At 42.3% G+C, this 72,089-nt stretch overlaps 3 protein-coding genes and 3 pseudogenes across 3 annotated transcripts; all 6 read left to right on the top strand.

Annotated features, from left to right (window-relative positions):
• Positions 1-19,512: 19,512 nt before the first annotated feature.
• LOC103300968 (olfactory receptor 7A17-like) lies at positions 19,513-20,481 on the top strand. The gene has a single exon (XM_008157887.3). It carries the CDS (start codon positions 19,513-19,515, stop codon positions 20,479-20,481), a length of 969 nt encoding a protein of 322 aa, XP_008156109.2.
• Positions 20,482-33,811: 13,330 nt separating this feature from the next.
• On the top strand, positions 33,812-34,732 carry LOC129149274 (olfactory receptor 7A5-like). The gene has a single exon (XM_054716836.1). It carries the CDS (start codon positions 33,812-33,814, stop codon positions 34,730-34,732), a length of 921 nt encoding a protein of 306 aa, XP_054572811.1.
• Positions 34,733-42,486: 7,754 nt separating this feature from the next.
• LOC129149394 (ras-related C3 botulinum toxin substrate 1-like) lies at positions 42,487-43,069 on the top strand (annotated as a pseudogene).
• A 2,279-nt stretch (positions 43,070-45,348) lies between these two features.
• Positions 45,349-46,289, top strand: LOC103300949 (olfactory receptor 7A10-like; annotated as a pseudogene).
• Positions 46,290-59,040: 12,751 nt separating this feature from the next.
• On the top strand, positions 59,041-59,684 carry LOC103300918 (ras-related C3 botulinum toxin substrate 1-like; annotated as a pseudogene).
• A 1,976-nt stretch (positions 59,685-61,660) lies between these two features.
• On the top strand, positions 61,661-62,614 carry LOC103300960 (olfactory receptor 7A10-like). The gene has a single exon (XM_054716835.1). The coding sequence runs from the start codon at positions 61,661-61,663 to the stop codon at positions 62,612-62,614; it is 954 nt and encodes a 317-aa protein (XP_054572810.1).
• The last annotated feature ends 9,475 nt before the right edge of the window (positions 62,615-72,089 follow it).

Genomic DNA, 72,089 nt, shown 5'->3' with positions numbered 1-72,089 from the left:
GATTTCCCCCTCAATTTTTATTGATAGCCTTGCTGGGTATAGTATTCTTGGATTCAGACCCTTCCTTTGCATGACTTTGTATATTTCATTCCATTCCATTCTGGCCAGATGAGTTTCTGTTGAGAAATCAGTTGCTAGTCTTATGGGGGTTCATTTGTAGGTAACTTTCTGTCTCTCTCTTACTTTGTCAGTGTTTGCCAATTTAATTATAATGTGCCTTGGTGTCAGTCTTTTGGGGTTCATTTTGTTTGGGACTCTGTGAGTTTCTTGAATTGTGTGAGTTTTTTCTTCCCTATATCAGGGAAGTTTTCTATCATTATTTCTTCAAACAGGTTTTCTATTCCTTGCTCAGTTTCCTCTCCTTCTGTAACCCCTATTATGTGGATGTTGTTTTGTTTCATGTTGTCACAAAGTTCCCTTAGGCTCTCCTCCTGTTTTTTAATGTTTTTTTTTTTTTTCTAGATGATGCTCTGCTTGGGTATTTTTGTCTACCTTGTCTTCTAGCTCACTGATTCGGTCCTCTGCTTCTTCTAGTCTACTGTTGATGCTTTCTATTGAGTTCTTTATAGCAGCGATGTCATTTTTCATTTCTTCTTGTTTCTTCTTCATTTCCTCTTCGTTCTTACACATATTGTTGAATTTGTCTTCCAACCTTTTCAGCATCATTATGACCATTGCTCTGAATTCTTTCTCTGACATGTTGCTTGCCTCCATTTCATTTACTTCCTTTTCTTTCATATGCGGGCTGTTTCTTTATCTCCCCATGATCGCTCCTCTCCAGGTGTCTGGTTATGTAGCTCTCTCTTTCTCTCCTGTGTTGACTTAAAGGCACAAAATACAATGCAACAAGATACATCACACAGGGCACCAAACACAAATGTATTCATGATACTAATAACCCCAAATAAAGGTGACCACTAGAGAAAAGAGAATTAGGGGATAGAAAAGAGTGCAAAAATGATATTGAGAAAAGGAAAAAATGTAAGAGAGAAAGAGAGAAAAAAAAAAGAAAGATATATATATATACATAATATAAATAAACATATATATAATATAAAAATATATATATATATATATGTATATATATATATATATGTAGAGAACTCCAACAAAACAACAACTAACCCAAAAAATGCAAACACCCAAACAACAAACACCCAGAAAAATCTAAGGAGGCAAAGCTTATTTCCAGAAGGTTAGGTCAAAGAATTGCATGAATGGGGAAATAGCCACAATTCTGTATAGAGAAGGTAGAAAGATAATCCTATCTAATAAAAGAGTAATATGCAAATTGACCGACCATACCTCTGCTACACCCACAAGCCACACCCACCAGCCAATCAGGAGCAAGTATGCAAATTAACCCAACCAAGATGGCTGGGGCCATGGAGAGAGCAGGAGGCTTGGGTTTCCCCAGCAATGGAGGAAGCCAAGCTTCCCACCTGCCCTGGCCTGCCTTGGCCTCAGCTTATGGCTACAAAGTTTCAATTATAGAAGTTAAATAAATCCCAGATACCAGGGCCTCCGCTTGGGTCGCCGGGTGGGCGTGGCCAGCCTGCAAACCACCACAGGCCCCTCACCCAGGCCACCCCACACCCCAAAGGAACCCCCACCCTGATCTGGGACAACCTTCAGGGCAAACCAGCTGGCCCCCACCCGTGCACCAGGCCTCTATCCCATCTAATAAAAGAGTAATATGCAGATTGACCATCACTCCAACACACAAGATGGCTGTCTCCATGTGGTCACAAGATGACTGCCCCCATGTGGACACAAGTTGGCCGCCACAAGATGTCCAGCAGGAGAGGGCAGTTGGGAGGCAATCAGGCCAGCAAGGGAGGGCAGTTGGGAGGGACCAGACCTGCAAGGGAGGGCAGTTGGGGGCAACCAAGCCTGCAGGGGAGGGCAGTTAGGGGTGACCAGGCCAGCAGAGGAGAGAAGTCGGGGTCGACTGGGCTTGCAGGAGAGAGCAGTTGGGGGGAACCCAGGCCTGCAGGGGAGAGCAGTTGGGGAGGACCAAGCCTGCAGGGGAGGGCAGTTAGGGGTGACCAGGCCAGCAGAGGAGGGAAGTTGGGGGCAAACAGGATGGCAGGGGAGCAGTTAGGCATCAATCAGGCTGGCAGGGGAGTGGTTAGGGGGTGATCAGGCTGGCAGGCAGAAGCAGTTAGGGGAAATCAGGAAGGCAGGCAGGTAAGCAGTTGGGAGCCAACAGTCCTGGATTGTGAGAGGGATGTCCAACTGCCCGTTTAGGCCCAATCCTACCTGGATCTGGCCTAAACTGGCAGTCGGACATCCCTTGAGGGGTCCCAGATTGGAGATGGTGCAGGCTGGGCTGAGGGACACACAGCTCCCCCGTGCATGAATTTCATGCACCGGGCCTCTAGTGAGTGTATAAGAAGAAAAGTAAAAAACAAAAGAAAAAATAAAAAATATATATATATATATTAAAATATATCCTATCTAATAATAGAGTAATATGCAAATTAGGTGTCACTCCGCGACAAAATGGCGGCCCCCATACCCACAAAATGGCGACCCCCAGTCCCCTCAGCCCCTCTGCTGGAGTGTCTGGCCTGTCCCACCAGCAAACAGTACACTGAGAGCAGGGCATGGTTGCTTCCTTAGTGCTGTGGCAGCGGGAAGCCGCCAGGCCCTGCACACACGGAGCCGGCGGAGGAGCAGGGCCTGTCGCCAGGGCGATCGGGAAGCCGCCAGGCCCTGTGCACAGGGAGCCGGTGGAGGAGCAGGGCCTGTCACCGCGGCGATTGGGAAGACGCCAGGCCCTGCACACACGGAGCTGGCGGAGAAGCAGGGCCTGTCGCCGCGGTGATCGGGAAGACGCCAGGCCCTGCACACAAGGAGCCGGCGGAGGAGCAGGGCATGGCGTCTTCCCGATGGTTGCCAAGGCGATCGGGAAGACTCCAGTGCCAGCAGAGCAGGGCATGTCGGCTTCCTGATTTCGGCAGCCAGGAAGCTGCCAGGTCCTGCAAAGCCGGGCATGGCGGCTTCCTTAGTGGGGCAGTGGCAGGGAAGTCCCCAGACATGGCAGACAGAGCCCAGACAGCAGGGCTTGGGGGCTTCCTTAGTGGGCAGTAGCGGTGGGAACACCCCCAGGCCCTGCAGACAGAGCCTGGACAACAGGGCATAGGGGCTTCCTTAGTGTGTCCATGTCTGGGAAGCCCCCAGGCCTGGCAGACAGAGCACACTGCAGGGCATTGGGGCTTCCTTCACATGGCACATGGTGGCAGCAGGCAGAGAGCGACAGCAGGGCATGGGGCTTCATCTCCATGGCTGCAGGGAAACCTCCAGGCCCCACAGAGAGCAGAGAACCATGGGAGTGGGCCTAAGCCATCAGTAGGATATCCTCTGAGAGCTCCTGGATTGTAGAGGGTGCAGGTTGGGCTGAGGGACCCCCGTGCACGAATTTCATGCACAGGGCCTCTAGTATATATATAAGAAAATTTATATATATATACATATGTGTGAGTAAAAATTTCCCCTTTCTTTAATCTACCTTTCTATGCTTTTGTTTACTATTGGCAAAGGAAAATAGAGAGTAGATGGCCTGAGTTGGTGATTGGAATTAATTAAGCTATTAGTAGAAGAAGAGAACAAGAGAGGAGAGGAAAAACAGAAGCAAAAAGAAGAAGAAGAAAAAAACTAACCTACAATCAAACAAACAACAAGAAGACAGAAAGAAAGACAAAGGGAAAAAAGAGAGGAAGAGAAGGAAAAAAAATTGGGGGACAGTGAAGAAAGAGAAGAGAGAAGTGTGCAGGGGAGAGGAAATTAGATATATGAGTAAGATCAATTTTTAACAGGGAGTAAAAAGAAAGAATAGAGAAAAAACTAAAGCATGAACTGGGTAAGAGAAACAGGATGATTAAGGAGAAAAGTGAGGAAGAGAGTGTTGGCATAAAGGAAAAATTGAGATAGAGTAAAATAATACTAAAAGAAAAAATAAAAATAAAATGTAGAACACTAATCCTAAAATAACATGAAATAAAATAAAATAAAGAAAAAATAAAATAAAACTTTTTAAAAAGGTAAAATAATAATAGTAAGAATAATAATTAAAAATAAAAATATAATAATAAAAAAGTAAAATGAAGTGAGAAAAAAATTTTGGTTTCTTAAGTAAAAGATAAAAAATAAAAAAGTGAAGGAGTGAAGGTCATTCACTTCCTCTACTCTTCTGCTTGGCACTTCTGTTTCCTGTCAGGTAGTCAGCACAGTAATGAAGTTCCTTCGATCCACCACTCCTCTGTGTCATAAGCCACAATCCTGTTTTCAAGTAGGTGGTATCTCTCTGCTCCCTTTGTTTCTCAGCCTGCCTTTAGTTATATTTACACAAGAGTCAATTTCTGATACAACCCCTGGGTGTCAGTGTTTCTGTATTAATATCCGGGGCTAAAAGGCCCCTCTAACCAGTGTTTAGATTTTTTTTTCATGCTGCACTGGGTTGGAGGGATGGACTGCCCCAGAGCTGGTTTCCTGTTCGTCTCTCCCCACTCTGATCCCCAGTTTCCACACAAAAAACTTTCCCCTTCATTCTCAATGAGTGTTTTTAATTGGAAGATCTTATGTACTGGACTTAGCAAGCAAAAGCAAGGAGTTAAAAAGGAAAAAAGCCAAAGCCAACTCACATCTTTTCCCCCTGGCACTGCGCAGCAGGTATAGAAATTCAGGCTGCTTTTATGGGCCCAGTCCAGCTGTGGGCTAATACCTAGAGTCCCCTTCTGCCAGCAGCCCTGTGGACCCCCTTCCACATTCGAGGGCTACACTGACCCCAATGGCTGTGGATTTTGTGTGGCACAGTCTTCCTCTGAGACTCTAGTCCCTGCTGTGTGTTTCTCCCTCCAGCCTGGATCCCAGATCTCACCTTTCTCTCAACTATATCTGACCTTTCCATCCATGGATTGCCTCACCAGCTGTGTTTATTTCTCCAATTCCAGGTGGGTGTTGTTCAATTCAGCTGTTCCTTCTATCTGTTCTGTGAGAAGGTGCAGGGCCTGTCCGCATATTTGGTGCTGCTTTGCCTCCCCCTGGACAGACATTTTAGACACCAATGGTCAGGGAGGCTGGAGTCCCGGTGTTTGTGGGTTTGCAGCTGAGGCAGCTGGTCCCTGGGTGTTGTGGTTGCAGGGTCCCAGGAGGTATCCAAGGTCTCCCCGGTTGAAGGGAAGGCTGGGCTTCCAATCACAGCCAGCCACTCTGGGAGAGATTTCAGCAGCAGTAGAGGCTGCCGGGCCAGGGGAGCCCAGTCCGCCAGTCCCCAACAGTCCTAAGGAACAGTCCTTCTCTCACAAATACAGACACTCCCTGCACGTCCACGCACTCTCCTTTCGTTCTCTCACTCACACACTACCTTTCAGCCTGCTGTCCTGTCGGCAGCCATCTCTTCCCCTGTGAAGAGAAATCTTAAAAGAAAATTATAGGTAATCTGAATAATAAATTTAATTACATAAATGAATCTGAAGTAAGCTAATATAGAATTTATTTAGTCCTTTTCCAGTCTGTTGAAAGGGAAATGTCTTTCCTGTATTTGCCCAGGAAGCAGAAGTTCTATAAATTATTGAAATGATTATATGTTGGATTATATAAATCAGTTACTTGATTACTAAAGCCATCTTCTTTATCATGGGAACTGAAGTTTTGCTAGCCTATATTTGTGTTTAATACCCTTTTGTCACTTTGAAAGAATACACACTCTAATACTGTTTCATAATAATAATGATGATATATGACTGAAACCGGTTTGGCTCAGTGGATAGAGCGTCGGCCTGAGGACTCAAGGGTCCCAGGTTCAATTCCGGTCAAGGGCATGTACCTTGGTTGGGGGCACATCCCCAGTAGGGGATGTGCAGAAGGCAGCTGATTGATGTTTCTCTCTCATCGATGTTTCTAACTCTCTATCCCTCTCTCTTCCTCTCTGTAAAAAATCAATAAAATATATATATTTTAAAAAATAATAATGATGATATATGATCTTACCTTCAAATAAGTTTGACAGCCTTCTCAGGGTTTGAATTTTAAGAAACTTTTTCTTGACTGAGAATTGGCTTTAGGTCATTCCAATAGGCCCTGGAATGCCTCATGAATTTGTTTTTCTCTCCTTATGAAGGAAAATTTTATACTTAAGATACATGGGAAGCTTTGCCAAATATAGAAAAAAGTAACTATATTTTATTTACATATGCATATTATTAAATAGACTAGTGGCCCGGTGCACAGATTTGTGCACATTGGAAGGAATGTGCACAAACTCCGCGTGCCTTGGGAGTTTCCACGTTCCCTGAGCCACCAGGAAGTCGGGTGGGGAGTCTGTCCTCCTCCCCGCAGCTTCCTGAAAAAATATTTTCACATGTCCCTTCTGCAGCAAGGGTTGTGCCTTGCCAGTCAGGAGGTCCCCAGTGAATACCTGGGGCCATGCTGAACACTTTCCACTGCTCAGAGCCGGATAAGAGATGCTTGGAGGTGAACAATCGAATGTTGGGGATCTTGGAGGGAGGGGGTGCTCTCTCTCCCACACCCGCACCCTTCAGATCCATCTCTCTGACTTTTACCCCGATTGTCAGTCGCCACCTTGTGGCCATTTTTATATTGCTGCCTTCCTCTGTAGCTCTGGGACAATTGGTAAGGGATGAGATTTTATCTCTATGCCCAAGGCAGAGTTCCAGGAGCCTGGCAGTGATATCAGGCTCATCCTGGTTTCTCTGAGTGTCTGCACTTCATCTGTTCTCCCCAGATTGTACCTGTAGGCTTGCCACCTGGCAAGTTCTGGCTGAGCTGTGGGAATCCCTGGGATGTAAGAGGGGAGGGATCCACCCACAGGAGCTGCAATCTGTGGGCCCGCCCACCCGCAGGAGCCACTGGAATCTGTGAGGAACATGGGAGCCCAGAGGGAGCCCAAATGCAGGCCAGGCCTGGGAAGGGTGCTATGGACTCCGCTGTGGACACCCGTGGGAGACCTGCTCATCAGATTGGGATTTTCTCACTTTTTCAGGACTCTTTCCAGAGGGGAGGTAGGGACCAGTCCAGCTTGGAAGTGGCAGCTGAGGGTGGTAGGAAGTAAGGAGGGAGAGGCAGATCATGGTCCCAGGTAAGGCACGTTCTTAATATTTCAGTTCCACATCCGAAGGAGCACAGCAATAGCCAAGGGGTGGAACATGGCCCTGATGCCTGAGGGGGAGTTCCAGGGGGTCGGCGTCAGTATCAAGGTTGTCCCAGTCCGCGCAAATGTTCCATGCTGCATTTGTTCATAGTAGATTGTACCAGCAGAGTATAGAGGATTTTTCCATGCAACTCCTGGCCCAAGTGTGGGGCTGCATGAAGCGAGCAGGTCAGGCCAGCACCTTCTGGTGCCCCTCCACCCAAAGGAGCTGACCAGCGCTCTGCAGAGATCCAGGAGCGGGTATTCGGTGCCAGGTCACGGACCTTTCCAGGAGATGGGGCCAGAGCCGGGTGATAGGTGGAAGTTGCAAAGGGCTCACCTGCGTACATGCGTGGGTATTGGTCATTGGGCTGGACTTTACCAGCACTTGCTCTTGAGATGGGGGCCAGCCCAGGCAGTACATTTGTGAAGGGACTCTGGGTTTTTCCAGAACCTGCATCTGGAGACCCAGAGGGCAATAGGTAAGGGGTGAGGTGCAGCCACAGGGTCTGAAGGCAGAGTTCCAGGGGCCGTCCACGGCTGATCCATGGTCATTCTGGCTACACCCCCACTACCCAGGCGCTGGGACTGCAATCTGTTTGCTGGAGATTGTGCCTGCCAGAGGCGGGAGAGGTTTGGGCGCCCGGCTTCTGGCTGAGTGGCTCTCCTGCTGTGGGAGTACATTGACCACCAGGGTGCAGCTCCTGCATTGAGCGTCTACCCCCTGGTGGTCAGTGTGCAACCAGTCGTTCGGTGGTTCTGGCATTACGTTGGCTTTTTATAGATAGATAGATAGATAGATAGATAGATAGATGTTCTGGAAATTGCATAAAAATCTCCACAAGTCTATAAATTTTGATATACTTTCATTTATAACTCTAATTGTTATTCTGAAATACTGTGTTTTGCAAAGGGTGGGGTTCCATATTGGTTATGTCAATGCATTATAATCAGATTCAAATTTTTAATTTCTTCTTGTCATTTAGAGATAGTCACTGTTTTGTTATAATGCATTTGCAAAAATGTTACATCTTTTGAGAGATCCATGGAAAAGACTCTGATTTATTTTAAATTACATATCTCTGAGATCATCCCTTTGAACTGGATGAAAATCATTAGAACTCTATAGAGTATCTGGATTTATAAAAGCACTGGCAAGAAAAATCAGGAGAAACTAAAATTGTTTATGGGACTGAATAAACTGAAAATATTTATACTTTTTGTAATTTTATTGTTGAAAGTATTGCTTATTTTTCATACTTTTGTTTTTCAGAAATAAAGAAATTTGTTTCTTTTCTTAAAGCAGTTTGGTAAATTATACTTTGATAAGCAATATTGAGGTATTTATATTTTTCTCCCTACTTTATCCCTCCAGAATTTGGCAATTCTTAATGAGTGAGTCATGGCAATATGTTTCTTTAAATTAATTCAATAAGACCAGTTTTCAATTGTGGTTTTATTAACCCAGACTTTGGAATGTCATGTCTAAGAGGGAGAATCGCCTGGCTCTGGATGCCACCAAAAAGCCTTAAGAAGCCAATAAGAGCCCCTTGGAGAAAGCCTGGTACCTTGTTTGATCACGTGGTTCATAGTAGTCTTTCCAGGTAAGGAACAAAGGTTGCTCTCCTGAGAGATGGCAAGGAAGGGACCTCAAGACTTCATTGGGGATCTCAACTTGAGGAATTCACCAAGTCTACAGGGATTGCAGGAAAACCTGATGGCAGTTAGATGGCTCAGCTTCTTTGCCCTGAGGGGCTAATTAAAGCTCAATTATGAGATTCCAGCAAAGCAGATTTTTAAAAGCCTATATGATCAATTGCTATTCTTATTGTGTTCATGCAATCAGGCAAAATTGAAACGACTTAATACAATAAATAAATTAGTCTTAATTTGACTCTAATAAAAATGGGATAACTTTAAGGGGAAGTTGTGTTTCAATAGACTATAATACACAATTGTGAATATTAGACTAATTCAATTAATTGTCTTCAAAGTTTTCTTGCTGTTCTAACCTTTGACCCAATAATACAAAATTTTAGACTTAAGTTTGTTTCTATCAGGTTACAAGCCCTACTCCTGTTCAGAGTATACCACCTCTAGACACCGTTGCCACCTTCCTCTGTGCCCAGGCCTCATTGTCCCTCTGACAGAGAGCAAGGATCTCTTAGCTCTGAAGGAAAACTTCATCCCTTCTCAGCATGAAGCAGCTACAGAAGAGACCTGTGTTCCTTTTCTCTGAAAGAATCCACAGCCAAGATCTTTGAGGAGGGATGTGGTAGGAAGTTAGACAGACATGAGCAGAGCAAGGATGATGGGCAAGGTCCTCTATATCCCTTTGAAGCAGGAGAAAGAGTTCTGCTCAAAACACGGAAAACTGGATTACCAAATGAGCAACTGGAGGAAAAATGAGGGGACCCTGGGGCATGCTTCTCACCACTCCAACTGCTCTGAAGCTGGCAGGGTTAAAGCACTGGATCCAACACACCAGAGTGAAGAGAGCACCAGAAGGGGGATACATGGGTGACTGACCCCAGTGAACACCTCAAGGTCATCATCTTTCAAAGGCAACATTTGTTATCATCACGCTCTTAACCACTGCTGGTCTGGCTGAAGGATAACTAATTCCATCCAAAAGATATAAAATACTTGAGTGTATTTAGCAAAAATGTTCTTAATATCTCTGACTTTTACCTTTCAGGAGGAACCTATGTTGTACAGGCCTTTACATCCTGCCTAGTAGGAGTTGGGACACCTATCACTAATATATACAATTATATTCATTCTATTCATTTGGGGAAGAAAGTCATATATGGGGACCTTCATGAGTTGGGACCCACTGTTCGGGAAAAGGATGCAGGGATGTTTTCTCTAAAGGTTGCTGCAGTAGCTTCCTGTGGCAAATGTCTGGCTTTTATCTGGTGTTCTAGTTATTGTCTTTCAGGATCTAATAACTACAATATAAACTGTTCTGATAATTTCACTTTCCCTTATAGTAATGGACATACTAAACTGCCAGCTGATTGTTTTCTGATATGTGGGGTTATTCATATATATGTTTATCCATATATACCTGCCAACAGCACTGGGGAGAGCCGGGGGGGCGGGGGGGGAAAGGGGGGGTTGGGGGGACAGAGGCTTGTTCCTTAGGACAACTGACTATCTTTATGCTCCAGAAACATTACAGGGTCTGAACCAAAAAAAGGCCTTCTCACAGCAGTGGCACCAGACTGCAACAATAATCTCCACCTGTGGAGCCCCGCTGACTATATTGTTTTGACCGTTTTTGTTATGCCAGTAATGGTAGGCTCCCTTAATTAGAAGTGACCCGGCTGGCATGTAGCCTGGTAACAGCCATGAATGCCACTTCCAGGGCTCTCCATGGGATAAGTCAAGAGCTGAGTCAGGTTAGGGAGGCAGTTCTAGAGAACCGGGCAGCTCTAGATTATTTGCTGTTGCGGCATAACCACAGTTGTGAGGAGTTCAAAGGAATGTGCTGTTTTAGTATTTCTGACAACTCTTGGTTGGTAGAAAACAACATTCAATAAGTTAGGGAAACCATCTCCAAAGTAAAACAATGGGAAAGATTTTTTTTTATTTTTTACTTGTCCAAGTTAACTTCCTGGCTACCAAGCCTGTCTGGGCTGAGGGAATTCTTTTAAATTTTTATCCTGTTTATTATTTGTAATCTGATCATTTGCTGCTGTATTCAATGTCTCCCTCTTTTTAGATCCTGCATTCACTTTATTCTAGCCCAACAAACTACTTTCAAGGCAGAAGCAAATGCAGTCCAGCAGGATGAGACTTTTCACCTAAAACTAATCCTTTATATATGAGATGATAGAGATAGCAGTGGGGAATGTTAGGGGCGGAAATATTAACCATGCTCTGGTTAATAACAACCAACAACGTGATTGTTCCGTTCTAAAGAAAGCACATTCTAACGCAACTGAGAGTTGGCTAGCTAGACATGACAGTTAACCTGGAATGTGGGGAATCTGGTCCATTTTCCTTAACTGAGAATTGCCTATTATCATGGAAATATTAACAACTTTGTTGCTGAAACAATGGAGTCCCAGAGGCACCCGCCCTGAGCCCTCATTGCCTGTAACCTGTAACCATTATACCCATTCTTCTTTTTAATCTTTGTTGTTGAAAGTATTACAGATGTCACCCTTTTTCCCCTTTGACCCTTCTCCTCCCCACTCCTGTCCCATCCCTAGGTCTTCAACCCACTACTATCTGTGTTCATGGGTTATGCATATAGGCATATAAATACTTCGGTTGATCTCTTCCCTCTCTTCCCTCCCCCCTGCCATTTCCTCTGAGGATTCTCAGTCTGTTGAATGCTTCCATGTCTCTGGATCAATTTTGTTTGTCAGTTTATTTTGTTCATTAGATTCCACATATAAGTGAGATCATGTGATACTTGGCTTTCTCTGACTGACTTATTTCACTTAGCATAATGCTCTCCAAGTCCGTCCATGTTGTCTCAAAGGGTAAGAGAGCCTTCTTTTTTACAGCTTCATAGTATTCCATTGTGTAAATGTACCACAGTTATTGTACCCATTCTTATTCCTTTTGCCCACCTCCCCATGCCTGTAATTCCTTTTGCTCACTTCCCCGTGCAATCTTTTTCCTTCTACCCAATATAGGCTTGTGGTAGGGAGGAGAGGCGGGGCGGGGGGGGGGGAGGGGAGAGAAGGGAATTGCAGAGCAGATTTTGTGGATGACCTGCTACTCTCCCATATGCCAGCATTATTGGAATAAACACTCATATATGATTCCAGCCTGTCTCTACTTAATTGGCTCAAGTAGTGACAGGCAGCCTGGACCCATTGGTTGTCCAGTTTCAAAACAATTATAAAAAAACAAAAACAAAAAACAGCCCTAACTAGTTTGGCTCAGTGGATAGAGCATTGGCCTGTGGACTGAAGGGTCCCAGGTTCAATTCCGGTCAAGTGCATGTACCTTGGTTGTGGGCACAGCCCCAGTGGGTGGTGTGCAGGAAGCAGCTGATCCATGTTTCTCTCTCATCGATGTTTCTAACTCTCTATCCATCTCCCTTCCTATCTGTAAAAAATCAAATATATATATATTTGATTTTTTACAGATAGGAAGGGAGATGGATAGTATATATACATATATACTAGTAGCCCATTTGCACAAAGATTCGTGCAATAGACCTTCATTCACCTGGCTGCCTGCACCAGTTTTCTGCCGGCACCGGGGACCCAGGCCTTGGCTGTGGCCACCGCCTTCTGCCTTCTTTCAGGGTCCGGGCTTGGCCCTTGGCAGTGGCCTTGGGCTCGGCTGCACCCAGCGTCCCTGCTACCAATCGCAGGAGCCGACCCCCAGTGGTCTCCTGCGATGAGCACTGGCTCCCCGCTGGCGCCCAAGGCCGGGAAAGCCTCGGGCGGCTTTCCGGGCCTTGGGCTCGGCCGCACCCAGCGTCCCTGCAACCGTTTCCTGGTGGGCGTGGTTGATGGGCGTGGCTTGGTTGGTAGGCGTGGCTTGGGCGTAGCGAAGGTGCGGTCAATTTGCATATGTGTCTATTATAAGGTAAGATATATATATATATATATATATATATATATATATATATATATATGTGTGTGTATATATATATATATATATATATATATATATACACACACACACACACACACACACACACACTGAGTGGCCAGATTATTATGACCACCTGATGTTTGTTGTTTGTAGGCAAATTAGCCATAACCTGCATCGTATGGGATATGGAAGCCGAAGGCCTGTTCGAACACCTTTGCTGTCTGCAGTTACCAAGATAAAACGTCTCCAATTCACACAGGAACACAAGGATTGGACAGTCCAGCATTGGAAAAAAGTCATGTGGTCCGATGAATCACGTTTCCAGTTGCATCATGCAGATGGCAGAGTGAGAATTTGGCGGAAACAGCATGAAAGCATGCACCCCACATGCATGAGCACAACCCTTCAAGCTGGTGGGGGCAGTGTTATGGTTTGGGGCATGTTTTCCTGGCATGATTTGGGCCCTTTAATTCATGTGAAACAACATCTGAATAGCACAACATACCTAAGTATCGTTGTTGATCAAGTTCATCCTATCATGTTGATGGCGTATCCCAATGGAGATGGCTTCTTCCAACAAGACAATGCACCATGCCACGGTGCTCATATTGTGCAGGAGTGGTTTCAAGAAGATGAGGGAGACTTTACCTGGCTTAGGTGGCCCCCACAATCACCAGATCTCAATCCAATTGAGCATTTGTGGGACAAAGTTAAAAGAGCCATCAGGCAGCTGGTTCCACAACCATAAAATCTCACAGAACTGGACAGTGCTACTCATCAGGCATGGTGTCAGATTCCTCGCATCACCTTTCAACATCTTATGGAGTCAATGCCAAGAAGAATCGTCACAGTATTGAAGGCAAAAGGTGGCCCAATGAAGTACTGATGGGGTGGTCATAATAATCTGGCCACTCAGTGTATATGACATATAGACATGGACAACAATGTGGTGACAGGCAGAGGAAAATGGAAAGGGGGGTGGGGGAGATGGAAGTGAGCAAAGGGGTAAGTAGGAACAGAAAGAGACTTGACTTTGTGATAAGTGCATGATGGCAGTATGCGACTGATGTTTATTGAGTTGTACACTTGAAACCTGTATGGTTTAATTAACAAATGTCACCCCAATAGATTTGATGAAAAAATAGCATAGGTGGAAGTTCCCTATGTATAGAATACTAACCAAAGGCCTGAAAGTTTTACTTCCTGTCATGAGAGAAATACTTAACAGGCATGTATAATGCCTGAGTATGCAGAAGCTGAGCTACAGAGCCCAACATTTGACGGTGTAAGGCCAGACCTGAGGTGTGTGAAAGATTCTTGTTGAAGAGGGCAAAAAACTACTTACCCCTGAATATAAAACCCACCTTGATGCTTAAAGTGGTCACAGACCAGGACCTACAGCATCAATATTCAGTAGGAGCTAGTTTCAAAAGATGAATGTCTAGCTCACCCTAGACCTGTCAATCAAAATCTACATTTGAACAAGATCCCAGAATCATGTACATATTGATGTTGGGGAAGTTCTGATCTGGAATGGTATTTCTCATCTCTGCACTGTTGACATTTCTGTCGGATACTTCTTTGTAGTGGGGCTATCCAGTGCATTGTAAAATGTTGACAGCCATCCCTGCCCTCAATCCACTAGGTGCCAGTAGCACCTCCCTAGTTGTAACAGCAAGAATAAAATTTCCAGACTTTGCTAGGTGTCCCCTAGGGGGAAAATGACCTCTGGTTGCCAACCACTGGTCTAGAGCAGAGAACTAGAAACATCTTCATGGAGTTCCAATCAAAGCTCACCCCTTTCTTAATTCATAATTTTGAGCAGATCTCTTCACCCTCTAAATCCCATTTCTGCAAATGTAGAATGAAGTTCATAATAGTACAACCTCAGAGAATGGACTCTTATAAAAACGAAGTAAGACAATCCACATAAGAACCTAATTTCAGTCCATGGTGTATAAAAAGATCTGAATATCATCTTATAATGAATAAACATTATTTAAGTGAAGCACTAAATGCCAACTCTTAATTTGTGTTACAAGCACGAATCTCCTAATTGACTTGTCAAAAGCATCATGCAGCCAAGGATTAAGGTACCATGGTATTATAGCAAAGGAACTGAACTCCCTTCCTTGTTCAAGAGAGGAATAGCAATTTCTAGAGATATGGGGAGCTGTTGCTCTCCAGCTTTCAATACTTTAGAGGTCCAGGCAGGTTCCTCAGTATTAGATTTGGAGAAAATACTAACAAAAGTCTGGAAAAAAAGTGCAAGAAGGTTAGACTCTGGAAGGCAGGTGAGTTCATGGAAAAACAAAATTAAGGCTGGGTTCACCTGACTTCTAATATGGTCTACTGGGAATACGTTAGGACAAAAGGTTCTTTCTGTCCATATCAGTGCCCTAAGGGAAATGACATACTCAGAGGGGGAGGTAACAATGGAAACAGTATCTAATGAGCAAGTATAGGTAGCTAACAATATCTCCTCTGCTGCATGTGCAATCTTGATCTGGAAAGAACATGGTTGTTGCTTTGGATTCCTTAGTTGCTGGAGACCGACCAGTGCTTCACTCCTTCCTGCTCACTTGACGGGGACAGAGCTTCAGTCTCCATCATCAACCATCAAGAGGAATTTAGACTTCCACACAGAAATTTTTTTCTAGAGCCTCATCCAGGTGAGTCTGAGAGCCCAGTAAGTACTGAAGGAAAGGTTCTGAGAGAATGGAAGATGAGAATTTCTACCTGAGGTCACCTGAGAGCCTAACCAGCCTCACTCAGAGCCCAGAGATTGCCAGTTTTGTTTACTAATGAGTTTAAAAGTAACATATTTAATATTTTAAAAAGAGAACTGTTCATTGGACTCAACAATACAAGGATATTGTTGACAATTACATGGTGGGAATGGAAGTCCAGTTGGATAAGACTGAGGAAGGAATGGGGGGCATAAAGTGGTTCCAAGGAAGTTTTGAAGTTCAGGGGAGTCGTAAAACAGTATTATATGTGAATGTGTAAGCAGTGAAGTAAGGGCATTTAAATTTTTTTCAGATGGGGTGTATTTGAGCAAATTCTGTATTTATTAAAAGGATCCAGACCAATGTAGGTAGAGTCTATCTTGCAACACAGGCTCTTTAGACATATATTTCAAAGTATCTCTCAAAAGGAGCATTAATTTCTAATTATTTGATTTCCTGGGAGGATGAATATATTTTTTAGTTTATAGCCATTTACTTTCTACCATGCAAATTGTCTTTGGAAGCACTTTGTTTTTTGTTTGTTTTATTGAATTTATTGGGATGACATTGTGCAAGTACTTTGTTTTTATGTATTGGGGTCTCAATGTTTTTATTGGTTTTTATTGCATTCTTTCAAAAAAAGAAGCACATTTTTTCACCATGTTTTCTCTTTTCCATTTAATTTTTGTATATATGTAAAGATGTATTTATGGTATTGTGTGAGAGTTTATAAATTTTGTATGCTCAAATCTATCAGTTGATCACATTGTGTTCCCTCATTGCTTTTGAACATTGAAAGCTCTTTCATCCTCAGTAGTAATGAATCATTTTGGCATCTGATTTCACATCTACTTTTTGTTATTTCTACCATTTTTTGTTTTGTGATTAGATCTATTTTCTGAAATAGCAATCATCTTCTGTGATGTTTTGAAAAAAATTTTTTATATTCAACTGAAGATCACCTATATCTTTTTCATAAGTATGATGAGTCCATTTATGTTTATATAGGATGAAATTATAACTTTAGATACTATTTCCTCCACTGTGTTTTAAAGAATATATTTCATAATCTTTTATGTCCTTTTACCCATTTCATCTTGAATTAGAGATGAATTATTATGATTTTCTTTCAGCTGTGAATATTATATTTTATTCCATTTTATTCAATTTCATTTGAACTCACTATATATAACATAGGTTTATTTTCCCTACCAATATTTTATTTCATTAATTCTCTTTTTCTTAAAATTTGTTTCTATGCAAATGCACACATTTGTGAAAACATATAAGTGAACAAAGGAGGTGAAGTCCCTGCTCATTTGACCTTACACTAAGTGGAGAAGGCCAGGTGCAGTGAAGTAAATGTGTGTATGGCACAATGTCTTTAGTTATAAACACATGAAGAAAGGGGATAGGTTATCTGGCTTGTGTAGGATTTTATAAAGTATGATTTGGGGAGGACTTTGTGGACCAGAACCAGAACTAGAGTGTAACCATTGGGTATGTCACAAAAGAGAGAATAATATCCTGAAGATCAAGAACAACAAAGGAATGATGCCTCAAAGAAAAGTAAGAGAAGGGCCAGCCTCATCCACTATTGCGACATATGAAAACATGAAATAGATACAGGAATAACAATCAGATCAGGAGGTGAGGGGGATGCAATGATGAGGCCAGCGGAGCAATAAAGGTCCAGTCAGTGTGTGGTCTCTTGAGCCCTAGGTAACTTCAGCATCCACACTGGCTGCCTCTTCTCTCTAAACTGGCTCCCTGCTGGGTTCTTCACTCACTATTTTCCTCTCCTTTGCAGGAACTGTTATCCTTTTAAAACTATATTTTCCTTTACAGCATTATTCCAATTTTTAACATGTCTCACAGTATATGCCTTTTCCATTGTGATCAGGCATGGGTGCACATGAAAACACACAAATACACATGAATGTACACACAGAGAAATACAATGAGAATTATCACCAGTGATACCCATATATTTACTAACAGGAAGGAACTGTGGTAAACTTTTGTAGCTATTGACCAAATATGTCGACCACATTAGGAGGATGGACATTGCTGCCCTCTCTATTTGGGTGAGAATATTAACATTTAGAATGGGTTGGTTGTCTCTCCAAATTCAAACAGCTAACATGTGGCAGATCCAAGTTTCAAAATTCAGTTACATACCCCAGGCTGTGTGGCTCAGGCTCGTCCCTAGTAGGGGGCATGCAAGAGGCAGCCAATCAATGATTTTCATCATTGATATTTCTATCTCTCTCTCCCTTCCTCTCTGAAATCAATAGAAATATATTTTTAAATATATGTTACATAGAAACAAAATTAATAAAGTGCAATGAACAACTTTTGGACAAGGGATTCCCTGTGACTTGAAATTTCATATCAGAAGAAAGGCCACCTCATTTGCCCACATCCTGACACCATCTCTCATCGTTCCACTCTTGCTCATCCCCCTCACCACGCTGGCTCCATTTTGAACCCTGAATATCTGAAACAAGTGTCATGGACTTCGCACTGGTTCTTTCACCTGCAGGGCATAGGCTTCATAAAAACTTGTATGTCTCCTGCTTTCTCTTCCTTGAGCTCCCTGTTCATATGTTATCTTGTTCTTAGGTTTCCCTGAACTCACAGTAATTACACCCCACATCACTGTTATACATGCTTTTTGTTCTCTCGTAGCATTGTAACTGCAGCATTTCCACCATGTTAGGTATGCCCATTTATGTGAAAATCAATATATTTTATTCCTAGTCATGACCACCAGCACTTGGTACAGGCAATGATACACAAATTTCAGGATTTCTTTTTCTGGGATTTTCAGAGGAACCAGCACTGCAGCCCCTCATATTTGGGCTTTTCCTCTCCATGTACCTGATCACTGAGTTGGGAAACCTGCTCATCATCCTGGCCGTCAGCTCAGACTCCCACCTCCACACACCCATGTACTTCTTCCTCTCCAACCTGTCCTTGGTAGACATCTGTTTCACCTCCAACACCGTCCCCAAGATGCTCTGGAACATCCAGACACAGAGCAAAGTCATCACCTATGTCTTGAATATCTGAAACCAACGTTATCCTCAGGAACTTTGCTCTGGCTCTTTCCTCAAACAATTTTCTAAATAACCTCGTGTCTCCCACTCTGACTTCCTTAAGTTCTCTTTTCAAATGCTACCTTATTTGCAGGTCTTCCTGAACTATCAGTAAAAAATAACACCCATCCATTCTCTTTTATAACTACTTTTTTTAGGGCACCTGACACCATCTAACATTATATGGTATTTATTTTGCATATAGTCTTTCACCACCATTATATTCTAGTGAGTTTGCTTCTCAGCATCCTACACCTTTTTCTTAAGATGGTCAGTACTCAACATATATTCCTCAGGGACATGAAAGCATTTCTCAATAAAACTGTGAAATACATTACCTCCTTGGGGAAAACAGTCTGAATGTACTTAAACTCCTAAATCAGAGATGTCACAGGGGATGCCTTAAAGGGGTATGATTTGTAATATATATATATATATATACATATATATATATATATATATATATATATATATATATATATGTGTGTGTGTGTGTGTGTATATATATATATATATATATATATATATATATATGAAATATGCTTATTAACCAGGACGCCATAACAGGTCAACTGGACAGGAAGAAGTTGCAAGCGCAGCGTGGGGGGAAGGGCGGCAGGGGCCCCCGCACCTGCGCTGCGGGAGGGCCTGATCAGCAGTGACCACAGCTGTTTCAAGGGCCGGAGAGGGAGGCAGGGCCGGACCGGCAGTGGCTGCAGCTGCTGCGGGGCCAAGGGAGGGAGGCAGGGCCAACTGCAACTCGAGGGTGGGCGGCACCACACAATTTCAAATCGCGCTCTGGGCTCCCAATAGATAGATAGATAGATAGATAGATAGATAGATAGATAGATAGATTACATTACCACAAAATATAAATTGTAGCATTTCAATGGTTAGTAATGCCCATTTATATGAAAATTAATTATAGTATTTTTTCATTCTTAGTCATCACCTCCACCACATGGGACCAGGCAATGACACAAGTAGTTCAGAATTTCTTCTTCTGGGATTTTCAGAGGAACCAGAACTGCAGCCCCTCATATTTGGGCTTTTCCTCTCCATGTACCTGATCACTGTGTTGGGAAACCTGCTCATCATCCTGGCCGTCACCTCAGACTCCCACCTCCACACACCCATGTACTTCTTCCTCTCCAACCTGTCCTTGGTAGACATCTGTTTCACCTCCACCACCGTCCCAAAGATGCTATGGAACATCCAGACACAGAGCAAAGACATCAGCTATGAAGGCTGCATCACACAGATGTATTTTCTCACGCTCTTTGGAGGTTGGGACAACTTCCTTCTAACTGTGATGGCCTATGACAGGTATGTGGCCATCTGCCACCCACTGCACTACACAGTCATCATGAACCCCCGGCTCTGTGGACTGCTGGTTCTGGTGTCCTGGATCATGAGTGTTTTGAATTCCTTGTTACATAGCTTAATGATATCGAGACTGTCTTTCCCTTCAGAATTAGAAATCCCCCACTTTTTCTGTGAAATTAAGCAGATGATCAAACTTGCCTGTTCTGACACCTTTCTTAATGACACAATGATGTATTTTACAACTGGGCTGTTGGCTGTTGGTCCCCTGGCTGGGATCCTTTACTCTTACTCTAAAATAGTGTCCTCCATATGTAGAATGTCATCAGTTCAGGGGAAGTATAAAGCATTTTCTACCTGTGCATCTCACCTCTCAGTAGTCTCCTTATTTTATTGTACAGTCCTAGGCGTGTATCTCAGCTCTGCTCCTACCCGCACCTCACAGTCAAGTGCGGTCACCTCAGTGATGTACACCGTGGTCACACCCATGCTGAACCCTTTCATCTACAGTCTCAGGAACAAAGACATAAAGATGGCTCTGAATAGCTTCTTGGAGATGGCAGGTATAAAAGGGACAATTGTTTTGGGGCTGAAAAAGTGCCCTTGATTTCATGGCTCAACCCCTTGAAACCAGAAACTGTGATTGATCATGTGGAAGAGAACTGGATCCTTCTCTTTATTGCCTGGCGTGTCCATTTTTTGTATTCAACTTCTCTATATAATATAAGTAACTCACTTTATCAAGCTTCTGGTCTAATATATAAACAGTTTTCTGTTTTTACTGTTTTTATACAATCTCAAAGTTTTTCTCAACCTTGCATCAGAAATATTTGGAAATTTTCATATCTTCCATGGGACAACTTGGATTTCTCTAAAATAATTTCTTCTCAATTGACATATATTATGCTAAGACATTTTCCTCTAGTTTTCCTGAAAAAATCATCAGGGTTGTATTACTCATATGGACAAAACTATATGTGTCATTCAAGGACTTATATTTAATTATATTGTACAGGAAAATATGAAACCAGTTTTCACTTTGTATCTGTCATTCATTTTTATATCACTATCTCTTCCTGATAATGTAGATTTTAAATGTTGTTCCATTTAAGTCTCAGCCTATTGATAAGAAAGATATTCATTATAGATGCCTGGGGCACTCACTTGAGCATGAATCCTTGTGACACTGACCTGAGCCAATGTTGTGCCTGGACCAGCCCTTGTGGTTCTTATTATGATTGCAAGATGCACACAAGCAGCAACAATCAGAGACTCTGGTAAAAGCAAGGTCCATTGCTCACAAATCCTGCTCACACACCCTGCCTGAAGTCTACACAGAAGGTCATGGGGAGAAGGGAGGGGTGGGGAAGTAGGAGGAAAGAGGAGAATGAGGAGGAGGAAGAGAAAGAGGGAGGAGAAGGAAGAAGAGAGAGAGTGGGAAGGAGAGAGAGAACACAACTGTGGTCTCTGCAGCTGTTACAGTCCAAGGGCAGGATTCATAGAGTTTCAAATATTCTCTCTTTCTTGGTGAATTTAAAACTTAAGAGCAGGTGTTAGCGTGTGAAAAGGAAAAGGAGAGTCACTCATGAGGTCAGTTATCTATGTTATCCAGGGCTTTCCATAAAGAGAACTTCCTGGGCCAGTTGGCCTGGGTGCTTATCTCATAGCTGTGTCACAGAGGTGGCCATATGTTTATTCAACATGGTTATCTTTCAAATGAATGCCTTGGAAATTAAAAGTTCAGTGTCAGGCAATTACACTACAAATATGCCACTCTGCTTTATAACTGGTCTCCTGGCTTTATGGTGCTATTCAGCTCAGTGTCCCCAATTCCTACTATAGACACTGACAAAAATTGACTATCAAATATATATATCTACTAGTGACGTCTACATGGATAGGCAAGTTTTCATCAATTAATCTAATACAGCTTTAATGTCAGAGATGACGTGAAATATGAGGAAGCAAGATTGTTAAGCACTAATTTTATTTTAAGCAAAATATTGCTTTTTCATGCTGTACTCATCAAAGTATGGAAGATTGATGTCCATGTATATGGGGCTTTATGCATTAGGGTCAGTGATTGGTTAGTGTATTTTTAATTTTTAGTAAATTATATTTTCTTATCTGCTTGAAAATTCCAGTGCTGTCTACAATTATGACTCCTCCATAGCTCCAGAAAATTACTTTTTCTTTTCTAAATTTTTTCATGTGGACGAAAAAAGCACCACAAATGAAAACTGAAAAGCTCGGGGTGGGGGGGAGGGGGGGAGGGGACTGCATAGTAGCCTTAAAAACTCAAAAACCTGATGCAACCATATAAGATGGTCTGAAATTAAAACTTTCTAACTAAAAGCAGGTTATAGCAGGCAGTCATCTCCTAGGCTAGAATCTTCCATGACAAAAGTCAATCTTTGACTTAATGATATATCTATTGTCTTTTTTATTGTTGACAGTATTACAGGAATCCCCCATTCTCCTCTTTGCCCCCTCTACTCAGAACCCACCCCAACCCAGGCCTTTACCACATTATTGTCAGTGTCCATGTGTTATGCAAATGTACATATATGGTCTTTGGTTAATTTCTTCCTGTCCCCCCTCCCCTAGCCCCATCTACAGTGCCATGTGTCATCTGTTCCATGTATTCATGTCTCTGGACCTATTTTGGTAATCAGTTTATTTTGCTCATTATATTCCACATATAAGTGAGGTTATGTAATATTTTTCTTTCTCTGACTGGTTTATTTCACTTAGCACTATAGATTCCAGGTCCATCCATGCTATCACAAAGGGTAAGAGCTTTTTCACAGCTACTTAGTATTCCATTGTGTAAATGTACTATCACTTTTTCATTCACTCATTTAGCTCATGGGCACTTGGGTTGTTTCCAGACCTTAACTATTATAAATAATGCTGCGATGAACATAAAGGTGCATATATTCTTCCTGATTTGGTGTTTGTGGATTCTTAGGCTATATTCCCAGAAGTGGGATCTCTGGGTCAAACGGCAGTTTAATTGTGATTTTTTTTTTGAGGAAATTCCGTACTGTTTTTCCACAATCGCTGCAACAGTGTGCATTCTAACTGGCAGTGTACTAGTGCTCTTTTTTTTCCCCCCACATCCTTGCCAGCACTTGTTGTTTGTTGATTTGTTGATGGTGGCCATTCTGGCAGGTGTGAGGTGATACCTCATTGTAGTGTTAATTTGCATCTCTCTGATGATTAGTGACCTTGAGCATTTTTTCATGTCTATTAGCCATCTATGGGTTCTCTTGGGAGAAGTGTATATTCAGGTCCTTTGCCCAATTTTAATTGGATTATTTGTTTTCCTGGTGCTGAGCTGTATAAGTTCTTTATATATTTTGGAAATTAACCCCTTATCAGATGAATCATTGGCAAATATGTTCTCACATACAGTTGGTTCCCATTTCATTTTGTTGATGGTTTCCTTTTTGCTGTGCAGAGCTTTTGAGTTTGATGTAGTCCCATTTGTTGATTTTATCCTTTGTTTCCCTTGCCCTAGGAGATGTATCAAGAAAAATACTGCTACATGAGGTATCTGAGATATTACTGCCTGTTTTCTTCTAGAATTTTTATGGATTTGTGGCTTACAATTAAGTCTTTTATCCATTTTCAGTTTATTCCTGTGTATGGTGTAAGTTGGTGGTCTAATTTCATGTTTTCTTTGTAGCTGTCCATTTTCCCCAAATCCATTTATGAAGAAACCATCTTGCTGCATTACATGCTCTTGACTCCTTTGACAAAAATTAATTGACCATAATGGCGTGGGTTGATGTCTGGGATCTCTGTTCTATTCCATTAATCTATATGCCTTTTTTTTGTGCCAGTACCATGCTGTTTCAATTACAGTGGCTTTGTAGTATAGTTTGGTATCTGGTATTGTTACCACTCCAACTTTGTTCTTCTTTCTCAAGATTGCTGAGGATATTCAGAGTCTTTTTTTGATTCCATATAAATTTTTGGAGTATTTGTTTTAGATCTCTGAAATATGCTTTTGGTATTTTAATGGGGATTGCATGGAATCTATGGATTGCTTTGGATAGTATGGCATTTCATTTTTTTAAAAAATATATTTTATTTATTTTTTTACATAGAGGAAGCGAAAGGGATAGAGAATTAGAAATATCGATGATGCCTCCTGCACACCCCCTATTGGGGATGTGCCTACAACTAAGGTACAGGCCCTTGACCGGAGTCGAACCTGGGACCCTTCAGTCCATAGGCCGCCGCTCTATCCACTGAGCCAAACCGGTTAGGGCATAGTCTGGACATTTTAATGATGTAAATTCTCCCAATCCATGAGCACAGAATATGCTTTTATTTGTTACTATCTTCCTCTACTTCTCTCTCCACTGTCCTATGGTTTTCTGAGTACAGATCTTTTGCCTCCTTGGTTAAGTTTATTCCTAGGCACCTTATTTTTGTTGTTGTTGTTGTTGTTGTTGTTGTTGTTGTTGTTGCAGTGTAAATTGGATTGTTTTTAGTTTCTCTTTCTAAAGGTTCATTATTGAAGTATAAGAATGACACTGATTTCTGGATGTTAATTTTGTATCCTGCTACTTTGCCTAATTCATTTGTTGAATCTCATAGTTTTTCGGTGGAGGCTTTAAGGTTGTCTATGTACAATGTCATGTAAAATTGAAGATGTCATGGGAAAATTGGAGAGATATATGCAAAAAAAATTAAACTAGACTACCAATTTACACCATACACAAGAATAAACTCAAAATGCATAAAAGACTTAATTGTAAGTCATGAAACCATAGAAATCTGAAAAGAAAACATAGGCAGCAAAATATTACACATCTCACATAGCAGAATTTTCACAGATACATCTCCTAGGGCAGGCGTCCTCAAACTACGGCCTGCAGGCCACATGCGGGTGTTTTTGCCGTTTTGTTTTTTTACTTCAAAATAAGATATGTGCAGTGTGCATAGGAATTTGTTCATAGTTTTTTTTTTTAAACTATAGTCCGGCCCTCCAACGGTCTGAGGGACAGTGAACTGGCCCCCCTGTTTAAAAAGTTTGAGGACCCCTGTCCTAGGGCAAGAGAAACAAAGGAAAATAATAAACAAGTGGGACTACATCAAACTAAAAAGCTTCTGCACACAAAAAGCAAACAAACAAACAAAAACACAACATCCTCAAAATGCAAAGGGAACCCACTATATGAGAGAACATATTTGCCAATAATATACCTGGCAGGTGTCAGGTGGTAACTCAATGACACCTAAAAATAACAACTGATGGCAAGGATGTGGGAAAAAGGGAATCCTGGTACACTACTGGTGGTAATGCAGACTGGTACAGCCACTATGGAAAACAGTATGGAATTTCCTCTACAAATTAAAAATCCAACTGCTGTTTGACCTCATGGTGCCATATCTAGGAATATATCCTAAAAATCCTGAAACACCAATCAGAAAGAATATACGCATCCCTGTGTTCATAGCACAACAATTTACAACAGTTAAGATCTGGAAACAGAGCATATGCCCATTAGCAGATGAATAGATTTTTTTTTTAAAAAAAAAAGCTGTGGAATACTATGCAGCTATAAAAAAGGATCTCTTACCCTTTGAGACAGCATGAAGGGACCTGGAGAGTATTATGCTAAGTGAAATAAGCCAGTCAGAGAAAAATAAGTATCACATGATCTCACTTATTTGTGGGACCTAATAAGCACAATAAACCAACCAAAACAATAGGTCCAGAGGCATGGAAGCATGGAACAGACTGATGGATCCCACAAGGAAGGGGGTAGGATGGGTGGGCAGAGAATAACCAACAAACTTATATGCTTGTATGCATATATGCATAATCCATGGACATAGACCATAGTGTGGTGAAGGCTGGGGGAGGAAAAGATGAAGGGGAGGGAAAATGGAGGAACTGGCAGACATCTGTAATACATTCAACAATAAAGATAAAAAATTAAAAATTGAATAAATTGGTAATTTTTTAAAAAGATGTCTGCAGGGGCGAGTTACTTCTGGAGTCTCCAGGGGAGAATCCATTTCCTCTCCTACTCCAGTTTCTCATTCCACATGGCCCTTTCTCCATCTTTAAAGCCAGCTGTGTAACATCTTTTAGTCTCCCTCTGGTCCCAACAATTCTTCTTTCCTCTTCCCAATGTTAGAGCCACAATACTTCCATTAGTCCCCACCTACATTATTATGGCCAATCTTATCTTAAAGTCAGCTGATTAGCCCAATTATTCAGTCTGCTACTCTAATACTTCCTTTCAATGAAAAGTAACATATTACAAGTTTCTAGGGATTATGATGTGGATATCTTTAGAAGCTCGGCCTACTGTGAAAATATTTTCAAAAATGTATTCCATGGTGTCACACAAGGGCCCTTATATTAAAAAATCAAAAAAGGTATTTTTTCAGAAGACTATCATATGATGTCATTTATAAATCCTTATAAAAATAGTTGAACAATGAATTTATAACAGCTTCTAGAATGAGTGAATACACTATACATTCAAAATTACATGCAGCCGAAACCGGTTTGGCTCAGTGGATAGAGCGTCGGCCTGCGGACTCAAAGGTCCCGGGTTCGATTCCGGTCAAGGGCATGTACCTTGGTTGCGGGCACATCCCCAGTAGGGGGTGTGCAAGAGGCAACTGATTGATGTTTCTCTCTCATCGATGTTTCTGACTCTCTATCCCTCTCTCTTCCTCTCTGTAAAAAATCAATAAAATATATTTTAAAAAAATTACATGCAAAATGATCTTTGGTTCTAAAAATCTAAAACTACCTACACCTGACTCTAACACAGCCACACCCTTCTACTCAAAGTGTGATCCACAGACCAGCACTGCAAAATCAACATCACTTGGGAACTTGTTTGATTCAAAGAATCTCTGGGCCCACCAAGACCTGCATTTGAACTATAATCCTGGTAACTTATATGCACATTGAAATTGAAGAAGTGCTGGTCTACATTAGATTTTCTCACCTTCTCATGCTGGCAAGTAGGGCAGCATAATTATTGGTGTAGGGCAGTGATGGCGAACCTATGACACGTGTGTCAGCACTGACAGGCGTAGCCATTTCTGATGACACGCGGCCACTGAGGTGGCCGCATGCAGAGGATGAAACATTTGCTGCTCCTGAAGATGAAACATTTGCGACTAGAGTCTTGGAGTTAGACAAGACTCTAGTCGCAAATGTTTCATCCTCCCCTATTAGACACTCTGTGCCGGAGGTCTGTAGGCCAAAACAACAGAAGTCCGGCACAGAGAGTCTAGTTCTGGGACTTCTGGTTAAGCCGGGATCTTTGCCCTCACTTCTGCCAGCAGAGCAGGGAGCAGCGGAATGCAGCAGGGGACACATCTCTGGGGGCCCGGCCATTACCAGTAACCAAATAACAGTTAACCACAGCAACCATTATCTACTGTTCTGGGGTGTCATGGGTTTCTAATCCATCATTACTGAGATACGTGAGGGGGAGGCTGGGAGAGGCAAGGGTTTGTGGCGTGCTATGGGTGCCGTTTCCCGCCATTAGAAATAGCAGCAGCCATTTTAATTCACATAAGTTGCTCCATAGTTCAGGCTCCATTTCACCACTATTACTGTTGTGCATCCTTATTAACCCCTATTTCTGCTTATTAACCCTTCCCTTTCCTAAAAGACAGTTATATGTACCATTTTGTGGTTAGTTAGGCTAGTTAACCCCTAATTGCCTACAGGCCTAACAAGCTATCTATAATTCTATCTTCTGTCACTGCCCCCCTGATGGAGAACCCCAAAAATAAAAAACTAAGGTTAAGTAAAGGAAGTGGTAGTAGCAGTGGCCGACCCTTTCAAGAGACATGGACCGAGATGTATGGCTTTATAGAAAAAAATGGCAGATCATTTTGCGTTCTATATACTGAAACGGTAGTAAGCAGAACGTGGACTATAAATAGACATTTTGAAACTAATCATTCCCAGCTCTTGGAAAAAAGTGAGGATGAAAGGAAGGAATACATTTCCAGGCAGCTACACCTTTATAAGAGCCAATCTAATTCCATCCTTAAATTTATGAAAGGCTCTACAAATTTAACATCTGCAAGTTTGAGCATTGCTCACTCTATAGCTCAGCATGGAAAAGAGCTCAGTGAGGGAGAATTTATTAAAGAAACTCTCCTAAGATGTGCACCAGTTCTATTTCACGATATGCAGAATAAAGATGCAATTATTAAGAGAATATCTGAGTTACCACTCAGTAGAAATATCATAAAAGACCGAATAATGAGACTGAACACAAATGTACAACATCAATTAAAGAGAGACATAAAGAAGTGTAAATATTTTTCGATCTCTCTCGATGAAACTACTGATGTCACATCACATGCTCAGTTGGCCACTATTGGTTGATATTCTGATGGTCTCACAATGAGAGAAGAGTTGATAAAGTTAGTATCAGTGTCAACAAGTAAATCAGGAAGCGAAATATGTAAGATTGTTATACAAACATTTTGTGACCTAAGCATTGATATCTCTAAAGTTGTGTCAGTAACGACAGATGGGGCACCAAATATGGTGGGGGAAAAAGTCGGATTTGTCAAATTGTTTACAGAAGCTATTGGACATCCAATTGTGCCTTTTCATTGTATTATCCATCAGGAGGCTTTATGTGCCAAGGCAAGATTCACCGACTTAAACGACTTAATGTCAGTTGTTACAAAAATAGTTAATTTAATAGCTGCTCGCCCCCTTCACAAGCGAGAATTTTTGGCACTTTTACTGGAGGTTGATTCCACCTACAGTGGACTGCTGATGTACAATACTGTAAGATGGCTGAGCCAAGGCAAAGTTCTTGAGCGCTTTGTGGAGTGCTTTGAAGAAATGAAGGTATTTTTTGACGATAAGGATCTGGGAAACTTTCCTCAGCTTAATGATGATAAGTGGGTCAACACCCTGATGTTCTTTACAGATCTCTCAGTTCATATTAATGAACTGAACTTAAAGTTACAAGGTATTGGCAAAAGTATTGACGTTATGTTTGGATACATAAAAGCTTTTGAAAGTAAAGTTAAAATTTTCAAGTGAGATGTAGAAACTAAAACTTATAAGTATTTTTCTCGAGTAACAAAGTATTTTGAGAAGGCCAGTGCAGCTGTACAAAATGAAATGGAACTCTTGCATATAAAGTACCAGCAAGTTTTAGACTCATTACTTGACCAGTTTAGTGATAGATTTAGTCAATTGAGAAGTCTAGAACAGACGATGAAAATAATTAAGTATCCTGATGTAGTAGTCTACAGTAGTTTAGAATTAAATGGTTTCCAATGGATGCAAATTGATGACTTGGAGATGCAACTTGCAGAATTTCAAGACAGTATCTGGGCTCGGGTGTTTGTCGACTTGAGGTAAAAGCTTGAGAATCTGGAAAGGTGCCGCTTGGAGAATCAAGAGGAGTGCCCCTACGAACAGGAAATTTGGAGTGCCTGGAACCGACTACCAGACACTTTTAGCACCCTGAAAAATATAGCAATGGCTTTACTCACAATTTTTCCCTCTACATACTTTTGTGAGGCCTTATTCTCAGTGTTAAATAATATCAAAAGAAACAGATTGACAGATGAAGTTAGTAGCGCTTGCTTGGGCCTGAAGTGTACAAAATACCAATCTTCAATTGAAGATTTAGCCAATGAAATTCAGCAACAAAAAAGTCACTAATAGGCAGGTTAGTTAAAGATTTCCCCCTCCCCCTCACTTATCTTAGTTCACGGCACCCCACACAAGCTAAATAATATCAAGACCAACAAAAGAAACCGGCTGACGGATGAACAAAGAAGTCACTAAGCAGGTAAGTTAAATATTTAGTTTGTGGTTTATTAAATACAATTATATATAACAATTATACATTTATGTTATTTAAACTATAAATATCACGAAATAATGTTTTTTCCTCAAAGTGACACCCTACCCGAGTTATGCTCAGTTTTTTGGCGAAGTTTGACACACCAAGCTCAAAAGGTTGCCCATCACTGGTGTAGGGTATTATAGGTGTTTAGTAACCTTCCTCCAGGCATTGCCAAATATTTCCAGGGGCAAAATCATCTCAGGTAGAGAACCACTGGCCCAGAGTTGGAAAATTGCAAGCAACCTGACAGATTCCAATCAAGGCCCATCCCTTATTTAGCTCATAACTTTGAGCTAATCAATAAACTCCTTCAAACTCAATTTTTGCAAAGGGGAATGAAATTTATAATAGAATGGGCATTTTGAAAAATTAAATCAGGCAAACTCTATAAGGTACTAAGCTCAGAATAAATGGCATAAAACTTTCAAAATGTATCTCATACTTAACAAATATTTTACAATGAGGTACCAAATGACAGCTCTTCACTTGTGAAATGAGTACAAAATTCCTTATTATTTTGACAAGTGTGTCAGGAAGCCAAAGAGTGTGAAGCCCAGGATTCCATATCAAAGGAACTCAGTCCTTTTGTTGGAGAGGAGAAGAGCAATTCTCTAGAGACATCAGGGCTGTGTCCCCACCACAGATCAGTGCTTGGGGATCACAGGGACCTGGTCCTGCTGGGCTCCATCATCTCAGACATTGAGGAAAATGGTCAATCAGTGTTGGAATAAGGTAGTAAGAGGTTAGGTCTCTGGAAAGCATGTAAGATCAAGACAAGGCATCATAAAAACTGAACTCACTTGATTTTTAACCTGGTCTCTTGGGATCAGAGAATCATTAGGAAAAATTTCTTTCTGTTTATTCCAGAGGCCTAGAGGGAAATAAACATGTGCTTAGATGTTTAAATGACACAAGGGAAATGTGCCAGATGAGCAGGCATAGAGAGAGATGTAAATATCTCCCCTGTGCAGTCCCCAGCTTGTAAAATGTTGGGGGACAGCATATGGTTGCTGCTTTTCATTCCTAAGCTGGCTCAGGAACTGATGCTTCACTCCTTCCTGCTGTCTCGTGTGGGGCCGAGCTTCAGTCTCCATCATCAACCATTCAGAGAGCAATTCAGACCTGCACATGGAGACCTTCCTCTCAGAGACCCCATCCAGGTGAGTCTGGTAACACAGCAGGTACATCAGAAAAGGGTTAGAAAGGATGGAACCTGTCAGCTTTTACCTGAGTCACTGTGACCCTAATCAGCCCAGCCCAGAGACCCTATATCTCTGTTTGTACACTTGGTTAAGTAAAGTAACTAACTTATACTCAATTTACTTAATATGTTAATATGTATGTATCTCTTTGAATCTGCAATATATGGTCCATAGTGGACAATTGGGTGGTGGGAATGGGAGTCCAGTTCGATGACATTGTAGAATGAATGAGATGCATAAAATGGCTGTAGTGAAATGAAAACATATTGAGGAGCTTTGCTGTTCAGGAAGAAGGAGATAGAGTATTAGGAGTGGAGGACAATGCAGTGAAGTGAGAGTGTTTGTATTAAATTTCTAAGACGAGGTGTATTTGAAATTGCTTTGTGTTCATTGAAAAGATTCGGACTAATGAGTGTAGATATGAGTAGCTTGAAACAGCAGTTAGTGAGACATGCATTGCAGTCTCTTCTCTCACGTTGGTATTCACACGAAAAATATTTAATAAGTCTAAAGTGGAATACTAAATAGTTCTAATTCATCACTCGTGAGGCTGCACATATTTTGGGGTTTTGTACTCTTTTACTTTCTATATTGCACAGTTAGTGGAAATTCCTGTCCCACACTCAGCCTTTTCCTGCAGTGATCATTTTTCCATACTTTGAATGAGAAATTCTGCCATGCACTGCGTGAATATAAATTGAGGACTGACCATCTTCTAGCCAAAGAGTATAGTGTGCTGAGAAACAATACTTCTTACAGTTCAGTGATAGAGAAATTCAGGCCACACACTGTACCTTGAGTCTTAATGACACAAAGGCATCATAGCTCACAACAGTTTACATCAATGTAATGAGGCCTTCACTGTTCCAGCTAATGGGGTGGAATATCTCCAAATAGTTTAAAAATTTCTTCTTTACTTCATGTGGGATTTCATTGTAAAATGCCCTTACCCAAGGAACATAAAGAATAGAGACTTAAACTCAGTTCCGTCAAACATACTTTACTAAATAAATTACTTCATGGGATTTCCATTGCTTCTGTAAAATATTCTTGCAGTCATTGTTGAACGTGAACATATACAGGCCTAGGTGCCAGAAGTCTGAAATGAGTCTCATATCAAGATGTGTGCAGGACTGGGTTCCTTCCAGAGGCTCAGGGGAGAATCTGTTTTCTTCCCAATTCCAGTTTGCATTGCTGACCACCTGCATTCCTTGACCCAGGGCCCTTCCTCCTTCATCAAAAGTAATGGTGTACATTTTCATCTTGTGTCTCCTTTTGCATCTAGGGGACCATTGTGTTTACCTTAGTTCCATCTGGATGATCCGGGCTCATCTTCTATTTTAATGTCAGTCAGTTAGCGCCCTAGCTGATTTGGCTCAGTGGATAGAGCGTAGGCCTGCAGGGTGAAGGGTCCCGGTTCAATTCCAGTCAAGAGTACATGCCTGGCATGTGCTGGGGAGTGGGAGTGCCGGGGAGAGGTCAATGGAGAGAAAGGAGACATATGTAATATTTTAAACAATAAAAAATTTAAAGAAAAAAAAAGAGCCCATGTTTAGGTTGCCAGTTCGATCCCAAGTGGGGGCAAGGAGGTAGCTGATCAATAATTCTTTCTCATCATTGATGTTTCTAGCTCTCTCTCCCTCTCCTTTCCTCTTTGAAACCAATAAAAATATTTTTTAAAAAATAAAATAAATAAAGTAAGCAAATTAACAACACTATTCCATCTGCTAACCTAATTTTCCCTTGTTATAAAAAAGTAATATATTTAAAGTACTGGGAATTAGAATGTGGACACCTTTTAGAGGTTCTTATTTTACTTGCTACAAATCATTTTCCAGTATTATTTTGTGTCACTCAAGGGTCCTTATTTAACGGAAACAAGTATTTATTCATAGCCTCTAGAATGAGTAAATACACTATTCCTTAAAACTCCATGCAAAGACAATACTTGGATCATAAGACCTAAAACTACCTGCAGCTAACTCTAACACAGAACCACAGCCTTTCTACTCAGAGAGTGGTCCTCAGGCCAGGACCTGCAGCATCACACCACCAGGGAGCTTGTTGGAAATGCAGAGTCTCTGAGCCCTCCCAGACCTGCTGCATCAAATTCTGCATTTGAGCCCGAATCCTGGGGACTGCATAGGAACATGGAAATTGGAGAAGTGCTGATATCAACTAGGTGTTCTCACCTTTTACTATTGACTAGTATTTACATATTTCTATTATTTGCTTCTATGTTCTTTCCCCCAGATTGAATTGAAGGAACTTTGTTCTTCAGCACCCTCTACTTACAGCCCAGACAGTGCTGAAACCATGGTTAGCACTCAATTCATATTCCTGAAATGCATGAAAAATTTCCCATTAAAACTACAGTATACCTGACATCTTAGGTAAAAAGGAGATTGGGTCAAAAATTCCTACTCTGAAATGACACAGGAAGGTCCTAGAATCTCGGACCCTTTAATACAGTTCCTCATGTTGTGGTGACCCCCAACAATAAAATTATTTTCGTTGCTACTTCATAACTGTAATTTTGCTACTGTTATGAATCGTAATGTAAATATCTATGTTTTCCGATGGTCTTAGGCAACCCTGCCAGCGGTTCTCCACCTGTGGGTCACGACCCACAGGTTGAGAACTGCTGCTGTAGAGCCTAAGACCATCAGAAAACACAGATATTTACATTACGATTCATTAACAGTAGCAAAATTACAGTTATGAAGTAGCAACGAAAATAATTTCTTGACTGCGGGAGACACACTGTAGCGTTAGAGCCACGTGAGTAACACTAGATTGTATGAAAAGTCCTCATGCCCTTTTCTTCTTTCTTGGAAGTCACCCCCACCTCATGGAACCAGGGAATCTTACAGGAGTGTCAGAATTTCTTCTCCTGGGATTTTCAGAGGAACCAGCACTGCAGCCCCTCATATTTGGGCTTTTCCTCTCCATGTACCTGATCACTGTGTTGGGAAACCTGCTCATCATCCTGGCCGTCAGCTCAGACTCCCACCTCCACACACCCATGTACTTCTTCCTCTTCAACCTGTCCTTGGTAGACATCTGTTTCACCTCCACCACCATCCCAAAGATGCTATGGAACATTCAGACACAGAGCAAAGTCATCACCTATGAAGGTTGTATCACCCAGATGTATTTTTTCATGTTATTTGGGGGACTAGACAACTTCCTCCTGACTGTGATGGCCTATGACCGGTTTGTGGCCATCTGTCACCCCCTGCACTACACAGTCATCATGAAACCCTGGCTCTGTGGACTGCTGGTTCTGGTGTCCTGGATCACAAGTGCCCTGCATTCCTTGTTAGAAAGCTTAATGGTGTTACGACTAACCTTCTGTACAGACTTGGAAATCCCCCACTTTTTCTGTGAACTCAACCAAATGACCCAACTTGCCTGTTCCAACACCTTCCTTAATAACATGGTGATGTATTTTGTAGCTGTGCTACTGGGTGGTGGTCCCCTAGCTGGGATCCTTTACTCTTACTCTAAGATAGTGTCCTCCATACGTGCAATCCCATCAGCTCAGGGGAAGTATAAGGCATTTTCTACCTGTGCGTCTCACCTCTCAGCTGTCTCCTTATTTTATGGTACGAGCCTAGGAGTGTATCTCAGCTCTGATGCTACCCACAGCTCACACTCAAGTGCAGCAGTCTCAGTGCTGTACACTGTGGTCACACCCATGCTGAACCCCTTCATCTACAGTCTCAGGAACAAGGACATAAAAGGGGCCCTGAAACGATTCTCTGGGTAGGCAGCCATAGAAGAACAGCTGTGGTAAGTCTGAAAAGTGCACTTGATTTCATGGCTTCAAGACTGAAAACCAGAAATTAAGATCCTTTAATCAGATTGTGTTTGTACAACTTGCTTGTTTCATTTATTTCCCGAAATTTCCATTTATTTGAGTTCAACTTCTCTATACAACTTAAGTAACCATTTTATTACACTTTCTACTACGTCTATTATACAGACAGTTTTTCCCCTTCTCCTGTGTTCTCACCTAACATAGCTTTTTTCAACCTTGATCAGAATGCAAATTCCAGTTTAGTTCATTGACAAAATGGATTTCTGAAGATTAACTTATACTCACATAACATACACCATTGTAAGGAAGTTGTTCTTATTTTACAGATAGAATAGTCATAAGTTGTATTATTCACGTTGGAAAAATTTTGCTTGGTTACTCACACTATTTATATAATTTCATTCCAGGAAAATCTGACACCTCAATTTTAACTTTTATGTTTCTCATTCTTTTTTTTAAATATATTTTTATTAAAATATATTTTTATTTCAGAGAGGAAGGGCGAAGGAGAGAGAGAGAAACATTAATGATGAGAGAGAATCATTGATTGGCTGCCTCCTGCACGCTGGCATGTGTCCTGGACAAGAATCAAACCTGGGACCCTTCAGTCCACAGGCCAACGCTATATCCACTGAGCCAAACCAGCCTGGTCTGATTCTCATTCTTTATACATCAGTACTCTAACTGCTCTTCCTGGTAATGTTGACTTTATCATTGTTCCTTATAAGTCTCAGCCTATTGATGGTAATGCTATAGGCTGAAAATGCCTGGGCACTCACCTTGGGCCCTGCTACTTGTTCCTCAGACCACAGCCAATGTTGTGGCTGGACGGGCTCTTGTGGTCCTTATTAAAATTGCAACAATCATGAGGGATCTATGAAATCACAAGGTTTATTACTCACAGATCCTGGATGATACACAACATCCTAAGGGCCACATCAGAAGGTCTCAGAATGGGGGAAGGGAGGAAGAAGACAGAGAGAGAGAGAGAGAGAGAGAGAGAGAGAGAGAGAGAGAGAGAGAGGGAGAGAGAGAGAGAGAGAGAGAGAGAGAGAGAGAGAGAGAGAGAGAGAGGAGGAGAGAGAGAGAGAGAATAGGTTGAGTTGGGAGGGGATACCAGAGTGCTTCTCTAGTAGCCTTGTCAAAAAGCTGGCAATAGGATTATTTGTGATAGATGTCTTTGAAACAGATGCCTCATGCATCAAAAGCTTAATGTCAGGCCCTAACCGGTTTGGCTCAGTGGATAGAGCTTCAGCCTGCGGACTGAGAGGTCCCATGTTCGATTCTGGTCAAGGGCATGTACCTTGGTTGCGGGCACATCCCCAGTAGGGGGTGTGCAGGAGGAAGCTGATCAAAGTTTCTCTCTCATCAATGTTTCTAACTCTCTATCCCTCTCCCTTCCTCTCTGTAAAAAATCAATAAAATATATTTTTTTTAAAAAAAAGTTTAATGTCAGGTATTTACACTAGTACCATACTACTAGGATTTATAAATAATCTCCTAGTTTTCTTATCTTATTCAACTCAGTGTCCAGAATACCTACAATAATATAGAAACTTCCATTAGATCCAGTATTAAATCTGGGTTTGGCATTCTGGACTTTTAGCATGAGTGGTGCCAATATTAATTCTTCCAATCAGTGGCCAGAGCATACGTTTCCATTTTTGCGTCTTGTTCAATAACATTCAGCAATATGTTACAGTTTTCAGTGTACAGATCTTTCACTTCCTAGGTTATGTTTACTCCTAGTATTTTATTCTTTTTGATGCAGTTGTAAGTGGATTATTTTCTTAATTTCTCTCACAGTTTGTTATTAGACACCACAGATTTCTGTAAATTCATTTTGTATCCCACAATGTTACTGAATTCATTTTTTGGTTCTAACTAATTGTTTTTATTTTAAATAACTTATTGGAATTAATGAATGAAATAAACTGAACATATTTAAAATGCAAACTTTTTTGAATTAAAGGAGCCATACAGAAATTAAGAATACCAGTAATTACCCTGATCCTCTGCTTTTTTATTTCTGGTGATGATGTGAGGTGATAAACTTAATTCAGTCAATTTTGTTAATAAATAAAATATTTAGAAATATTTGGTGAGTCTAAGAACTCCTTGACAGGTAAGAAGTATATGTATGCGTACGTGTGTACATTTTATCTGAATTTCTTTCTAATAAACGCACACACATATATGTCCAACACAGACTTGTTAAAATTTTCATCTTTCATGTTGAAAGAAAACTTTAAAAAAAATTGGAGGGAATGGAAGCTAAAAGAACAAATGGTTAAATTAAAATGAAATTAAAAGAAAGTACAAATCTAAACACAAAGATTTAAAGTAGAATTGTTGAGGAAGATGGCAGCAGAGCTGGTGGAAGTTGATCTCTCCTCCTCCCAGACCAGACTTGGAATCACAACTAAATTATACAACAATCAACCTGAAGATCCCATTGAAAACAGCTGAACAGAAGTCTTACAACCAAGTATTTGCAGAAGAAGCCACATCAAGACCAGTGCCATCTTTCCTGGGGCAAACACTCCCCTCCAATCTGCACCAGCCTAAGGGACTGCACAAGCCCCAAGCTCCCAGCCATCTTGTCTGAGCTCACAGCCCACAAAGGAGTGTGCTGTCTGAGCCTTTTACTAGGAATGGGGAGGCGGTGACCTTATTTCTAGAAACTCAGATCAATGCAAAAGACAATTACTTAAACCTGCATAACAACCTTACCCTGTTTACTGAGCTTTTCCTGGTAATCTCCCATATCTAACTCCCCTCCCTCAACACCATTTTCTGTCTTCAGCTAATGATGGTGGCTAAGGTGGTATTTTCAGGATTACTTAATTTTCCATGGTTTCCATCTCAGTTTGCTTAACTGCATTTTCTGATGTGCCCTCCATGACAAAATCGCCTATGGATGCATTTCTCAGAACATATCCCTGTTTGTTAAGCAGTGCATGACTGTACATCTTTCATTCAAAATCTTAAGCAAACACAATTTTTGGTGAAGATGGCCTACAACTACTTGCCCCTTACTCTACAACAGGACCAAAACTTGCTACTCAAAGAGTGGTCCTCAGACCAGGACCTCAAAACCAGCATTTTCCTGGGACTTTTGAGAAATGCAGATGCCCCAGGCCCACCAGCACCTGCTGAATCAGCATCTGTACTTGAACTACAAACGTGGGTGATTCATATTGATAAAGACTAACAGGAATTTCAGCAAACATAACCAGTCAGGAGGGTCTATAGGAGGAGATAGCACTAATGGAATTTCTCACACTGTCTGTAATCAGGAGAGCCCTACAGGAAGAACTCTATGTTGATAAAACTCCATGGTTCTAAATTCCCCTTCCCTCTTCCTTTCCCTCCATAAGGACCCCTCCATCTTGGCACACAGGCCAGAGTGTGCATGTAGCTTGTCATGTCTGCATGCATGGGTTGCAATACTTTCTTTTTCCTGAATAAATCCTTTTGGTGATGAAACACTTACTCAGTAATATTGTTTAGTCAATAATATGCACTGTGAAGTTGGAGAAGAGCTCATCTAGACTAGGAATTTTTACCTTCTAAATATGACATAATTATTTGTGTTGGGTATTACAAGTATTTAGCAGCCTACCTTCAGATTTTCCCTCGTTGGGAACCACTGCACAGTCAGAGAATTGAAAGCATCATGACAGATTCTAATCAACACCTTACACTGATTATAATGTTGGGTTGGTCACTAAACTTCCTCAAGCCCACTACTGCATTGAGAATGAAGTTGATAATTTTATAAGTTCAGAGAAAGGAGTTTTATAAACTTTAAATCAAATAATGCATATAAAGTACTAAACTCAGATTGTACAGCATAAAATTATAAAATTATGTCTCATAATTAACAAAGATCTTATGATGTGGGACTAAATAGCAGCTCTTATCTTCTGATATAATTACGAAATTTCTCATTGATTTGGCAAATGTGTCATGAAGCCAAGGAGGGTGGTGCACAAAGCTTTACATCAAAGTCACACAGTCCTCTCCCTTGTTGAAGAGAGAAATTGCAATTCTCTGGAGGTATCATGGCTTGTGCCTCACAACAATTCAGCACTTTGAAAATCCAAGGTTCCTAGTCAAGCCAGTCTCCACGGTCTTGGACTTTAGAGAAAATTTAATTCAAAGTTGGGTAAGGTGCTGGGAGATGAGACCTCAAGAGAGTCATGGAGAAGGAGTAACAAAAACAAGATTCACTTAACGTCTAAGCTGGTTCCTTAGGAACAGAGAATCGGCAGGAACATTTTCCATTCTGTTCAGACCAGTGTGTCCCACAGGGAAACCGGGTGCTCAGAGGTGGGAGCAACAATGCAAACAGGTATCTAATGAGCAGATAAAGGAGGAGTAATATCTCCTCTGCAGCAGACTCCCAACTTGTGCAGCGTTAGGCTGGAACAGAACATATTTACTTCTTTTGGAGTCTCAAGTCTGACTCTGAGACTATTGCTTGACTCCTTCCTGCTCTTTTGTCTGAGAACAGAGCTTCAGTCTCCCACATTAACCATCCAGGGAGCAATTCAGACTTCTACAAGGAGCCCTTCCTTTCAGAGACCCAACCAGGTGAGTCTGAGAGTGCAGCAGATGCTGTGGGAAGATTCAAGGAATGCATCCCAGAATTTCTCTTCCTGAGGTAACCTGAGAGCCTACCCAGGCCAGCTCAGACCTGAGAGACTGCCATAAATGTTTGCTAGGTAAGCAAATACATAGTTAATACATTTAGTATGCTAAATTAGTTTTCTTCTAAAGTCATTGCTGTTTGGCATAGAATTGCTTTATTTATGTATAGATGGATTTAGGGGAATGGATGAAAATGTATTAATTTTGTGTGGTCAATTCCATCAGTCTGTCATATGGTGTCTTCTCCCGTTATTTTTAAACATAAACAGTTCTACATCTTTCACCTTGGCAAAAACATTCTTTTGCATTCAATTAATGATCTTTTCTATCCATTTTCTAAGCATAATCTAGTTATGTTTATATAGGTAGAAATTATAACTGTAGACACTGCTTACACGACTGCCTTTTGAAAGTATATTTTTGTATTTTTATTTGCACACCCTTGCCCATATATCTGGAATTGGAGGCTTATATTGATGTGATTAAAGTTCTGTGGGGGCGGTGGGGGGAGTGTTTGGCTTTTTTTTTTGTTTTACAATTTTCTTCCAATTTTATTAATGCCAATATTTGAATACACAATATTCAACCATGTTTATTTTCCCTGCCATTTTTATATTATGAATATTCCATACCTTAACATTTTTTCCATATAAAAGCACACATTTATAAAACTACATAAGTGAACAAAGCCAGTGAGCTCCCTGCTCATTTGACCTCAAATTATACAAAGAAGGCTCAGTATAATGAAATTAGTGTGCTATAATATCGAATTCTCAGGGGTAAGTATGTGAAGAAAGGGGATCAATAGTTGTGGCATAAGCAGGATTTTATAAAGAATGTCCAGGATGATTTGCACGTTGACAAGGAACAGAACCAGACTAGTGCCCACCCATCAGTTGTGTCACAAAGCGATCTAAACTCAAAGCCAAAAATAGCAAAGGAAAGACGCTATTGACCCATATATACACCAGAGTGATCTAATAAACATGGCATAGGTGCTGGAATCACAATTAGATCAGAGGCTGGGGAGGACGCTGTGGTAAGGCCCCTGAAGCAGTGAAGTTCCAGTCAGGATGTGGTCCCTTGAGTCCCAGGTAACTTCAGCACCCACGCTGTCCCCCTCTTCTCTCTGCACATGGCTCTCTGCTGGGCTATTCACTGTTATTTTTCCTTCATTATCAGGAAATGGCTTTTTAAGCTGTCCATACATTTATTGTGTTAAATTCCAGATTTGTTTCACTGTTTTCCAAAAGAAATCATGCCTTTTACATTGTGACCCAAAGTTGTTGCGTGCGCATGCACACACACACACACACACACACACACAAGAGAACAAAGGGAACCATGAATGATTATGCATGTACCCCCACTGTGTATGACACACTCTAACACTTTCTTTTGTGGCTCCTTGATTCCATTCTATTTCATTCTTACAACTGTAATCTCACAGCCTAATGGCTCCTGATCTCAGAATATGGAGAACACTCCTCAAGCTTGTTCTCCACACCCAGCTTCATAGAATCCTGTCATAAAATACATGTTTATTCAGCCACACTAAACTAAATCTGAAGGGGGGAATGAGTTTGTATAACATGTTATATGCCTCAGGTACTCACAGTCTAGCAAGGAACAAAGACATGGGATTAAATAAAAGTCTCACCATGGGTGCCCTAACACCTAGATTAAGAGCATGAGAAAGTGACCTTTTCCTGTGCTAATGTTAGAAAAAGAAAAGGTTCATGAAGGAGAGGATCCAGTCTCTCTGAAAGAAGAGTTAGAGTTTGGAGGATTGAAAGGGCTTAAAAAATTCCAAAAAGACCAGTGGGGAGACCCCAAGCAGAGGAAAGCAAGCCCATAAAGGCTCTGAGCCCTGAAGCTGTGGTGTCAGGAGAAGCAAGAGTCAGGATTAATGTGTAGGAGACCAGTGTGAGGGAGGCCAGGGCTCTGTGAGGGTGGAGCTGGTTGAGAGTTCACAGACACTGGAGCCTGGTGTTTGAAGCTACGAAATTTTGGCTTCTATCTCCAGTGAGGTATGACTAGGGGAGGAATTTTATCAGAGAGTTCAATGATCAGCATTAAAGTTCTCTCTGAGTCAATATGTGCATTTGGCTAGAGGGGTGCCCACCTGTTAGATGGGAGAGATGACAGGGAACTGAAATATGTCTGTGGATTGTAGACCGAGGTGCTGGGTAGCAATAAAGACATTTGAGAGGTTAAAACAAATAATTAGCCTCATCCCATCACAGTGGTAACCATTCATTTACCAACAAGAAGGAAGTGCACCAAGCTCTCTACGTACAGTATATTGATTATCTGTCCATTATAATAGGCCGATGGATACTGCAATCTTCACCATCAGGTGAGGATATTAACAATTATTAGGCTGTAGCCCTAACTGGTTTGGCTCAGTGAATAGAGCATCGACCCGAGACTGGAGGGTCCCAGGTTCAATTCCGCTCAAGGACACATTCCTGTGTGGCTGACTCCATCCCCAGTAAGGGGTGTGCAGGAGGCAGCCAATCAAAGATCCTCTCTCATCATTGATGTGTCTATCTCTCTCACCTTCTCCCATCTCTCTGAAATCAATAAAAGTATATTTTTTAGAAATAGACAAAGAGAGACTCTTAAAAGTAGTAAGAGAAAAGCAGTTAGTTACCTACAAGGGAGCCCCCATAAGACTCTCAGCTGATTTCTAAACAGAAAACTTGCAGGTCAGAAGGGAGAGGTAAGAAATATTCAAAATGATGAATATCAAGGACCTAGAACCAAGAATACTCTATCTAGCCCAGCTGCCATTTAGAATTGAAGGTCAAATAAAGAGGTTTACATACAAGAAAAAGCTAAAGGAGTTCATCACCACCAAACCAATATTACATGAAATATTAAAGGATATTCTTGAAGGAGGAGGAGCAGGAGGAGGAGGAGAAAAAGATAAAAAATATGAACAAGCCCACCACTTCCCTCCTCATCCCCAGGCCGCCGCTGCTGCGACTCCTTCCCCCCACTCCCCCCCCAACAAGTTCACCCACCCACCCCCAGCGGCCCAGATGCAGGCCATCCATTGTGTGGTGGTGGGAGAAGGATCTGTAGGTAAGTAAAACTTGCCTACTGATCAGTTATACTACCAATGCATTTCCTGGAGAATATACCCCCACTGTCTTTGACAACTATTCTGCCAATGTTATGGTAGATGGAAAACTGGTGAATCTGGGCTTATGGGATACCGCTGGACAAGAAGATTATGACAGATTACGTCCCCTCTCCCATCCACAGACAGACGTATTCTTAATTTGCTTCTCTCTTGTGAGTCCTGCATCATTTGAGAATGTTCGTGCAAAGTGGTACCCTGAAGTTTGACACCATTGTCCCAACACTCCCATCATCCTGTTGGGGACTAAGCTTGATCTTAGGGATGATAAAGACACGATTGAGAAACTGAAGCAGAAGAAGCTGACACTCATCACCTACCCGCAGGGCTTAGCCATGGCCAAGGAGATCGGATGCTGTAAAATACCTGGAGTGCTCAGCGCTCACAGAGCGAGGCCTCTAGACAGTGTTCCACGAAGCTATTCCAGCCATTCTCTGCCCCTGCCAGTCAAGAAGAGGAAGAGAAAATGCCTGCTGTTGTAAACCTCTGGGCCTCTCCCCTAGGCTCTGGCCCCTGGGAACCATTGTATGCTTTGCTCAAAAAACAATGAAGCCTTCCAACTCAAGACCAAGTTTTTGTTACAAATTAGCTTTTCCCTAAAACCATTTTGAACCAATCAGTAATTTTTATGTTTTATTATAACAAATAAGTGTAAGGATTCAAACTTTCACATTCTATTAAAATTTAGCCCTAAAATGACAAGCTTTCTTGAAGCCTTATTTTTCAAAAGCCCCTTTCTTGCTCAGATAAAAGAGTTGCCAAAATTCCTTGTGAACTAAGTTGCATTGTTGTGCTAAGAGCACTAAGCACTAAACTGTTTAAAGGCCTTTGTCTTGCAGAAGACTAGCCTCTGACATTAGGGAAGGCAGACACTTACTAATGAGTTGCACACGCAGCCTTCTTTACTAAACGTTGCCGTTCATAATTTATGAACCCATGTCCTTACCTAACATTGTACTGTACATCAACTCAACTCTTTGGATTGGTCTTTATTTCATAGTATAAATGTGAATTGATTTTAAACAATTCATATGTTAGCTTTCGCTGAGATCGTGAACAGAACACCTCCTCGCGTGTTCCTCTGATGAAGTATTCTGCTCAGGCGGGCACACTGGGGTGGAGTGTGGGGAACACTTGATGTGATCAAAGGATGAAGATAATATTTGACAAAATATGAAGTGGAGATTAATTTACACTACATTGTATGCGTAACAAACAGAATTAAAGTGTCATGGGTAAGATTTGAAAAGCTAGTTTCTGTCAAATGAAGTCGATGGTGAAAGTTGGTATTATCAGTAAGTGTTTTCTTAAGATTTTCCTTTTTCTTAAACCTGTAATCCCTCCCACAATTGGGCATTTAATTCATCTTGGAACTGGTCATTCCCATAGTTGCTAATTAGTGCTTTTCTTATAGACCGCCTTCTCAATGAGCAATATGCCTCCTTGTATAAAATCTTTCTTGATAATGCATTAGTTTTTTTGTATATTAGTAAAGTGCATTCCTGTTTTCACGTTCTTTCATTCAAAGCTAATAAGTGCTTTCCTTTGTTTTCTAGTAACTAGGTGTAAAAATCACGTGTTTCATCTCTATAGTTTTTTAAGTATTTTAGATATTCTTAAACTACAAGCCTTCTTACCACCACTGTCTTGCCAGATCCCAGCACTGGACCTTGGCCACTGCTGGCCCCTCCGCATCCCTGAGTGGTCACGCTTCCTGTGCTCTGCCTAACCATGCTCCTTTGGGTGGGAGGTTGTGACCTTGTGCTTGTGCTAACGACATTCTGTACAGCTTACCCACTGGCAAGAACACAAAATTGGACCTTTCAACCACTAGAACAACATTTTTTAAATTGACATTTGAAGACTTGTGGAGTGTTTTTACATTGATCTTTTGCTAATGCAGTTAGCAATATGTTTTGCATGTATGACTTAATAAATCCTTGAATCATTAAAACAATATGAACAATAGAATGGCAATGAAAACATATGTATCAATAATTGAAACTAAAAATCAAGGTAAAAGAACAAGGAATCTAATGAACAAAATAAACTGATGAATAAAATAGAACCAGAGGCCTGGAAGAGATTAAGGAGTCTCAGAGGGAAGGGGGAGAGTAGGGAAGACATTAACCAAAGAACTTGTACGCATATATGCATTACCTATGCACACAGACAGTAGCATGGTGAAGGCCAGCAGTGGGGTGGAAACTGGGTAAAGGGGGTAATGGGGTTGAAAAAGGTGCACATCTGTAATACTCTTAATAATAAGGATTTTAAAACAAACAAACAAATAAAAACCTGTGTAATCAATCCATCACCGCCTAGGGCAGTGATTGCGAACACATGACACGCGTGTCAGCACTGACACGCGTAGCCATTTCTGATGACATGTGGCCGCTGAGGCGGCTGCATGCCGAGGATGAAACATTTGGTGCTCCTGAGGATGAAACATTTGTGAAATAATGTTTTTTCCTCAAAGTGACACACTACCCGAGTTATGCTCAGGTTTTTGGCGAAGTTTGACACACCAAGCTCAAAAGGTTGCCCATCACTGGCCTGGGGGAAAAGGTTTGAGGAGAACAGAAATTCCTTATCAGAGATGTCATGGGTTGGGGTGTGTGTCTTAAAGGAGATATTATATTGAAAAAATAGATAATTACTTTACTGCAAATAATAACTGTAGCATTTCAACTGTTAGTAATACCATTTGTTTAAAAATTGGTCATGCTATTTTTTCTTTCCTATTAGTCAACTACACCACATGAGACGAGGCAATGATACCCCAATTTCAGAATTTCTTCTTCTGGGATTTTCAGAGGAACCAGAACTGCAGCCCCTCATATTTGGGCTTTTCCTCTCCATGTACCTGGTCACTGTGTTGGGAAACCTGCTCATCATCCTGGCCGTCACCTCAGACTCCCACCTCCACACACCCATGTACTTCTTCCTCTCCAACCTGTCCTTCGTAGACATCTGTTTCACCTCCACCACCATCCCGAAGATGCTGGTGAACATCCTGACACAGAGCAAATCCATCACCTATGAAGGCTGCATCACCCAGATTTATTTTTTCCTACTATTTGCAGGGTTGGATGACATCCTCTTGACCGTGATGGCCTATGACCGGTTTGTGGCCATCTGCCACCCCCTGCACTACATGGTCATCATGAACCCCCGGCTCTGTGGACTGCTGGTTCTGGTGTCCTGGATCATTAGTGGCCTGAATTCCCTGTTACAAAGTGTAATGGTGTTGCAGCTGTCCTTCTGTACACACTTTGAAATCGCCCACTATTTTTGTGAACTAAAACAGGTCGTCCAACTTGCCTGTTCTGACACCTTCCTTAATAACATAGCGATGTACTTTGTAAGTGCACTATTGGGTGGTGGTCCCCTTGCTGGGATCCTTTACTCTTACTCTAAGATAGTGTCCTCCATACGTGCAATCCCATCAGCTCAGGGGAAGTATAAGGCATTTTCTACCTGTCAGCTGTCTCTTTATTTTATGGTACAGGCCTAGGAGTGTATCTCAGCTCTGCTGCTACCCAAAGCTCACACTCAAGTGCAGCAGCCTCAGTGATGTATGCCGTGGTCACACCCATGCTGAACCCCTTCATCTACAGTCTCAGGAACAAAGACATAAATAGGGCCCTGAGAAGAATCTATGGGATGGCAGGTACCTAAGGGACAATCATCCTGAGGTAGAAAAGTGCTCCAAGACCCAAAACCAGAAACTGAGATTCCTTCATCAGATGGTAGTTTTCAGACTTGTTCCTTGTGTTCTGTCCTTGAATTTCCTTTGTTTGTTTCAATTCTTCTATGCAAGTTAAGTAACCATTTTAGTATGCTTTCTGCTTTGTCTGTTATACAGACAGTAGTCCACTTTGTCTTTTTTGACCTTCACAACGTTTTTCCCAACCTTGATCAGAAATATTTGGAAGTTTTCATTTCCTTCACTAGCAACATTGATGTCTTAACAATAATTTCTTCTCAAATGGCATGTACCATTGTAAGTAATTTATTCTTGTGTTCACCGTGTGTCCCTCATTCTTTGTACATCAGTACCTTAACTGATTGTCCTGATACTGTAGACTTTATGACTGTTCCCTAGAAGTCTCAGTCTATTGACAGTGATGGAATAGGATAGGAATGTGTGGGCACTGGCTTGGGTCCTACTACTTACTTGTTCCTCAGACCAGAGTCAATATTGGGACCAGATGGATCCTTACGGTCCTTATTACAATTGCAACAAGCATCATGGAACAATGAAAATGTAATTTTTATTACTCACAGGTCCAGCATGCCCAATTCCACACAGGAAAGTAAGTGTGTGTGTGTGTGTGTGTGTGCGCGCGCGTGTGCGTGTCTGTGTGTCTGTGTGTCTGTGTGTCTTTGTGTCTGTGTGAAAGAGAGAGACAGACAGACAGAGAGAGAGATAGGATATGGACTTCGAATGAAGTGCTCTGCCTGTATTAGCGTCCAAGACAGGATGGCTAAGGTTTTGCGAGTTTACTTTCTCTTTAAAACATAAGAGTTAGAATTAGAGCAGTGGAAGGAAAAGCGAGTTGACCTATAAGGTCAGTTATCTAGCTTTCTATGAGGGGAATTTTGTAATATGTTAATCTTGTGTAAAAATCACAAAAATTCTGTGTTTAATTCCAAATAAACTTTGCTAACTAGATATATCCATTGTTTGATGTGAACTTCTTCCTTTCCTTGTATTGAAATTTCTTCTAATCTATATATATAAATGCCTAAGCAACTGAACAACCAAACAACCGAATGACCAAACGACTGAACTACTGGTCACTGTGAAGTGCACTGCCCCCCAGGGGCAGATGCTCAACACAGGAGCTGCCCCCTGGTGGTCAGTGCCCTCCCACAGCCAACCTCCTGCAGCTGGCCAACCTCCCATGGTCCCTCTCCCCAGCTGGCCAACCTCCTGCAGTCTCTCCCCTCTGGAAAGCAAACCTCCATGGTCCCTCCCCTGGCCGCCAACCTCCCGAGGTCCCTCCCCGCAACCAGACAGCCAACCTCCCGCAGTCCCACCACCTGACTGGCCAGCCACCCCCAATTGGCACTAATAGCCAGCCAGGCTGAGGGAACCCACCCATGCATGAATTCATGCAGCGGGCCACTAGTTAAAAATGAAATTGCATATATTTCAACTTCCAAATCAAATTAACATTAAAGGGGAACTTCATGGGGGGTGGCAATATGAGTGCTTACGTAATAGCAGTGTCATACATTTGGCAATATGATTATCTGAGTTGAATGTCTGTAAAAAAGCTAAGTCGGGTACTTGTGGTACAAACATGCTACTGTATTTCATACATAATTTTCAGGTTTTATTGTCTTATTTAGATTAGGGTCCAATTGTGTGAAATACAATAAGGACCACAAGAGTCCATCTAGTCACAATATTGACTCTGGTCTCAGGAGAAAGTAGTAGAAACCAGACAAGTGCCCAGGCATTCCTATCCTATTGCATCACTATCAGAGAATTAGATTTATAGGGAACAATCATAACTACCATATTTACTAGCAAAATTTGATTATCAAATATCTATCTACCAGAGGAATCAACTTGGAAACATACATGAGAGGTTCAGAGACAGAAAGAGACTGTGACGTACCATTTATATGACATTATGAGCTAAAGATGAGGTAAAGCAACTGGAGCTACAGAAGGGAGGAAGGACATTGTAATACAATAAGAAGAAAGATGTTCAGTAATTAGAAATTTGCCCTGTCCTAGGTATCCTATATTATAAAAGGCTAATATGCAAATTGACCAAATGGCAGAACGACCTATCATTATGACACACACTGACCACCAGGGGGAAGACACTCAGAGCAGGAGCTGCCCCCTGGTGGTCAGTGTACTCCCACAGGAGGAGTGCCTCTCAGCCAGAAACTGGGCTCACAGCTGGCTAACGCAGCAGCAGTGGCAGGAGCCTCTGCCACCTCCACAGCAGTGCTAAGGATGTTGGACATCCCCCGAGGGCTCCCTGACTGGGAGAGGGTGCAGGCTGGGCTGAGGGATCCCACCAGGTGCACAAATTTCAACCACCGGGCCTCCAGTAGGTCATAAAATGTTATCTCTGATGATAATTCTTATTATTGGCAAACCTCAAAGTTTAAGTTTTTTAAGGGAGAGATAAAAGTTCCTATCTGGCTAATTAAGGGGACCTCAGAGGGGATGTACAAAAAAGAATGTTTTTAGAAAAGAGGGAGGGACAAAGGAGCTACTAAAAACAGGGGGAGGGAGGTAGGATTATTTGGGGGCCAAGACATCTTTTATTTGAGGGAAGACAGGAGGAGGGATTTCTATCATACAGATTCCCTCTTCTTTCTGTGGGGGATGGGGAGGGCCATGTGACAGACTACCTTACAGATCCTTCACCAGAAAATTAAAGGCTGATTGATTAAAATTAAGCTTTTGAGAGACATTGAAACTTCCATTAAATCCAGTATGAAATCTAGATTTAGCACCATGGGTTTTTAACTGGAGTGATGCCATTTTGGGCCGGTGGTTTTCTCTTTAACAATAGTATTGTGGAAGGGAGATGGTGGCTGGCAGGATGGCAGTGAGGGAGAGCATGTGAGTGAATGAGGTAACAAAAGGTTTGTACATGGATGTGTGGGGTGTATTTATGTGTGCATGAAGGGCAGTTAGATTCCCCAGGACTTTGGGAGGCTGGTGAACCAGGCTCCCCTAGCAGGGCAGTCTCTGCTACTGTTGCAATCTCTCCCAGGGCAGCCAGCTCTGCCACAGAGGCCACGCCATCTTGAAGGGGAGAGATTCTGTGACTGGGAGCCCAGCCTCACCTCCACGCAGGGTGCCCTCGGACACCACCCAGGACCCTACAGCCACTCTGGCCAGGGATCTGCTGCCTCACCTGTGGACCCACAAACACAAGACTCCAACCTCCTTGACTGCCGGATCCTGTGAGTTCTAGAACATGCTCCTCTCACTCCAACCAGACGTTTTAGACCCCGGCACCACGACAGTGCGTGCAAACAGCCAAGCCTTACACAGCAACCTTGAGCACCCAAACTGCATAAATCTCCACCAAGCCTGATGCATCGACCATGGGCTGGTGACCCTGTGACCTACCACCAAGGCCGCTGCTGCAGTCACAGGTCCAGTGTGACTCAACACCTACATCTTTCAGTGAGAGCAAAAATGGGGAGACAAAGAAAAAAACCTCAAAGGAAAGAAAAGGATGAATCTCCAGAAAAGAAACTAAATGAAACGGAAGCATGCAATTTTTCAGAAAAAGAATTGAGAATAAGTGTCATACAGTTCATAAACTGGATGGATGAGAAAATCAACAACTAATGTATGAATCAAGAGGAAATAAAGAGTGATAAAACTACAATAAAAACCACTGTGGAAGGTCTCAACAGTAGACTAAAATAAGTGGAGGACCGAATAAATGAATTAGAAGACAAGGCAGTAAAACATATACAATCTGAACTGCAACTGAAGAAAAAAATTAAAAGGCAGGAGGAGAGCTGAAGGGATCTTTGGGACAACATGAAATGAAGCAACATATGTATAATAGGGATGAGAGAATGACAAGAAGAAGAGCAAGGGTTAAAACACTTACTTGAAGAAATAATGTCAGAAAACTTCCTTAATTTGGGGAAGAAGAAAGTCACAAGGCACAGAGAGTCCCATCAAAATGAACCCAAAAGCACACCAAGACACATCATAATTACAATGGCAAACTTTAATGACAAAGAGAGAAACTTAAAGACTGCAAGAGAGAAACAGAGAGTTACCTACAAGGGATCTCCCATTAGATTTTCAAATGATTTCTCAACAGAAACACATCAGGCTAGAAAGGAATAGAAGGAAGTATACGAAGTGATTCAGGGCAGGGGACTGAGTCCAAGAATACTATATCCAGCAAGGGGAATACTATATCCCCTTCAAAGTTGAAGGGGAAATCAGGAACTTCACAGACAAAAAAAAAAAAAAAGCCTAAGGTAGTTTATCACTGCCAAGCCAGCAATTCAAGAAATGCTAAAGGGATTGTTGTTAAAAAAGAAAGAAAGAAAAAAACGAGGAAAAAACAAGGAAAAAAAACAAGATGGCAGCATAGGTTAAACACCTAACCTGCAGCCTGGCACAACAATTTCAAAAATACAACTAAAAGTCAAAACGAACATCATCCAGAACCACAGGAAAGCTGGCTGACTGAAATGCCCACAACTAGAAGGAAAGAGAAAACCACAAGGAAAATCAGAGGAGCCGTAAAAGCCTGAGGTATGGAGACATGCGCGGAAACATGGGTGCGTGCGCATGCGAGGAGGACGGAGCCGGAGAGGATGGGGCTGCTCAGTGCCTGGCCAGCGTTCTCTAGCAGGAAGGAGATAAAAGCTCCAGATAGCGCTGAACCCCAGCTCCGACTGCACTGAACCCCAGTTCCGGGCGAGACCCTGGGAAGCCAGGCTCATACTGGGGGAATCTGGGCTGTAAGGCGGAAACACAGAGGAACGGTGAAAGGCAGAGCTCCGGAGGCTCGCACATGAATATGCGCAGAGGACGGACTGTTGCCTGTGCCACTGAATTGCCCTAGCGGGAAGGAGACAAAAGCTCAGGACCATGCTGAACCCCAGTTCCAACTGCACTGAACCCCAGTTCTGGGCAAGACCCTGGAAAGCCAGGCTCATACTGGGGGAATCTGGGCTGTAAGGCGGAAACGCAGAGGAGCGGCGAAAGGGAGAGCACCAGAGGCGTGCACGGGAATGCGTGCAGAGGATGGTCTGTTGACTGTGCCACTGAATTGCCCTAGTGGGAAGGAGACAAAAGCCCCAGACTGCGCTGAGCCCCAGTTCTGACTACACTGAAACCCAGTTCCGGGAGAGAATCTGGGAATCCAAATTCATTGGGGGAGAGACTAGACTGTTTGGCAGCAGGCGAAACTCCAGGGCGCTTTTCTCTCAGAGGTGTTTGCAAGGAGTACAGAGGGACACTGAGACCCAGGAACCTCATAGGGCAGGGCTGATGGAAAGCCAAGGCTGTAGGCTCCACCCTGAAATTCTACCCCATCCAAGCTGAGCACAGAGGATTTTACAATTTTGCAACTCTAGTTGAATAAGGCTGTCTCCCGGTGTAGACACAGCTGATCCTCACAACCAATTGGACTGGAGTTCAAATCCTCCCAGTGTACCAACAGCAATCAAGGCTTAACAACACCAAGACTTTGCACTCAGCCCACAAAGGGGGGTACCTGCCCCTATAGGTCACTGACCACACAAAGCCACTCCATCAACATAGGGAGGCAGCCAAAATGTGGAGACACCAAAGCAGGTCACAAATAGAAGGGATGGAGGAAAGTAAACTAATGGACGACACAGTGTTCAGAACCACATTTATAATTTTACTTAAGAATCTTCTGGAGGACCAAGATGGTGGCATAGGGCAGACGCCTAATTGTTGCCTACCACAACAATTTTGAAACTACAACTGGAAAACAGCAGACACCATCCAGAACCACCGGAGGGCTGGCTGAGCGGATGCTCCACAACTAGAATAAAAGAGAGGGGGACGCGGGATGATGCTGATGCCGGTGAGCCAAAGATCACACTTTAAGAACTACGGCTCTGGCGACATAATGGCGGCCTGGAACGTGCTCGGCGCAGTTCCCGCTGCGGTCTGCGGCTGAGGGGATGACTCCGCTCGCTGCCAAGCATGGACAGACGAACCCCTGGGGCACATGGGGTGGGAGACTCCGCGCTTGCTGACATCCAAGTCATTCAAGAATCTCTGCACCACGGAAGCGGCCAGGTGTGCACGTCCAGCGACCTGCCGCCACTGCAGACCCGAGCGCTGTCGCAGCAACCTCAGACCAGCCTGCCTCTGTGCACCAGGCGCACCAGAGCCTCGCCGAGCCCGCCGCCCAAAGAATTTCGTGGCAGCCGCCCTGGAACTTTGAGAAAATGGCCGAAGAAATTGCTGAGAGGGAATTGACCGAAAGGAATTGGGATCGGGAAGACAAGGCCCCACTGGGTCCCAGGTCTGGGTGAGGCCACGCGCCCCTGGGTCCGGGTGAGGCTGGGTCCCAGGTCCGGGTGAGGCTGCGCACCCCTGCGTCCGGGTGAGGCCGCGTGCCCCTGAGTCCAGGTGAGGCCGCGCCCCTGGGTCCGGGCGAGACCAAACCAGAGGGAGTCGGATCTGCATTACCACCATTTGTCCACCATCAAGAACTGAAAAGTCAATGCTGACATGTACACATAAGGAACTGGTAGACATTGAAATTGGGTCTCAAAAGAACTGTTGGTCCAGAAAGAAACTCACTACAGACTGATTCATTTGCCTGTCAGCGTAACTATTATTGCTCGTCTCACATTCGGTTCTTGTGGGTATATTTCTAGTAACACATGGTCTCGCTCATCTAGGGGAAATGATGAACAACATAGACTGATGAACAAGAACAGACCCAGAAACAAGGAGGCATCAATCGGACTCTCGGGCCTCAGAGGGAGGGTACAGGAGGGTGGGGGTAGGGGGGAGAGATCAACCAAAGGACTTGTGTGCATGCATACGAGCCTAACCAATGGTTAAGGACAACAGGGGGTGGGGGCATCCGTGGGGATGGGTGTGGGATGGGAATGGGGGGATGAGGACATATATGTGACACCTTAATCAATAAAGAAATTTAAAATATAAATTTATTAATTAACTAAACACAGCATTTATCGCATCCTCTGTGTCATTTCAGTCAATGATGGACCATGTATACAAGGTGGTTGCCAGATGGTAGGGCAAAGATGTAACGGCCACCATAAGGTGAAATTATCTTAAGATGAAGAAACAAAGCAGGCAATTCTGTAGGATATAACAAAATTTACTATAAGGTAATTTATTTACAGAAGATTGGGTTGGAGTGGAAGAGACAACCCAGAAATTTTGCGCAGATTATTCTCCACTAACAGACTCATTAGGTGATTTTTTTATAGTATAACAAGCATGTTAATGATTGACAAGACAAAGGGCCAAAGATTGTCAGGGACCACACCTCCTGGTGGTCTTGTGATAGATGGTTGTTTATAATCACCAGATTGATATTTATCTCAGTTGTCATGCCATTCCAGCTATTATTAACAAAAATATTTATAGCTATATTTTAAGAAATTAGAAAGCTATATGATTTCACTTACATGTGAGATATAAAACTGAAAGCAATAAAAATGACAAAAAATCAAACAAAAACCCATAGACAAAGACAACAGTATGGTGATTACTAGAGGGAAAGGGCTTGGGGGCAGGTAGAAGAGAGAAAGAAGATCAGCTATATGGTGACAAGAGGAGACTTATTTTCTGTGGTGAGCACACAATACAAAATACAGAGGATGTATTATAGACTTGTACACTTGAAACCTGCATAATTTTATTAGCCAGTTTCTCTCCCATATCAATGTTTCTCTCTCCCTCTCCTTTCCTACCTCTCTCAAATCAATCCTATCCTATCTAATAAAACAGTAATATGCTAATTGACCATACCTTCCTATGCCCAAGCCAATCAGAGTGAACAAGATGGCGGTTAATTTGCATATGCTGAGGGAGGGAGGAGTGAAGAAAGCAGAAAGCATGGCGGCTGCGCGGGTGGGCGGCGGCGCAGCTGTGGAGCACACGGCCAGGGTTGCCTCTGAGGCGGTGGCGGGCAGTGTGAGCAGCGGCAACGCGGCCACAGTGGTGGCGGCGGCAGCGGTGGGCAGGGCGCACAGTGGAGGCGGCAGGCGGGGCGTGGCGGGCAGTGTGGGAGGCCGAGGTGGTCTTGGAGGCGGTGGTGGCTGCGGGCGGGGCGTGGCGAGGCAGGTGGCTCGTCGTGGGGCGTGTGGGCAGGTGGGGCGCGCAGGTGGCAGGTCGGGGTGATCAGAGGCAGCGGCAGCGCACGGCCACAGAGGCAGCTGCGTCAGCGGGCGCAGAGGGTTGGGAGTGCGGGGCAAGGTGGGCTGGGTTGGGTGGGTGGGACGGGCGGGAGGCGCCCCGCCCGTTCGGCCCGCCCCGCCCTGCCCGCCGCAGCGGGAGAGGTGGGGGGCGGGAGGGAAGCCCGCCAGAAGTCTTACAGGAAATATTTCTGCAACAGGTCCCTAGTATAAATAATAAAAATGCAATATGCTAATTCACCATCATGCCCTCACAAGACGGCGGCACCCACAGCCACAAGATGAGAACACCCAGTCCCCTCAGCCCCGTCGTCAGTGAATTTTCATGCTACCATTACCTTTTTTAAAATCCTTACCCATGGATATGATTATTCCTTTTAGATCATCTGTTCCCAGGGAACAGGCCTAAGCCAACAGGTGGACATCCCCCAAGGGTCCCAGACTGTGAGAGGGCGCAGGCTGGGCTGAGGGACCGACCCCTTGTGTGCATGAATTTTCATGCACCGGGCCTCTAGTAAAAACATATTTTTTTAAAGGAAAGGAAAAGTTGAAGTGTGCAGACAGAATTCCCATCAACACCTATTCCTTATTCCAATTATAACTTTGGGTAGATGACTAAACTCCTTCCAGCCCCATTCCAGCAATGGAGAATGAAGTTCATAGAATGGACTTTTCTAAAATTTAAATCAAACAAAGCCTGTAAGATACTAAAAACAGACGATATGGCATAAGTTATATAACTATGGCTTCAAATTAACAAAGGTCTTACAATGTGGGACTAAATAGCAGCTCTTATCTTCTGATACAAGTATGAAATTTCTCATTGATTGGATAAATGTGTCATGAAGCCAAGGAGTATGACCTTACATCAAAGTCACACAGTCCTCTCCCTTGTTAAAGAGAGAAATTGCAGTTCTCTGGACGTATCATGTCTTATGTCCCACAACAAGTCAGTGCTTTGAATATCCAAGGTTCCTACCCAAGCCAGTTTCCTCAGTCTTGGACCTTTGAGAAAACGTAATTCAAAGTTGGGTAAGGTACTGGGAGATGAGACCTCAAGAGAGTCATGGAGAAGGAGTAACAAAAACAAGATTCACTTAACATCTAACCTGGTCCCTTGGGAACAAAGAATGGGCAGGAACATTTTCCATTCTGTTCAGACCAGCGTGTCCCACAGGGAAACCAGGTGCTCAGAGATGTGAGCAACAATGCCAACAGCATCTACTGAGCAGATAAAGAAGGAATGATATCTCCTCTGCAGCAGACTCGCAACCTGTGCAGCGTTAGGCTGGAACAGAACATATTTACTTCTTTTGGAGTCTCAAGTATGACTCTGAGACTATTGCCTGACTCCTTCCTGCTCTTTTGTCTGAGAACAGAGCTTCAGTCTCCCACATTAACCATCCAAGGAGCAATTCAGACTTCTACAAGGAGCCCTTCCTTTCAGAAACCCCAACCAGGTGAGTCTGAGAGTGCAGCAGATGCTGTGGGAAGATTCAAAGAATGCATCCCAGAATTTCTCCCTGAGGTAACCTGAGAGCCTAACCAGGCCAGCTCAGAGCTGAGAGACTGCCATATCTGCTTGCTAGGTAGGTGAATATATAGTTAATACATTTAGTATGCTAAATTAGTTTTCTTCTAAAGTCATTGCTGTTTGGCATTGAATTCCTTTATATATGTATAGATGGATTTAGGGGAATGGATGAAAATGTATTAATTTTGTGTGGTCAATTCCATCAGTCTGTCATATTGTGTCTTCGCCCATTATTTTTAAACATAAATAGTTCTGCATCTTTCACCTTGGCAAAAACATTCTTTTGCATTTAATTAATGATCTTTTCTATCCATTTTCTAAGCATAATCTAGTTATGTTTATATAGGTAGAAATTATAACTGTAGACACTGCTTACACGACTGCCTTTTAAAAGTATATTTTTGTATTTTTATTTCCACACCCTTGCCCATATATCTGGAATTGGAGGCTTATATTGATGTGATTAAAGTTCTGTGGGGTGTGATGGAGGGGGGGGTGTTTGGCTTTTCTTTTGTTTTACAATTTTCTTCCAATTTTATTAATGCCAATATTTGAATACACAATATTCAACCATGTTTATTTTCCCTGCCATTTTTATATTATGAATATTCCATACCTTAACATTTTTTCCATATAAAAGCACACATTTATAAAACTACATAAATGAACAAAGCCAGTGAGCTCCCTGCTCATTTGACCTCATATTCTGCAAAGAAGGCCCAGTATAATGAAATAAGTGTGCTATAATATCGAATTCTCAGGGGTAAATATGTGAAGAAAGGGGATCAAGAGTTGTGGAATAAGCAGGATTTTATAAAGAATGTTCGGGATAATTTGTAGATAGACAAGGAACAGAACCAGGATTAGTGCCTACCCATCATTTGTGTCACAAAAGAGATTAAAACTCAAAGCCAAAAATTGCAAAGGAAAGATGCTATTGAGCCATATAAACACCAGGGTGATCTAATAAACATGGCATAGGTGCAGGAATCACAATTAGATCAGAGGCTGGGGAGGATGCTGTGATGACGCTTCTGAAGCAGTGAAGTACCAGTCAGGATGTGGTCCCTGGAGTCCCACGCTGGCTCCTTATTCTCTCTTCACCTGGCTCTCTGATGGGCTTTTCACTGTTATTTTTCCTTCATTATCAGGAAATGGACTTTTAAGCTGTCCATACATTTATTGTGTGAAATTCCAGATTTGTTTCACTGTTTCCCAAAAGAAGACATGCCTTTTACATTGTAACCCAGTGTTGTTGCGTGCGCGCGCACACACACACACACACACACACACACACACACACACAAGAGAACAAAGGGAACCATGAAATGATTATGTATGTACCCTCACTGTGTATGACACACTCTATTACTTCCTTTTGTGCCTCCTTGATTCCAATCTATTTCATTCTTACAACTGTAATCTGGCACCCTAATGGCTCCTGATCTCAGAATATGGAGGGCACTCCTCAAGCTTGTCCTCCACACCCAACTTCATAGAATCCTGTCATGGAATACATGTTTATTCAGCCACACTAAACTAAATCTGGAGGGGGGAATGAGTTTGTATAACATGCTATATGCCTCAGGTACTCACAGTCTACCAAGGAACAAAGACATGGGATTAAATAAATGTCTCAACATGGGTGCCCTAACACTTAGATTAAGAGCATGAGAAAGTGACATTTTCCTGTGCTAATGTTAGAAAAAGAAAAGCTTCATGAAGGAGAGGATCCAGTCTCTCTGAAAGAGGAGTTCGAGTTTGGAGGATTGAAAGGGCTTAAAAAATTCCAAAAAGACCAGTGGGGAGACCCCAAGCAGAGAAAAGCACCCCATAAAGGCTCTGAGTCCCGAGGCTGTGGTGTCAGGTGAAGCTGGAGTCAAGCTCAATGTGTAGGAGACCAGTGTGAGGGAGGCCAGGGCTCTGTGAGGGTGGAGCTGACGGAAAGTTCACAGACACTTGAGCCTCCCTTTTGAAACTATGGAATTTTGGCTTCTATCTCCAGTGAGGTATGACTAGGGGAGGAATTTTATCAGAGAGTTCAATGATCAGCATTAAAGTTCTCTCTGAGTCAATATGTGCATTTGGCTAGAGGGGTGTCCACCAGTTAGGAGGGGAAGATGACAGGGAACTGAAATATGTCTGTGGATTGGAGACCTAGGTGTTGGGAAGCAATAAAGACATTTGAGAAGTACAAGCAAATAATTAGCCTCATCCCATCACAGTGGTAACCATTCATTTACCAACAAGAAGGAAGTGCACCAAGCTCTCTACGTACAGTATATTGATTATCTGTCCATCATAATAGGCTGATGGATACTGCAATCTTCACCATCAGGTGAGGATATTAACAATTATTAGGCTGTAGCCCTAACTGGTTTGGCTCAGTGAATAGAGCATCGACCCGAGACTGGAGGGTCCCGGGGTTCAATTCCGCTCAAGGACACATTCCTGTGTGGCGGGCTCAATCCCCAGTAAGGGGTGTGCAGCAGGCAGCCGATCAATGATCCTCTCTCATCATTGATGTGTCTATCTCTCTCTCCTTCTTCCATCTCTCTGAAATCAATAAAAGTATATTTTTTAGAAATAGACAAGGAGAGAATCTTAAAAGCAGTAAGAGAAAAGCAGTTAGTTAACTACAAGGGAGCACCCATACGACTCTCAGCTGATTTCTAAACAGAAAACTTGCAGGTCAGAAGGGAGAGGTAAGAAATATTCAAAATGATGAATATCAAGGACCTAGAACCAAGAATACTCTATCTAGCCCAGCTGCCATTTAGAATTAAAGGTCATATAAAGAGGTTTACATACAAGAAAAAGCTAAAGGAGTTCATCACCACCAAACCAATATTACATGAAATATTGAAGGATATTCTTGAAGGAGGAGAAGCAGGAGGAGGAGGAGGAGGAGAAAAAGATAAAAAATATGAACAAGCCCACCGCTTCCCTCCTCATCCCCAGGCCGACGCCGCCGTGGCTCCCCCCTACCCCCCGCCCCACCACCCCGCCACCCCCCCAGCGGCCCAGATGCAGGCCATCAATTGTGTGGTGGTGGGAGACGGAGCTGTAGGCAAAACTTGCCTACTGATCAGTTATACTACCAATGCATTTCCTGGAGAATATACCCCCACTGTCTTTGACAACTATTCTGCCAATGTTATGGTAGATGGAAAACCGGTGAATCTGGGCTTATGGGATACTGCTGGACAAGAAGATTATGACAGATTACGTCCCATCTCCCATCCACAGACAGATGTATTCTTAATTTGCTTCTCTCTTATGAGTCCTGCATCATTTGAGAATGTTCATGCAAAGTGGTACCCTGAAGTTTGACACCATTGTCCCAACACTCCCATCATCCTGGTGGGGACCAAGCTTGATCTTAGGGATGATAGAGACAGGATTGAGAAACTGAAGCAGAAGGAGCTGACACTATTCACCTACCCACAGGGCTTAGCCATGGCCAAGGAGATGCTGTAAAATACCTGGAGTGCTCAGCGCTCACAGATCGAGGCCTCTAGACAGTGTTCCACGAAGCTATTCCAGCCATTCTCTGCCCGCTGCCCATCAAGAAGAGGAAGAGAAAATGCCTGCTGTTGTCAACGTCTGGGCCTTTCCCCCCTGGCCCCTGCGAACCTTTGTATGCTTTGCTCACAAAATGATGGAGCCTTCGCACTCAAGGCCAAGTTTTTGTTACAGATTAGCTTTTCCCTAAAACCATTTTGAACCAATCAGTAATTTTTGTATTTTATTTAAACAAATAAGTGTAAGGATTCAAACTTTCACATTCTATTAAAATTTAGCCCTAAAATGACAAGCTTTCTTGAAGCCTTATTTTTCAAAAGCCCCTTTCTTGCTCAGATAAAAGAGTTGCCAAAATTCCTTGTGAAGTTGCATTGTTGTGCTAAGAGCACTAAGCACTAAACTGTTTAAAGGCCTTTGTCTTGCAGAAGACTAGCCTCTGACATTAGGGAAGGCAGACACTCACTAATGAGTTTCACAGGCAGCCTTCTTTACTAAACGTTGCCTTTCATAATTTATCAACCCATGTCCTTACCTAACATTGTACTGTACATCAACTGAACTCTTTGGATTGGTCTTTATTTCGTAGTATAAATATGAATTGATTTTAAACAATTCATATGTTAGCTTTCGCTGAGATCGTGAACAGAACACTTCCTCCCGTGTTCCTCTGATGAAGTATTCTGCTCAGGCGGGCACACTGGGGTGGAGTGTGGGGAACACTTGATGTGATCAAAGGATGAAGATAATATTTGACAAAATATGAAGTGGAGATTAATTTACACTACATTGTATGCATAACAAACGGAATAAAAGTGTCCTGGGTAAGATTTGAAAAGCTAGTTTCTGTCAAATGAAGTCGATGGTGAAAGTTGGTATTAATCAGTAAGTGTTTTCTTAAGATTTTCCTTTTTCTTAAACCTGTAATCCCTCCCACAATTGGGCATTTAATTCATCTTGGAACTGGTCATTCCCATAGTTGCTAACTTAGTGCTTTTCTTATAGACCCCCTTCTCAATGAGCAATATGCCTCCTTGTATAAAATCTTTCTTGATAATGCATTAATTTTTTGGTATATTGGTAAAGTGCATTCCTGTTTTCACGTTCTATCATTCAAAGCTAATAAGTGCTTTCCTTAGTTTTCTAGTAACTAGGTGTAAAAATCACGTGTTGCATCTCTATAGTTTTTTAAGTATTTTAGATATTCTTAAACTACAAGCCTTCTTACCACCACTGTCTTGCCAGATCCCAGCACTGTACCTTGGCCGCTGCTGGCCCCTCCGCATCCCTGTGTGGTCACGCTTCCTGTGCTCTGCCTAACCATGCTCCTTTGGGTGGGAGGTTGTGACCTTGTGCTTGTGCTAATGACATTCTGTACACCTTACCCACTGGCAAGAACACAAAATTGGACCTTTCAACCACTAGAACAACATTTTTTAAGTTGACATTTGCAGACTTGTGGAGTGTTTTTACATTGATCTTTTGCTAATGCAGTTAACTGTATGTTTTGCATGTATGACTTAATAAATCCTTGAATCATAAAAACAATATGAACAATAGAATGGCAATGAAAACATATGTATCAAAAATTGAAACTAAAAATCAAGGTAAAAGAACAAGGAATCTAATGAACAAAATAAACTGATGAATAAAATAGAACCAGAGGCCTGGAAACATGGAACAGATTAAGGAGTCTCAGAGGGAAGGGGGAGAGTAGGGAAGACATTAACCAAAGAACTTGTACGCATATATGCATTACCTATGCACACAGACGGTAGCATGGTGAAGGCCAGCAGTGGGGTGGAAACTGGGTAAAGGGGGTAATGGGGTTGAAAAAGGTGGACATCTGTAATACTCTCAATAATAAGATTTAAAAAAAAACAAACGAAAACCTGTGTAATCCATCACCGCCTAGGGGAAAAGGTTTGAGGAGAACAGAAATTCCTTATCAGAGATGTCATGGGTTGGGATGTGTGTCTTAAAGGAGATGATATGTTGAAAAAAATAGATGTTGATTACTGCAAATAATAAATGTAGCATTTCAACTGTTAGTAATAGCCATTTGTTTAAAAATTGATCATGCTATTTTTTCTTTCCTACTAGTCACCTACACCACATGAGACGAGGCAATGATACTCCAATTTCAGAATTTCTTCTCCTGGGATTTTCAGAGGAACCAGCACTGCAGCCCCTCATATTTGGGCTTTTCCTCTCCATGTACCTGATCACTGTGTTGGGAAACCTGCTCATCATCCTGGCCGTCAGCTCAGACTCCCACCTCCACACACCTATGTACTTCTTCCTCTCCAACCTGTCCTTGGTAGACATCTGTTTCACCTCCACCACCATCCCAAAGATGCTGGTGAACATCCAGACACAGAGCAAAGTCATTACCTATGAAGGCTGCATCACACAGATGTATTTTTTCATACTCTTTGCAGTGTTGGATGACATCCTCTTGACTGTGATGGCCTATGACCGGTTTGTAGCCATCTGCCACCCCCTGCACTACATGGTCATCATGAACCCCCGGCTCTGTGGACTGCTGGTTCTGGTGTCCTGGATCATTAGTGGCCTGAATTCCCTGTTACAAAGTGTAATGGTGTTGCAGCTGTCCTTCTGTACACACTTTGAAATCGCCCACTATTTTTGTGAACTCAAACAGGTCGTCCAACTTGCCTGTTCTGACACCTTCCTTAATAACATAGTGATGTACTTTGTAACTGCACTACTGGGTGCTGGTCCCCTCGCTGGGATCCTTTACTCTTACTCTAAGATAGTGTCCTCCATACGTGCAATCCCATCAGCTCAGGGGAAGTATAAGGCATTTTCTACCTGTGCATCTCACCTCTCAGCTGTCTCCTTATTTTATGGTACAGTCCTAGGAGTGTATCTCAGCTCTGCTGCTACCCAAAGCTCTCACTCAAGCGCAGCAGCCTCAGTGATGTATGCCGTGGTCACACCCATGCTGAACCCCTTCATCTACAGTCTCAGGAACAAAGACATAAAGAGGGCCCTGAGAAGAATCTATGGGATGGCAGGTACAGAAGGGACAATCATCCTGAGGTAGAAAAAGTGCTCCAAGAACCAAAACCAGAAATTGAAATTCTTTCATCAGATGGTAGTTTTCAGACTTGGTCCTTGTGTTCTGTCCTTGAATTTCCTTTGTTTGTTTCAATTCTTCTATGCAATTTAAGTAACCATTTTAGTAAGCTTTCTGCTTTGTCTGTTATATGGACAGTAGTCCCCTTTGTCTTTTTTGACCTTCACAACGTTTTTTCCAACCTTGATCAGAAATATTTGGAAGTTTTCATTTCCTTCACTAGCAACATTGATGTCTTAACAATAATTTCTTCTCAAATGACATGTATCATTGTAAGTAATTTATTCTTGTGTTCACCATGTGTCCCTCATTCTTTGTACATCAGTACCTTAACTGATCTTCCTGATACTGTAGACTTTATGGTTGTTCTCTATAAGTCTCCATCTATTGATAGTGATAGAATAGGATAGGAATGTGTGGGCACTGGCTTGGGTCCTACTACTTGTTCCCCAGACCAGAGTCAATATTGTGACCAGATGGATCCTTATGGTCCTTATTACAATTGCAACAAGCATCATGGAACAATGAAAATGTAATTTTTATTACTCACAGGTCCAGCATGCCCAAATTCCACACAGGAAAGTAAGTGTGTGTGTGTGTGTGTGTGTGTGTGTGTGTGTGTGTGTGTGTGTGTTGTGTGAAAGAGAGAGACAGACAGACAGAGAGAGAGATAGGAAATGGACTTCGACTGAAGGGCTCTGACTGTATTAGGGTCCAAGACAGGATGGCTAAGGTTTTGCGGGTTTACTTTCTCTTTAAAACATAAGAGTTTGAATTAGAGCAGGGGAAGGAAAAGCGAGTTCACCTATAAGGTCGGTTATCTAACTTTCTACGAGGGGAATTTTGTAATATGTTAATCTTGTGTAAAAATCACAAAAATTCTGTGTTTAATTCCAAATAGATATATCCATTGTTTGATGTGAACTTCTTCCTTTGCTTGTATTGAAATTTCTTCTAATCTCTATATATAAAGGCCTAAGCAACTAAACAACCGAACAACCGAATGACCAAACGACTGAACAACTGGTCACTGTGAAATGCACTGCCTCCCGGGGGCAGATGCTCAACACAGGAGCTGCCCCCTGGTGGTCAGTGCCCTCCCACAGCCAACCTCCTGCAGCTGGCCAACCTCCCATGGTCCCTCTCCCCAGCTGGCCAACCTCCTGCGATCTCTCCCCGCTGGAAAGCAAACCTCCATGGTCCCTCCCCTGGCCGCCAACCTCCCGAGGTCCCTCCCTGCAACCAGACAGCCAACCTCCCGCAGTCCCACCACCTGACTGGCCAGCCACCCCCGATTGGCACTAATCGCCAGCCAGGCTGAGGGAACTCCCCCCCCCCGCCCCCGTGCATGAATTCATGCAGCGGGCCGCTAGTTAAAAATGAAATTGCATATATTTCAAGTTCCAAATCAAATTAACATTAAAGGGGAACTTCATGGGGGGTGGCTACATGAGTGCTTACGTAGTAGCAGTGTCATACATCTGGCAATATGATTATCTGGGTTGAATGTCTGAAAAAAAGCTTAGTCGGGTACTTGTGGTACAAACATGCTACTGCATTTCATACATAATTTTCAGGTTTTATTGTCTTATTTAGATGAGGGTCCAATTGTGGCAAATACAATAAGGACCACAAGGATCCATCTAGTCACAATATTGACTCTGGTCTCAGGAGAAAGTAGTAGAAACCAGGCAAGTGCTCAGGCATTCCTATCCTATTGCATCATTATCAGAGAATTAGATTTATAATTCAACAATCATAACTACCATATTTACTGGCAAAACTTGATTATCATATATCTATCTCCCATAGGAATAAACTTGGAAACATACATGAGAGGTTCAGAGACAGAAAGAGACAGTGACGTACCATTTATATGACATTATGAGCTAAAGATGAGGTAAAGCAACTGGAGCTACAGAAGGGAGGAAGGACATTGTAAGACAATAAGAAGAAAAGATGTTCAGTAATTAGAAATTTGCCCTGTCCTAGGTGTCCTATATTATAAAAGGCTAATATGCAAATTGACCAAATGTCAGAACGACCTATCATTATGACACACACTGACCACCAGGGGGAAGACACTCAGAGCAGGAGCTACCCCCTGGTGGTCCGTGTGCTCCCACAGGGGGAGTGCCTCTCAGTCAGAAGCTGGGTTCACAGCTGGCTAACGCAGCAGTAGTGGCAGGAGCCTCTGCCACCTTGACAGCAGTGCTAAGGATGTTGGACATCCCCCGAGGGCTCCCTGACTGGGAGAGTGTGCAGGCTGGGCTGAGGGACCCCACCAAGTGCACGAATTTCAACCACTGGGCCTCCAGTAGGTCATAAAATGTTATCTCTGATGATAATTCTTATTATTGGCAAACCTTAAAGTTTAAATTTTTAAAGGGAGAGATAAAAGTTCCTATCTGGCAAATTAAGGGGAACTCAGAGGGGATGTACAAAAAAGAACGTTTTTAGAGAAGAGGGAGGGACAAAGGAGCTACTAAAAACAGGGGGGGTAGGATTATTTGGGGGCCAAGACATCTTTTATTTGGGGGAAGACAGGAGGAAGGATTTCTATCATACAGATTCCCTCTTCTTTCTGTGGGGGATGGGGAGGGCCATGTGACAGACTACCTTACTGGTCCTTGACCAGAAAATTAAAGGCTGATTGATTAAAATTAAGCTTTTGAGAAACATTGAAACTGCCATTAAATCCAGTATGAAATCTAGATTTAGCATCATGGGTTTTTAACTGAAGTGATGCCATTTTGGGCCGGTGATTTTCTCTTTAACAATAGTATTGTGGAAGGAAGATGGTGGCTGGCAGAATGGCAGTGAGGGAGAGCATGTGAGTGAATAAGGTAGCAAAAGGGTTGTGCATGGATGTGTGGGGTGTATGTATGTGTGCGTGAAGGGCAGTTAGATTCCCCAGGAGTTTGGGGGGGCTGGTGGACCAGGCTCCCCTAGCCGGGCAGTCTCTGCTACTGTTGCAATCTCTCCCAGGGCAGCCAGCTCTGCCACAGAGGCCACACCATCTTGAAGGGGAGAGATGCTGTGACTGGGAGGCCAGCCTCACCTCCACGCAGGGTTCCCTCGGACACCACCCGGGACCCTACAGCCACTCTGGCCAGGGATCTGCTGCCTCACCTGTGGACCCACAAACACAAGACTCCAACCTCCTTGACTGCCAGATCCTGTGAGTTCTAGAACACGCTCCTCTTACTCCAGCCAGACGTTTTGGACCCGGGCACCGCGACAGTGCGTGCAAACAGCCAAGCCTTACACAGCAACCCCGAGCACCCCAACTGCACAAATCTCCACCAAGCCTGATGCATCGACCATGGGCTGGTGACCCTGTGACCTACCACCGAGGCCGCTGCTGCAGTCACAGGCCCAGTGTGACTCGACACCTAGATCTTTCAGTGAGAGCAAAAATGGGGAGACAAAGAAACAACCCCCAAAGGAAAGAAAAGGATGAATCTCCAGAAAAGGAACTAAATGAAATGGAAGCATGCAATTTTTCAGAAAAAGAATTGAGAATAAGTGTCATACAGTTCATAAACTGGATGGATGAGAAAATCAACAACTAATGTATGAATCAAGAGGAAATAAAGAGTGATATAACTACAATAAAAACCACTGTGGAAGGTTTCAACAGTAGATTAAAATAAGTGGAGGATCGAATAAATGAATTAGAAGACAAGGCAGTAAAACACATCCAATCTGAATTGCAATTGAAGAAAAAAATAAAAGGCAGGAGGAGAGCTAAAGGGAGCTTTGGGACAACATGAAATGAAGCAACATATGTATAATAGGGATGAGAGAATGACAAGAAGAAGAGCAAGGGTTAAAAAACTTACTTGAGCCGAAACCGGTTTGGCTCAGTGGATAGAGCGTCGGCCTGTGGACTCAAGGGTCCCAGGTTCGATTCTGGTCAGGGGCATGTACCTTGGTTGCGGGCACATCCCCAGTAGGGGTTGTGCAAGAGGCAGCTGATCGATGTCTCTCTATCATCGATGTTTCTAACTCTCTATCCCTCTCTCTTCCTCTCTGTAAAAACATCAATAAAATATATTAAAAAAGAAAACTTACTTGAAGAAATAATGTCAGAAAACTTCCTTAATTTGAGGAAGAAGAAAGTCACAAAGCACAGAGAGTCCCATCAAAATGAACCCAAAAGCACACCAAGACACATCATAATTACAATGGCAAACTTTAATGACAAAGAGAGAAACTTAAAGACTGCAAGAGAAAAACAGAGAGTTACCTACAAGGGATCTCCCATTAGATTTTCAAATGATTTTTCAACAGAAACACATCAGGCTAGAAAGGAATAGAAGGAAGTATACAAAGTGATTCAGGGCAGGAGACTGAGTCCAAGAATACTATATCCAGCAAGGGGAATACTATATCCCCTTCAAAGTTGAAGGGGAAATCAGGAGCTTCACAGACAAAAAAAAAGCCTAAGGGAGTTTATCACTACCAAGCCAGCAATTCAAGAAACTCTAAAGGGACTGTTGTTAAAAAAGAAAGAAAGAAAGAAAGAAAGAAAGAAAGAAAGAAAGAAAGAAAGAAAGAAAGAAAGAAAGAAAGAAAGAAAGAAAAAGGGAAGAAGGAACAGAGGCACAAAAAATAAAAATGGTTACAAACAAGTACCTATTAACAATAACCTTGAATGTAAATGTACTGAATGCTCCAATCAAAAGACATCGAGTTGCTGAATGGATAAGAAAACATGACCCATATATATATGCCATCTACAGGAGACCACCCCAGAACAAGGGGAGCACACAGACTAATAGAGAAGAGATGGGAAAATATCTTTCATGCAAATGGAAATGAAAAAATAGCTGCGGTATCAATACTTATATCTGACAAAATAGACCTCAAAGTAAAGGCCATAACAAGAGATAAGGAAGGCCACTTCATAACACCAAAGGGATCAATACAACAAAAAGATACAACTCTGGTAAACATATATGCACCCAATACAGGGGTACCCAAATACATAAAAAAAACTTCTTGGAGAAATCAAGGGTGAGATAGACAACAATTCAATCATAGTACGGGAATGTAATATCCCACTGATATCACTGGATAAATCCTCTAGGGAAACAAACAGCAAGGAAACAGCAATCCTAAATGACTCACTAGATCAGATGGACTTAATTGACATCTTCACAACATTTCACCCCAAAGCTACAGAATATACATTCTTCTCAAGTGCACATGGGACATTTTCAAAGATAGACCACATATAGGGTCACAAGCAAAGTCTCTCCAAATTCAAGAAGATTGAAATCATATCAAGCATCTTCTCAGACCACAATGGCATAATATTAGAAATCAACTACAATAAAAATATTACAAAAATTCAAACACTTGGAGGCTGAATAACATGCTATTAAACAATGATTGGGTTACCAAAGAGACCAAAGAAGAAATTAAAAACATCCTTAAAATGAACAACAATGAAAACACAACAATCCAAAATCTATGGGACACAGTGAAAACAGTCCTGAGTGCAAGTTCATAGCTCTACAGGCCTAACTAAAAAAAAAAATGGTAATAAGTTATCTAACCCTCCAACTTAAAGAAGTAGAAAGACAGCAACCAGAAAACCCCAGAGTAAGCAGAAGCAAGGATTTAATAAAGATCAGAGCAGGAATAAATGACATAGAGACCAAAAAAACAATACCAAAAAAAATCAATGAAACCAAGATTTGGTTCTTACAAAGGATAAACAAGATTGATGAACCTCTAGCCAGGCTCACCAAGAAACAAAGGGAGAAGACCCAAAAAACAAAATCAGAAATGAAAGAGGTAAAGTAACAGCCAACCCCACAGACATACAAAGAATTGTAAAATAATAATATGAAAAATTCTACTCCAAAAAAACTTGACAACTTTGACAAAATTGACATATTCCTAGAAAAAAGATTCCAAAACTCAATCAGGAAGAATCCAAAAACCCGAAAGACCAATAATTACTATGAAATTAAAACAGTAGTAAAAAAAAATCCAGTAAATAAAACCATAGTCCAGATGGCTTCATAGGGGAGTGTTACCAACATTCAAAGAAGAACTAAAACCTATCTATTCCAAAAAAATTCAAGAGGAAAGCACACTTCCAAGTACTTTCTATGAAGCCAGCATTACCCTAATTCCAAAACCAGATAAAGACACCACAAAGAAAGAGAACTACAGGCCAATATCCTTGATGAGCATAGATGCTAAAATCCTCAACAAAATTCTAGCAAATCAAATCCAGCATTACATTAGAAAGATCGTATACAATGACCAAGTGGGATTTATTCCAAGGATGAAAGGATGGTACAATATCTGAAAATCAATAAACATGAAACATCACAAAAATAAATTGAGAGACAAAAATCACATAATCATATCAATTGATGCAGAAAAGGCATTTGACAAAATCCAACACCCTTTCCTGATAAAAACTCTCAGCAAAGTGGGAATAGAGGGATTAACTCAACATAATAAAAGCCTCATATGACAAATCTACAGCCAATATTATACCCAATAGGCAGAAACTAAAACCATTTCCCCTAAGAACAGGAACATGCAGGGATGCCCACTCTCACCACTCCTGTTCGACATAGTACTGGAAGTACTAGCCATTGCAATTAGACAAGAAGAATAAATAAAAGGCATCCAAATTGGAAAAGAAGAAGTAAAACTGTCCTTATTCACAGATGACATGATACTGTACATAGAAAACCCTAAAGACTCTATCAAAAGATTATTAGACTTAATAAATGAATTCGGCAATGTAGCAGGATACAAAATTAACACCCAAAAATCTATGGCATTTCTATACACCAATAGTAAATTTACAGAAAGAGAGATTAAAAAAGCAATCCCATTTACCATCACATCAAAAAAATTAAGATACTAGGAATAAACTTAACTAAGGAGGTAAAAGACCTATACACGGAAAACCACAGGACACTGAAAAAAGAGATAGAGGAAGACATAAACAGATGGAAAAACATACCGTGTTCATGGATTGGTAGAATCAGCATCATTAAAATGTCCATACTACCCAAAGCAATCTACAGATTCAATGCAATCCCCATTAAAATACCAATGGCATATTTGAAAGACCTAGAACCAACTTTCCAAAAATTCACCTGGAATTAAAAAATGACCCTGAATAGCCACAAAAATCTTGAGAAAGAAGAACAAAGTAGAAGGGATTTCAATACCATGTATCAGACTCTATTACAAAGCCACTGTTCTGAGAACAGCCTGGTACTGGCACAAGAACAGACACATAGACCAATGGAACAGAACAGAGATCCCAGAAATCGACACAAGCCATTATGCTCAATTAATATTTGACAAAGGAGTCAAGAGCATACAATGGAGTCAAGACAGTCTCTTCAATAAATGGTGTTGGGAAAGTTGGACAGATACATGAAAAAAAAATGAAACTAGACCACCAACTTACACCATAGACAAAAATAAACTCAAAATGAATAAAGGACTTAAACGTAAGATGGAAAACCATAAAGATCTAAGAAGAAACTATAGGCAGCAAAATAGCAGACATTTGTTGAGCAATATCTTTACCAATACAGCTCCTAGGGCCATGGAAACTAAGAAGAAAATAAACAAATGGGACTACATAAAAATAAAAAGCTTCTGCACCATCAACAAAACAACAAGGAAGCCCACTGCATTGGAGAACATATTTGCCAATGTTATCTTCAATAAGGGTTTAATCTCAAAAATTTATAGAGAACTCATACAACTTAACAAAAGGAAGATAAACAAACCAATCAAAAAATGGGCAAAGGACCTAAATAGACACTTTTCAAAAGAAGACATACAGAACGCCGAGAGACATATGAAAACATGCTCAAAGTCACTAATCATCTGAGAGATGCAAATCAAAACAACAATAAGTACCATCTCACACCTGTCACACCTGGCTATCATCAGCAAATCAACAAATGACTAGTGCTGGTGAGGATGTGGAGAAAAAGGAACCCTCCTGAACTGCTGGTGGGAATGCAGAATTGGTGCAGCCACTGTGGAGAACAGTATGGAGTTTCCTCAAAAAACTAAAAATGGAATTTCCATTTGACCCAATAATCTCCATTATAGGAATATATCCTAAGAAAACAGAAATACCAATCAGAAAGGGTATATGCCACCCTGATATTCATAGCAGCATTAATTACAACAGTTAAGATCTGGAAACTAACCATGTAACCATTAGTAGATGAGTGGATAAACAAGCTGTGGAATACTATGCAGTTTTAAAAAAGAAGGATCTCTTACCCTTTGAGACAGCATGAAGGGACATGGAGAGTATTGTGCTAAGTGAAATAAGCCAGTCAGAGAAAAACAAGTATCACATGATCTCACTTATTTGTGGAATCTAATAAGCAAAATAAACCAACCAAAACAATAGGTCCAGAGGCATGGAAGCATAGAACAGACTAATGCATCCCACAGAAAAGGGGGGAGGAGGGGCATGCAGAGAATAACCAAAGAACTTATATGCTTATATGCATACTAGAGGCCCGGAGCATGAAAATTGTGCACTGGGGAGTGGGGGGTGGGTAGAAAGGCAGGGAACCACAGCCTGGCCTGTGCCTTCTCACAGTCCAAGACCCCTTGCTCCTTACCACCCACCTGCTCCCTGATGCTTAGCACTGTCGTGGAGGCGGGAGAGGCTCCCAACACCACCGATTTGATCCTCAGCCGTGAACCAGGCTTCCTGCATTAAGCATCTGCCCCCTGGTGGTCAGTGCACATCATAGTGACCAGTCGTTCTGATCATTCCACTTTAATGGTTGCTTAGGATTTTATTATATACTAGAGGCCTGGTGTACGAAATTCGTGCACGGGGCGGTGGGGTGTCCCTCAGCCCAGCTTGCACCCTCTCCAATCTGGGACCCCTCAAGGGATGTCCGACTGCCCGTTTAGGCCCGATCCCACTGGGATCGGGCCTAAACGGGCAGTCGGAGATCCCTCTCACAATCCAGGACTGCTGGCTCCCAACTGCTCACCTGCCTGCCTTTTTAATTTCCCCTAACCGCTTCTGCCTGCCAGCCTGATCACCCCCTAACCACTCCCATGCCAGCCTGATTGATGTCTAACTGGTCCCCTGTCAGCCTGTTTGCCCCCAACTTCCCTCCTCTGCCGACCTGGTCACCCCTAACTGCCCTCCTCTGCAGGGTTGATCGCCTCCAACTGCCCTCCCTTGCAAGCCTGGTCCCTCTCAACTGCCTTTCCTTGCAGGCCTAGTCCCTCCCAACTACCCTCCCCTGCTGGCCATCTTGTGATGGCCATCTTGTGTCCACATGGGGGCAGGATCTTTGACCACATGGGGTCAGCCATCTTGTGTGTTGGAGTGATGGTCAATCTGCATATTACTCTTTTATTAGATAGGATAGAGGCCTGGTGCACGGGTGGGGACCAG

This window comes from Eptesicus fuscus, chromosome 6 (genome assembly GCF_027574615.1).
Source record: "Eptesicus fuscus isolate TK198812 chromosome 6, DD_ASM_mEF_20220401, whole genome shotgun sequence".
NCBI lineage: Eukaryota > Metazoa > Chordata > Mammalia > Chiroptera > Vespertilionidae > Eptesicus > Eptesicus fuscus.
Note: the sequence above shows the minus strand (reverse complement) of the source record. Positions and strands in the feature narration are given on the sequence as shown.

Bases quoted from the DNA above. Each gene is read 5' to 3' on its own strand.
- LOC103300968 (XM_008157887.3), top strand. From the start codon at position 19,513: ATGGGACCAGGCAATGACACAAGTAGTTCAGAATTTCTTCTTCTGGGA.
- LOC129149274 (XM_054716836.1), top strand. From the start codon at position 33,812: ATGGAACCAGGGAATCTTACAGGAGTGTCAGAATTTCTTCTCCTGGGA.
- LOC103300960 (XM_054716835.1), top strand. From the start codon at position 61,661: ATGAGACGAGGCAATGATACTCCAATTTCAGAATTTCTTCTCCTGGGA.